The following is a 72,089-nucleotide window of genomic DNA, read 5'->3' as shown; positions in this document are numbered from 1 at the left end:
CTGTGTTATTTGAAGGGAAAAAGAGCATCAGCTGCTTTCAGGAAGGGAAAACTAGTGCCAATTTATGGTTTGCTTTCAAAGGGCCCGACAAGCACCTTATTGAAACTGATGGAACAGTTGGCATTGATTATATTGAGTTCAGTTCCAACATGAAATTCTGAGAGCATTTTGCAGCATCTAATGATGGCTTCCTACATAACTGCTGTGGAAACCCAATCTGCTTTCCTTCCAGCCTCATTCCAATCCAGGTTGGCTTGTGTTTCTTTGTTCACTAAAGCTCTTGTTGGCTAAATTTTTTGGGACAAACATGTAACTGATGCTTAAATCCCCAGACAAAAGAAAGCACAGATGCCTTTTCTGCTTTGAAATACCGAAGGTCTTTCTCTGCATAGCAAGAATCCATGTCTTGAATGGACTCAGGGGGGGCAGAAAGGGACTTGCTGCCTGTGAGGCTTGGTTAATATGCCTCTGACTGGCTGGCTTTGTGCCTTCTCTTTACCTCCTTGTGATTGAGAATAGCCTGCTGGCAGGTAGCCTAGGGGCTATGGCTAGTTGTGAAAGGGTGAGCTGGGCAACAGGAGCAGGAAAAAAAGTAAGGAGTAGCAGATGTGAAGAGAGGGGAAACCACTCTAACTGATGAGCACTTTACTACTGAGACTACGTCTTGTAATCTTGTAGCCTTCTCCCTTGCTGTCTGCAGCAGATCTCTACAGCATCCATCTAATTGATCCTTACCTTCTTGAGAATCACTCAGAGGTAGGTTTGGGAGCCAGCCTTGCCTTGCTGATTATTTTCTCAGCTCCTTCAGCACCCCAGGGCTGGGCCTCAGGTACTGTATCTGAAGGCAAAGGGTTTAAGATGCCATGTGACAGTGGCATTGGCAGGACACCCCAAGTTGCTGATGTATTTTTCTGGTTTTCAAAGTGCTCAATTGCTTCATTTGCATGACATACACTGTAGGAAGGCTTTGCTGCTCATTCTGCCCAGCTGTTTGCTGCTCGACTTGGGGTTCTCAGGAACTACACATTTTATGAGCTGAAATTTGTTGCAGTGTTAAAGACAATTGTTATAAATAACATAAAGAGCCCTCAAAGGGTGCATGCTCTACTTCAACACAGCAAGCCTGTGTCCAGCTTCTGGAATTTGCTTCATAAGTGCGATCACAACTGCTAATTTTTTTTTTTCTGCATATTTTTGAGTGTGAAGTAAGTCTGTGGACTTACAGAAACTCAAACTGGTTTGTAAAATAGCTACACATTTTTCCAGGTGGCTTCTAAATCTATATTTAGAAATTTCTCTTCTGTCTCACTTTGAAGCCATTAAGCATGTGGAGTATGTTCAGCAGCTGACAGATGTACTGAGATTTAGAAGGGTAGAAGAAGTCATCCACCAAAATGCAGTAGCTCATGTCAAAGCAACATGGAAAAACACTCAGTGGTTATTCAGTGTTAAGAACAGAAGCCTACCATGGGTTCAGGCTGATTTAAATAAAATTTTAAAAAAATAAAAGCCAGAAAAAGATAAGATCACTCACTGAAAAGAAGAAAACCAGAGGAAATAGGATCTAGATACCATCCAACACTCCATATGCACTGTGAGGGGAAACAAAATGAGCTGTGCCTGTGCTGGGCTGTCAGAACCAGGGGCAGAAGGGAGCAATGGACTAAGCTCTTGGTGGTGTTGATTTACCTGATTCATGGAAAATCAGTGCAGCCCCTGTAGCATGTGTGGGAGCTATCGAGGTAGTACATCTGCCTCAGCAAAATCAAAGCAGTCTTGGTCCCTTGGTAGCTCACAGGAGGCTTCTTCTCCTCTGCTTGGGGCACAGAGCACTGCAAAAGGTTTCCATGGCAGGGACTCAGTGCTCTTCTTCCCACTCCCTGTAGGAAAAGGGCTGTGTGGAGAGATTAGGAAAGAGTCACTGGAAAGCCTTTGGTCCTTCTTGTCTATTTCTGTCATGCTTTTTAGACTGAGGCAAGGTCCCAGGCATTTAATTTACAAGAAGTATTTCAGGGAGAGTTTTCTGCACTAATTGCCATGCTGTTTACTGCCAGAGATATACAGGGTTTTTAACTTCATGCGCTTTAAAACTGGCAGAGGGTGACAGGGTTTATGATTTAATCTCTGGCAAGTGTCTCTTTCTTTGGGGATAGGTGAAATGTTACTATCATCTATTCAAAGGTGGAGTGACAGTTTTTTACTAGAACCCAACTAACTGCATCTCAGAAAAATGCTGATACATTCACACACAAGAATTGGATGAGATGAGACACTTTCCTGCCTGTTTCTGTGGCACACAGTGGAAGCTGCTGATATTTGATGAGCAGTAACAAGATGCCCTACTGTGACACACCACCAATGCCAATTGTTTATGCCAAGTCTACTGAGCCACCCACATGCTGAAAAGGCAGAGTTGTGTTTAGCACAATAAGATCCAGGGATTTGAATGTGTTACAGTGTTAATTGTTGATATTGTTGTTGCCGATGGGAATTTACCTATAGTTTCAGAGAGCAGAAAAATTCACTCCTAAAAAAAGAAGAATCAGAAAGTAGTTGTTTCTGCATGAGCTGATCCCATCAGTCTCCACACACCCCTGGTGTGCAGAACCAGGATGCTAGCTTAGCCTTGCCTCAGTGTTGCAGATTACACTCAAATCCCATTTATCCTCAGTAGCTTTATTGATAACTGCTTTGGGACACTGCCTTCAAGATGTATTACCGTAATTCATGGTTTGCCTTGCCTCCCTTAGCCTCTCTCCTGTGTGTTCTGAAAGCCTCCCTGTTCTCTGGGGCCCTCCAGCCTTGCCCAGTTGCTGTGCTGCAGCTCTCTGCCTGGCCCAAGTCACAGTGGGCCCTGGAGGATCAGTTCTGGAGCCAGGGGCTTTGTTGTGGCACAGCTTCTGTACATGGGCACTTTCTTGCTTCCTGCACAGGTTGTTTGTACCTGCACAGGGTCACAGCAAAAGGATTGCAGATGTCTGCAGATGAGCCACAAGAATATGATGTTTCTCTGCTGTTGTATGGGAACTCATTACAAAGCTCGTAGTGTTTTGCCATTTGGTAATTTAAGAGCTCAGGTTTCTTGCACTATGCTGAAAAGCCCCTCTGGCATTTGTGAAGAGGTGAACCTAAGGGTCCCAAGCTAAAACCAGATTACTGAGACCACAGTGGTGTGTATTCTTCAGAGAAGAGAATCAGAGATCTTTCTAAATGGGTGCATCTTTCCTGGCTACATTTAAAGTGTCTGTATATCTCTGCAACAAAATTTAAGAGATGTATTTGGGAATGAAAGCAGCACGTGCCCTGATGCCTGTGATACCTCTCTGTCTTTATGGCAGCACATCATCCTTGTCATCTCTATCACACACCTGCCAGAAAGGGCTCATCTGCCCTTTCTGGGTCTACACATAAGTGTTTGTATCCTGGTGTTAACCTGGCTTGTCTTTGGGTCACTCTGGAGTAAAACAGGTTGATATATGCTTCAGAACTTCTTGCTGCAGTTTTTAGCACTTTCCAGCTCTTTGCACACTGTTTTCCCATCTCCATCTATTTCCCTCCATATCAGCTCAGGAAATATTCCCTCCTCATCCCCTTCCACTTCCTCTTATTAGTGTTCCATATTCTCCTTGCTTCACAAGAAAAGGCTCAGTATAGCGTCCATGCATTCCGCTCCCAGTGCTCTATCTTTGGGCAGTAGAGAGCAACAGACCTAGCTGAAGCTTACACCCTGTTGTCCCTGTAATGGTTGCAAAAACATCTGTACAGCTCTGTATTCCTCCAGCAGATCAGAGGCCCTTCACTGCTCACCTCGGGAGAGCAAATTGGCAAATACCTGAGCTGGAAAAGGACTGCCCCTGAAAGAAGGCTGGTTACAGTGTTAGAGAAGTGGGAAATTCGGAGTCATTAAGTAGGAAAGGATCAACTCATCACATGCCCTTGACTTTTTAAGCAAACACAGCAGGGAAATAGAGTAACTGTGGCTTCCCTTCCCCCACACAAATAACTGGAGTCGTTATTTCAGCAAGTGCCACACAGTGCACAGCTAAGCTACTAATTTTCATTTTACAAGGCTTCTTGGCCTTTACTGTGACAGAATTCAGTGCCTGTAAAACTCTTGAATTTTTATTATCACTTTCAGAAAACAGCATTCGTCTTTATTTTCCTGTCAGTGGCCTCAGACTTTTCTGCTAGAGCTATATTTCCTAGGACATGCAGGATTTAGGGGATGGTCAAAACAGATTGCCCACTGTGTACAGTCCATGAATTTTATCAGTGCAGATACAATGAATATATTTTACTGTATTTTTGTGTCCTGAACATTGCTAGGCAAAGAGAGCTTGTTCTAATGCTGTTCTGCATGCTTCTAGAAACCAACCCACTTCTCAACAGGCTGTCTTGCCTTCAGCTTTCTCAAGGGGAAGTGGAGCCCTCTTCCTCTGCTTGGGTTTGGTTCACATCTGACCAACAGTTCTCTGTCCTTTGGCTCTGATGTGGCTTCACCTTTCCCTGAACTGCAGGAGACCTTGTTTTAGTGTTTATATAGAGCCACCTCCCTCCCCCTTCATACTCTGGGGAATTGGGTTTTATTCATCTTACCTCAAAACCATGTTCTTTCTCACATGTGGCCTGAGACTGTTTAGGGAAGAGCAGCCCTGTCTGCCCATACAGCCCATGGCTCCCTTCTGAAGTGCCTGGGAGGGGGAAACTGGCCCTGGTCACAGCACAGGGGCTGTTAGTGAAATGTCCATCTATCTGAGAGCACATCTGATTACAGGAAATCACCTGGTAAAATTTCAGGACACCTGCCTGGCACTGGAGTCAGACAAGTAATTCTCTGGTTTTAAGTTTGTACCATGACAGCCATCACTACTGGGGTCCCAAGGAGCTGAAGCTTTACAATTTTTTTATCATTTTAAGGGAATATTGTTCAATATGTAGCAGGTTTGGGTGGAACCAGCTGTTGGAGTCAGCCACTGAGAATCTAGCTCTAGAGTCCTTACCCAAAGAAGGCTCTCACTGACTGTGTGGCTGGCATTTTCTGATGGCCTACCTGTCCCTCCTACTCTCTAGACATAAGAACAGTTTCAAATAAGTCTGTGGAATTTTTTATAGTTTGGTACTGTGGCAAGCTAAGAATTGTGTAGAGAAACTGTATTATCCCAAAGGAGACACTTTCATCTTCTAGTACACACTTCATTGTGAAAAAATAACTCAAGGGGATTTAAAAAAAGGTTACTTTTTGCCTAGATCATTCTGTGTTCGATTTGCATCATGGCCTATGAACTATTTTATTCTGTCACAACTATGCAGGGAGCTGCAACATAGCCTGGGACGAAACAGCAAGAGGTAGAGGACCAGGAACTTCTTATTCTACCTAATTTGTAGACCAGTATATCACATGGATTAAGAACCTAAATACTCTATTTTGATGACCTCTTCCAATGTGTCTGATCATTCTGTGGCAGAAGAAAGAAACAGAAAATGGTTTTAGATGCTTTTAAACAAGAAAGAGTTGCAGAGGACATTACTAAAATGTAGACTTCAATCGTTAGTTTTTAGAAACATGAAGTTCATTAGCTTTGGACGTTTCAGCATAATTTCACTGCAGAAGATTCATTCTGTTGAGCACCAGAAATACATGCAGATGAAGAAAACACAGGCCTTGCCCTCAGGAGCAATCAGTGAGCTAAAGTCAATCTAGACAGGTATGGGACAGAGGTGTCTAACAGCACTGTCTAACAGCAGTGTTGACACTGGCCTTGCTTTAACTTTAAAAGAGGGGATTTTTCCCTTCCTAATATTTTTTTGTGACAGGTAGTTAAAAAGTTAAAAACCTCAATGAAATTCAAAGAACTGAGGGTCATTTTGAGTGCTGTTATCTGCTTGAGTGCATCATAATAACTGGGCATTTTAAAGTAAAACTCTCTAGAAGTTTAAGAGCTAAGACTATATATACACACAAGTATATATACAAGGGAGCAGAGAAGCCCCTAGCAAGGAAAGAAGCCTTTTACCTCAGCAGAACTTCCTGCACCGTGGTGTGAGACAGGAGCCCACAGAGAAGCTGCCCAGTGGCAGCACTGTCAGTGCTGTTGCTCTCCACAGCAAGGTCCCCCACCTCAGGTGTAATCCCTGGGTCCCCTCCACGTGGCAGGTTCAGTGCAAGAGAGAGGGTGGAGGTGGTGAAGTGTGTATGCATTAGGGTGGGTGTCATTTTCATTTGTCTCCTCTGAAATAAAATTTGCACTATTAACTTCAGTATGAGCAGTTTTCCCAGCACCAGAAATATCTACTAGCCTTTTATCCACCCCCCCTTCTGTCTCTCTCCCCTCCATCTCCCCTCTATCTCCCTTATTCACTATTTTCCCTTCAGTGTCTGTATCCCCCATTAACAAAGAAATAAAAATTCATCACCACAGCAGTCTCACTGCTGCTCTGCTGCTCCATGTTTAATATTCAGGCTGGAAAGCTGGTGATCTTAACTTAGAAACCAGAGAAGAATGACTTACACTGCAGATTTGGTAAAGCTCCTCTCAGCCTCTGCTCTTCAGTTCGCACTGTACGTGTGAAAACTGTCTCAGATTTCACAGTGGTGATTTCTGCTCCTAATATCAACTCCTAAAGGGCTCAGCTTCAGCTCAGTTGTTGCCAAATCATCAAACACCTATGGGAGATTTGGCTGAGATTTGGACCAGTGGTGAAAGGGAAAGAGGGGAGAGAGATTATAGAAGTAAATAAGACCCTGAGTGTGAGAACTGGGGTAATTTTTATTTTTATTTTCTTCCCATCATATCATACTTATTTTGCCTGTATAGGTTGTCACTGGCACAGTCTTGTTTCACTGATATTTTTATTACCCAAATGACATTAAAACATGGAACATGGGGCAGAAAATTTGCATCAAATTCTCACCGTCACACCTTGGTTCAGCCACATAAATACCATTACACTTAACTGGTGTTTTCTCTGCAGGCCATACCAGTGGGCAGGAAGTTGGTATTGCAGCTGTGTCCACCATGTGATCTGGATGGGACATTGAACATAAGTTCCTGTCATAATTTTTTTGGCTGCTAATGTAATGATTTTTGGTTAGATGCTCTGAGAAGGAGAAGCATCTAAGATGTATCACTTGCTCTATGTGCAAGGAATCACTTAAATTGAGTAGAGGAGCCCTTGCCACAGTGTTGTGCTGGCATGGTGGTGTGGCGATTGCTGTGTTTGTTCTGCGGGGCAAAAGGAACATGTCATGCACAGCACAGGACACAGGTATCCGGCTCTGGTGTCACTTGGTCTGGAGCAAATGAAGCCAGAGCAGTGGGGGTTGTGTCTTTTAAAATAATGCAGAAATCTGGGGGGAGAGTGTTCAGTGAAGACCTTAGTCTTTCCCACTGGTGCCCTGCAGCTTTTAATTAATCAGGTCCAATTATTCAGCCTATATCCATTTGAATGGTGGATAACACTGGAAGGAATTCACTTTCAATGGGATTTATAACCCCCTTCCCTTAAATAATTTCAGATAAGAGATTGTAAATGCTATGAATCCTGCACCAATCAGTATGATGCAAGCAGTTAATGCTGTGATGTTTTTATTCAGAGAACAAATTGGAAATCAGGGGGAGAGGAAACAATCTTTTAATTTACAGGAAAACAATAATTTATAATTATTTTGCCTTTAAATCCAAGAACAAACACAGCTGTTGTTTGAGGCTCTTAATCTGATTACTGAAGTGCTGGCCTTTCAGTGCAGAGTGAGCCAAGGGGATAAGAGCTGCCCTCAGGCAACAGAGAGCAATTCTCTTCTGCTAAGGAGACTCAGGTGAGGAAAGGACTGGACTTGCTTTCACAACGTGATTGGACCCGTGTGTTTCAGTTTTTTTCAAATGTGTTCCTTTCTACTTTCTATTTAACTTTTAATGTATCCCCCACTTGGCTCACATTCCCAGGGTGAACTGGGAACCAATCAGCTGTGGATTTGTGCTGCTGGAGGACTATTCCCGACATGCTGGGAAAGTTCCCAAAGTCTTTTCTCACCTTGCTTCCACCTCCAACCTCCTCTGTCAACTGCCAAAACATCACACTTGCTAATGACAGCAAAGGAATTGAAGTAGTGTCCCATCTCTGCACAGCTGATAGCAGTGTCTGGAAGCTCCAGGCAGGTTCAGGATGCTGTCAGATGAAGGGCTGAAGCCTTGCACTGCTCAGAGACAAGGGACTCTTGAGGGAGGGAGCGAACATTGCTGTCCCACCTTGCCCCAAATCTTGTCTTCCATCCTGTCCTCCTTGCAAGGATGAGTGAAGGAACACCCACACAGGAATGGGGGCACTGGGGCATCACTTTCTGCCTCTTAGAAACACAAGAGTTACAAAAGAATAATTTAAAAACTAGATGCCTTTCTGAAATGGAGTGCTAATCTATTCCCTTTTATTCTCCTAATGGAAACATTAGTGACTGATCAGTTCAAATGAATTTCAGTGTATAATCAATCTATTAATGTAGTTATATCCCATGGCAGCCATCAGTATGGAGAGGATTAATTCTGGCTTTCATTCATCTGTCTAGGGAAGTTCACTGGGATTCAGGTATTTTTACTATCACTCATCCTCTGTAGTAGACAAAGTGGAACAAATGTCCTTGAGTGCTGGTGATACTTGCAAGGAACAGAGGTGATGAACAGAAAACAGCATGATGAAAAGAGACTATAGGGGACGAATAACAGTATATGTCCTATTTTGCTGCAGGGGCCTTCTGTTTATAGCAAACTCTAGGGTTTGGATGTAGCATTATTCTGCCTATGCAACTGGGTTGTTTTTTTTTTTTTTTTTTTCCTTCCTCTGTGCTTAAGTCTTCACCAGCAGAGATCTCTCAGGTTTCAGAGTCTCGCTGTAATTAGAAAGAACAGCTTAAATCCTGACTTCAAACGAGAAGCCACCAATCTGCTGTGTAAACAGAGAGCTTGAGTGAGCTCCCAGGAGGGTTTTTAAAATATGTTCTGCTAAGCCCCTGGGGGCAGGAGCCAGATCGTGAAGGGGATGAAGCCCTTCATTGCTACCAAGCAATCACACGTGTTGGGGACTTCAGGGAGCATGGGGAAGGAGCTGCCCAGTGCAGCTGCACAGCATGCAGGTGCTTAGTTTAAGAGCATGGCTGTACCTTTGGTAACGCCTCCCGAGGCTGCACGACTTTCGTCAGCATCAGGAGGGAGCCCAAATGATTTTCTGCCTAGGAAGTTAAATTGCATAGCACATGGTACTGGCCTCTGTTAGCTGCAGGGAAGGAGGAGGAGGTTTGGGAAATAGTGAAGTACCAGATCCAACATCAAGTCTACAGGGACAACATTTGGTTTTGGTTTTTTGGTTTTGTTTTTTTGTTTTTTTGTTGTTTTTTTGGGTTTTTTTTTTTTTTTGTTTTTGGTTTTTTTTTTTGTTTGTTTTTTTTTTGGTTTTTTTTTTTTTTTTTTTTTTTTTTTTTGGTTTTTTTTTTGTTAAATTCGAGCTGACAAGTGATATCTCAGGTGTTTCTGGTATATAGTGCTTCACACTAAACTGGCACTGGGCTCCCTCCAGCTGGGTCTGCTTTCCTGTAGAGCCATAGTCCAAGTGGGAGTCTGGATCCTGAAACAACTTCATGGCACAGACTACAGAGCCTTCCCCCAGCTGCTGTGAAGAGCAGTAACACTGTGCACTGTCTTTGTATGGATATTGAGAACAGACTAAAGAGGTAGATTGAGGTGTGAAAGTCTCGCAGACTTTTTGCAGAAGATAAAGGAAATCTGTGGAGGAAATCTATTGTCTCACACTATCTGTCTTATCTGTGCTAATTATTGTTAAGGTGATTTCAATGATAAACAGGAACATAAACAGGAATCTCTGGAATTCCTTGGTAAACCCATACAGCTGACTTGCTCTGGAAGTTACCAGCAAGTACAGCTAAGGTGCTGCTTAGTTTAGGAGAGCTCACAGAGACTTTGGCAGCCCAAGAATGAATGTGATCAATTCCTGCTGACCCTAACTCTCAGCAAAGACCAAGAAAGCTCCTGACAGCTTAAGAACTGATCGGGAAATGTATGACTGTGTAAAGTCACCTTTTTCCCCACTTGTGCTGACCTATTTTGGATTAAGTTGTTCACAGAGTCAGGCTTAGCATTTCAAACCCATGTGTATCAATTTCTTTACTTGTTTTTAAACCTAGCCACTCTGAAAATACAAAGAGTAGATCTGGAGAAATAAATTTTGCCTGCCTTAGGTCTTTCATTGCACAGCCATTGCACAGATGACATTTTCCCCAGGAGCCACGACAAGTCACAACCACAGCTACATTCATTTTCAGGAGGAAAACGCCTGGAAATGCCAGGAAAGTGCCTGCAGGCACCCTGTCAGGTCTCTCAGCCCTGCCCTGCCAGCATCATAGGTTGCTGATTCTTCTAACTCCTCTGCCTGTCCCAGAACCAATATGCTTTATTACATCTGCAGCAGCTGTTTTGCACTACAAATACAAAATTTTGGAGCTTGTGTGAACAGGATGGGATGTTTCTTTGCTATAGAGGGGATAACATATCTTTGGCTACTGTATGGGCTGGGAAGGATTCTCTTTGTTTCTCAGAGCAACCATGGTAAGAAGGTGATTAGATAACTTGTCCCCTCTGCCATCCCACATTATTCTTTCACACTGCAGCCAGCTCTCCATTTGATTATTGTATTGTGTGGCTAGGAAGCTCTACCAAACTTTTCACTTCATCTGTGAATGCCAGTCCTCCAAAGAGCAAGTAAAACATCCCATCCTTTCACAGAATCACATAATATTCTGGAAGGGACCCACAAGGATCATCAAGTCCAACTCTTAAGTGAACGGCCCATACGAGGATCAAACACTGACCATGATGTTATTAGCACTATGCTCTAATCGACTGGGCTAATCTCAGGGTTTCATGGCAATAAAGAGCCAGTCAACAACACAATGAGACAAGTCTCTCAGTTCCCTGAAGCCTCCCACTGCTGGTAAGGAAATGTAGGCTGAGATCATCTTGTTATCTGGGTCTAAATCCTGGCAACTCTTGAGCAATATTTTGGACATCTGGCAAAAAGGCATGTGCACTGCAGAGCTAGTTCTGGAAGGGCTTTGTAGGACTAGCCCTGTTTTATAGGACTGGATGAAAGGTGAAACCTGGAAAGGTTGTGACAAAGGTGGACATGGGCTTTGGAGCAGCTCTTACAGACCTTGCTGTGACACTCATGGGATCTGCCTCCACACTGGCATGGCCACCACTGAAACCAGAAGTGGAGGAGTGAAAAGTCAGGTACAGCTTTGTTTGAACTACACATTTCCAGTCATTCTGGAAAGCAATTCTCATACCTGGACTTCTGAGTGGCAGTACCCCATGTACAGACAGTGTATAAATAGATGGAAATGAAATGCAATATTCTAGGGGAAAAAGTTTCTAGAGGTGCTTGGTACTCAGTCATCTTGTGGGCTCTGTGGGTGGAAATGCACAAGTGATATCAGAGTAGGGAGTTACAACTGTTCCCTTGAGAAAAATGCACAAGAAACTGCAAAGATTAGCAATTGTAGCTAGAAGTGGAGTGAGATTTGACCTGGAATGAAGAAGGTTGGCTAGCCTCAAAAAGACTTATGGCAAACAAAAGGCCAAATCTTTAACTGATGGAATTCAACACTTCGGTCAGCTGGCCCACAGTGATTTAGCGGAAGAGGGGCTTGAAAAGCTGTTCTGCTAAAAGAGACGTGAGCGTGATAGTATACAGCAAATTGAATCATGTGAGTCTACAGTGTGTTATGGTAGGAAAAAAAAAGTAGCTAACATGATTTTTATCTATGTATGGAAAGGCATCAAACCACAGCTGAGGGAGGCACTGGTTCCTCTCTCGATGCCTGATGACATCCCAAACAAAATATACTGCTTTCAGTCCTGGGCTGTATCACAGTAGAAAGGTGTAGATAAATCCATGAGTATACAGGGGGAGGCTCGGACATGTAGGACTGCAGAGGCTTATTGGTGAGGAAAATGACAAAAAAAGGCAACATAGATAACAAGGAGCCTGAAAAAATTAGATTATATATGTCCATGTGCTTGCCAGGTCTGAGTTCCACAAGGTAGAGGAATAGTTTAGGTGGTTATAACAGGCTATAACCAGAAATAGTGGCATAAAATTATAAAATATAACTGACAGTAATATGAGGTCACTTCTCCCCAGGTTACCCCACAGATGAGTCTCTGGGAAAAAGGTGAGGAAGTGCTTTTGAATGGCATATGCAGCTGGAGAAAACATCCTTGGCCCTGATCTCTTCCACTTTATTGAGTCCACGTAGCTGCTGCAGTAAGGGTTTGGGTTTTCCTGCTGTTCTTTACCTCTCTGTTATGATAAATATCGATAGCCTTGGCCAGAGCACCTCCCTTCTCCTTGCTGCATGTGGATCCTTAATGTGCAGGTTTGAGCTGTGCTAGGAAGGGTCTTGCTTCCGCTGATCTCTCTCCCTCTATTGAGAAGCTGTGGTGCTGGGAAAGGGTAGCATTGGAGGGGGATGTGTGTAGGTGACTGCCATTAGCAGTCTGTAGGGAGAAAGTTGCCAGCAGTAGGGAAATAATGGTGTGTTGTGCATGTGATCCTTTGCCCTTTTGGCTGATGAAGGAGCCTCAATCAGTCCTACCCCTCTGGGTAGGGGATGGGAGTGCACACTGGGCCCTCTGTTATTAGCTGGGAAGAAATTCAAGCAGTCAGCACCACCTCCAACACAGGCAGCCCCTCAGTCAGTGGAATAAGGCGTGAGTTTCTCAACTGTAATGAGCTTGTTTTTCCATGAGATTGCTGTAATAAGCTGTAATGAACAAAGAGCTGCAGGATACAGAGTGAGTGGGTGATAGGATGGCAGATGAAATTCCATGTTGATGTATGTAGAAGTAATGTGGGGAAAAACAATGATAAGTGGATGAGTACGTATTAGCTGTTACCACCCAGAAGGGAGATTTGGAGCCATCCTGGGGAGGAAAACTGTGCAGCATCAGTCAAACTGGAGGTGGGAGGAGGGAAGAGCCAGGAAAGGAGCTGGCAGCAAAACAGAAAACATCATTATACTGCTGTATAAATCCACGGTACATATGTGTCTTGAATGCTGCCTGCAGTTGCTCCCTGAGAGAGGACTTAGCAAAATGAGAGAAAATGTTGCAGTGCTGGCAAGAATCCTGCAGTGTGACAGGGGGCATTGGTTGGGAGTGAGAGGCAGAGACAGAGCTGGGAGCAGCCACAGGGTGAAATTTTGAAGAGCTGTTGGTCTGGAGGGACAAACATTGAGGCAACAGGTATAAATTACTCCCTTATGAAGGGATAGTAACCAAGCTCTTCAGCTTGAAACAGTGACAGCTGAGGGGGCTACGCTGGAGATCAGTCAAGTCGTGATGTGCACAGAGATGTGAATAAGGAATGATCATTTACTGTTTATCACAGCATGGGACCTAGTGGACAAGGAACAAAGTTATCATGAAATGTTTAAAGGAAAGAGAAAAGAACAGATTTTTTTATCAATGCATGGAGAAACCTGGAACTGGTTACCACAGGACACAAGTCAGTGACATGTTTATAAATGAGTTCAAAGGACTTGGAAAAGTTGTGAAAGTAGTTTAAACAGGGATGCTAAACTGGGATGCAGATGCAACCTCCAGCTCAAGGAGTTTCTTTGCTCTGGAGTTTATTGCAAGAAATTGGGGGAATTTCCATCCTGTTCCTCTCCTGTGTTTTGCCGTAAGATGCCACATTGGCTACTGCCAGACAGGATGCAGAAGAAGATGGATTAAAAGTCCAAGGCAGATATGGCAGAGGCTGTATTAGGGGTCTAGCTGTAGCTAGATCAGTGCAGACTCCACTTCCTCCAGGAAGCAAAGCCATACTTAGCAATTAATGTACTAGTTCTTGTGACTGGCACTCTTTCAATACAATCCTACTCCAGGGAAGAGTTAGCTGTTCAGGAGCATGTGAGAGTAATTCCTTACAAAGAATTGTCCAAGCATTTCCTTTAGGGAAGCAGCCACAAGATAGACCTTTGTTCTGCATCACTGACAGCTTTAGGTCATCCCTAGAGATGGATTTAAAGCAAAACCTCTTGAACCCTCTTGAACTTTTAAGGAAACTCATTCCTGGATCTTCCATCTGGCTGAAAAGCTCTGCAAGGGGCTGAGATTCAAACACCTCTGAACTAAGGGGAAGTCTGGAGCCGGATCCACAGCTGTAGCTCGAGGCCATCCTGAGCTTTTTATGTCAGCTTTCTTTGAGAGCACCGGCTCTGTTCTGCTCTGCACGGTGCAGATGGGCCACAGGCCATGTGGAAGATAGAGTGAGAGGAATTCCTCTCACACACCACTCACACAGAAAATTTACCTTCAGGTAAACTACTTTAAGAAGGCTTCATTATATTGGACAGCTGTTTACTCTGCTGAAAAGTGTGAGGATTCCTTCTCTTCTGCTTTTCCAAGACTTTCATCTCCCTTCTCTTTCAGGAAGAGTAGATGTAATAAGATATAAAGCTCTGCCATGTAATTGTCATGAAGTTGATATCCCATGATTCCTGTTTGTGACCAGAAATAAATTAAGCACCTGGATAAGCCCTGTTTCTCTCCCCTCTCCTGAGCACCCAATGTGACGAGAAAACTGCTGAGAAACAACCACAATTAACGATGGGGTCACATTTAGTTCAGCACCATCGGCTGGTTAATTGGCAGATTCCATTACAGTTCCCCTTATCTGTGTGCCAACACAGCTTCTAACAAGCTGTTTGCTGGGTAATTAATCCTGTCCAGGGTTTAGATCCTGAAGCTGGGTCTGCTTTAAGGGACTGTGCCATTACTAACCCTCTGCTAGCAGGGCTTCTTCACTCAGAGCTCCTCCCTGCAGAGCTCAACTGTAGGTCCAAGTGGCAGAAGGGACATGCGGAGACATTGCATTCCCTGGAGAAAAGCCAGCCCTTGGTTTTGTGAAAAGAATCCAGAATCCCTGTATTCAGTTTCCTGCTTCTGCTTGATGTTGCTTGGCAGATCTGTAGTGAGACAATACCTTGAGAAGTTAACTGGCCCTCCTGCAAATGCAGGTAATTTTATTAAACAAATCCATAACAGGACATGAACTCTGCTAAAAAAATTGAAATAATGAGTTTATAAAGTAAACAAACAGTGTCCTGATTGACAGAAAGAAAGTAAGAGCAAGAGGAAAATGAAAATAGAGACTGCAAAATGAGGATGGAGCTGGATATTGAATTGGTTGGAAGGGCTAGGTTTGAGGGTCCATGCACAGGGAGAGCAGACACTAGCAGAGTTAGCAAACAAGCAGATACCAGGGAGGTCTGTCACCTCTGTCACTATTGTGCCTTCTGCCACAGACACCCAGGTGGGCTTTCGCGTGTGAGGCATACCCTTGTTTGTTCTCGTGAATGGACTAGACAGAAGTGCTGATCTTATGTGCTCTGATACAGAAAAGTCCTTTCAGCCTCTCGGGTAAGCTGTAAGTGAAGGAGATTGACCTCAGCCTTCCCCAGTCTCTGTTGTGCCAGACAGCCAAAAGGAATGATTAAGGCAAGAAAATTAAAGTATAGTGGGGGGTGAATGATTGGAAATATTAATTTGTGTAGCCTCTATTCTCTGATTTCTCATGAAAATACTTCTAAAAATGAATGCATGAACAGTAGGTCAGTTTGTACAACATTCTTAGAAGAAGGGACACTGGAGATGCACATGGAGAAGGCATGATGCTAGGATTAGCAGGAATGCAGGCAATTGGATGCTTTGAGCTGTGGGTAAAGGAGAGAGGTGCTTGTATATTTATCACCTATTCTCAGTCAGCTTTCACTTAGGAGGAGATTGATTACCTCCAGCTTTTTTCATGGGAAACTTTCCTGTATCATGTGGTCTCAGCCCTTGCTTTAACTTGCATCAGACCAATGTTAAAGTAGTCCAGCAGTTGTTAACAGTCAGCCAAGTGGTTGTTGTTTTTTTTTTTTTTTTTTTACTTCTGGAAGTTGGAAAAGAAAGGATATGGTTTTAGAGAGAGGATTTAATGAGATGAATCTTGAGGTGTTCTTCAGAGCCCATGTGCAGCTTGCTCAGTGCAAGAGCACCATGAGCTCAGGGATCTCTGTGTGAGTTCTCCCAGCTAAACTGGGTTTTGCTTCAGCCAACAGCCAAGTGAGCTTGGAGTGTGCAGGGTAAGTACCCAGGCTGAAGCCAGCTTCAGAGCAGAAAAAAAGATATGTACCTCCTAGCCAAACAGGACAGGAAAGGCTCTGTTAGCTGGGCTACCTGGAACACCAGGAGACAGTGGAGGCCTGAGACAACTTCATAATTGTGAAGGTCTGTTGTAATGTACAGCCATGCACATTATAAAAATAAAATTCCTCATTATTAATCTTTTCAGAAATCAAATTTGGGCATTGGTCTGCACCTATCAATTCAGGCAGGTGAAACACTCAAGATGCATGTGATAAAGAGAGATCCTGATGATGAGAAGGGATTGCTTTAAAGAGTGCTGCCCCTGGAGGAGCTGGGGAAGGCTTTGTAGCACTGTGCTGAGGAGGGGAGATCAGCATGATAAAGACAGAATTGCTGAAAGGACACAAAGGAGTCCAGGGAGAAGGAAGGGGAAGGCACTGAACAGGTCATGGGGTCAGCAGGTGAAGTCTTGAAGACAGACAGATGGAATGGAGAGAGTGAAGATGAGACTTGTAAAGAAAAAAAAAAAGGCAACTGGTCCACCCAGGGTTTGGATGAACTAGAAAGTGGGGAGAGAGGAGATTACATGGCTGTAGTGAAAGAAAGATGTGGATATGCATGTTCAGGCACTCTGATATGTCAAAGAACAGACTGGAACTATTGATGTATTTGGTGCCATGTTTCCAAACTACTGCCTGTTGGGAGCCACATCCATCTGTCTTTAGTTTTTTCTTCCACCGGGAGTATGTACAAAGTACCATCTGATTTACTCATAAAGTATAAAAAAACCACTGTTGAAGGGAAAATCTAATGCTATTCAATGGATAAGGCACCTGAAGCTTTGATATTATTACTGAGGATATCAGAACTGGTGAAGCTTGAAGTACAGCTGTAGCAGCCAGAGGCCCTGCAAGGCCTCTCTGGCAGTCACTTGCCTAAGATAAGAAATGCCTAGTCATGATGACTGGACCAAAGAAGCCACTCTTCTGCCTTTGGACCCCCGTTATCTCTGTAAGACCGTAGGTCATATTTGCCTCGACCCTGGCTATTGGACAATTTTCAACACCCCTGTATGCTATATAAACCCCCATCTCTGCCCAGTTCAGCAGAAGAGCTGTCACTGAGACCCTTCGCAGGAGCTGCCAATAAAAACACCGCTGTGGAACCTCATACAGCCTTCTTCTCTGTCCATCTCTACGCGTCTGCCTGAGGCAACTTAGCAAGCAAAGAGCTGAAATCACTAAAGAGCTGAATTCACCAAAGAGCTGATCTCTCTTAAGAGCCGAGCTGCTTGCTAAGATTGCCCACGGCTGGGAGCTTGCTTGAGGGACCCGGGCAGGTTGTGTTTATCAGCCCAGTGCTAGCCGGGACACCTACAGCAGCCTGGGTCGGATGGACCCCTGGAACCCCAGGCCAAAATATACAGCATTTAGAAATTTGGGAAGTTGTTCAGCTGGAGTGGGAGTAGGGTTGATGCAGGAAAATCCTGAGAACATCAAGACAGAAGTTAGAAGTTTGATGATGATGAAGATGATGCTTCTTATTGTTATTACCAGTCTGCCTTTACAAAGGTACCAATGAGAAATCGTATTGGTTTTCATGTACAACTGCATTGCTCAAAAGTATCTTGAATATCAAATGTAATCTGTTGAAATCCATAGTCCTGATTTTCTGCTAGAAGAGAATATATTATATCCTATATTTTTTTTTTCTTTTTCTTCAGGAGCCCACTGGTAGCCAATGCAATTTTCCTATAAGGAAAGAATTTCAAAGGGTCAGGTCCACATATTTTGGATACCATCCATGGAGATTAGTATTTCTGACAGACCACTGTGCAAATCTATTTTTTGTGCCTGTGAATGCATTGTGGCCTCTGTTTGGTTGTTAGGGGATTTCTTGTTTGTTTTCTAGAGAGCCTAGCTAATATGCAGTTTTTGTTGATCTGCTTATGCTGTGGAAGGTCTGAGTTCAGTGGTGTTGCCTGTACATTATAAATACTGTGCACACATTTTATCCAAACACTGTACAGCCTCGTGAGAGTCCCAGAAGTCCCTGACTATCTCAGATGGGATTGTTTGCACTTTGTGGAGTGCAGGACATAAGCCTTGTCATGAAGAAGATGGGTTAGACCAATTCTGCTTGCCTTTCTCTGTAGGCTTGCACTGTGCATCCCTTCTGAGACGGACTAAGCATGCTGTTTATGGATGTGATTTTATGCTATCAAAACAGTAATGCTATCTCTAGTTCTATTTAGATGTGCTGACACTAATAAGTCTTGTATTAGTAAAAAGATATTTCCCTCTAATAAGGAAGGTTTTGTCAAATAAGGATGCTTTTTAACAGTTTTCACGCATGGAAGAGAAAGGGATGGAAGAGAGGAGAGATGTGTTGCTTTAGCTACACTGATCTAGTTAAAGTAGCACCATTTTTGTGTGTAGACAAGAGCTTAGGAAATGTGCAAGTCTTAGTTTGGGGGCAGGACTTTAAAGCACCCATTGAAGTCTAGTGTCAGTTTTCAAGGCTGAAGAATATTATTTTATTTAGGCTTCCAGACCAGCCTTACTCCAGGAATGCACTTAGGTTGTTTTTAAAGCAAACATGAAATCAATAGCCTGGTGTTCTGCTCTGCTATTTCTTGCCAGAGCCTAAGGACCACACATGGGTTTTCCCTCCTCTTCGTCACACTGCCAGGCGTGCTCTCGGATAACGGCAGGCAGTTCTTGGGGATGAATGCAGAGAGGTTCCAAATGGCCAAACACGCACTGGACATCTGGGCAGGTTTTGCTGCAAAGTATTTTCCATCAGGCTTCTCTCCAGATACTGCCATGAAAGGACCAACTCACACCACCTTTTCACAGATTTTATCCAGCCTCTGACTTCAGTGGGAGTTTTATCTGAGTAAAGCTCAAATAGGAGCCTGTTGGCTTTCCTCACCAGTTACAATGTTCCTGGTGGAAGTTAGGGCTGTGGGTTTCATTTTGACCCTGGCAAACACCAGCCCTGAGAGCAATACAGCACTGTGCCCTCCTGCAAACCACTCCAGTGACTGGTCTCCGCTCAATTTCCCTGGACTCTGGTGCAGGAAAATAACTTTTGTCCATCCTGTGCAGGGAACAGGGGCTTCACCTGGAGTAACAGATTCTGAATGCCTATCCATGTAGGACTGACCTGCAGTTGGGTACCCATTCCCGACTCCAAGCAGCCACCATCCTCATGAGCTAAATAACAGCCTCTGGCCAGCTACTGACCTCTCTTGAGACGTGAATGCTCCTTTGGTTTCTAGCAGCTCCCTCGGGCCAGGCTAACTCCTCTCCTGCAGGGTTTGAAGCTGAACCACCGTATGGTACCAAGACAGGTCCCCAGACAGAAATGAAAACACACATTAGCAAAGAGGAAAGAAACAGGCTAAAATTGGAAGTGACCATTTTGTGTTTGATGTTATTCAGAGGAGCCTGTTCTTCATTTAGGGCATTAATAGTTGTAACAGAAGCTGTAATATTTCAACAACAGTGGTGATTAGGAGCAAAGAGGCAGCTAATCTCCATCTAAAAAGAGCTAACTAGCCCGTCCTTTAGCCCCCACCGCACTGTCACATTTAAATACCATGAATATTCACTGCTTGGCACCCAGCTGGTATCTGAGCTGTTTTGACACAAAAACCTTCAAACTCAAAGAGTTTTTAATCAGTCTGCAAGAGAGAGAAGAAGAAAGTGAGAGAAAGAAATAGGAACAGAGAAAATGAATCAATGAGTTCAACAGAGAGGAGGGTATCCGAATCCAGTTAACCCCTTCCTTTCCCTGCAGATATAAGTGCTGCCTCTGCAGCTCTGCAGCCCTCTCCCAAGCTGCAGGGGAATGGAGGAGGAGCACTCCATCCCCTCTGGGCAGTCCCAGACCTCCTGAGTGCTCAATCCTACCCTGGAACCCCATATTCCTGGGTACCCCATCCTAGCTGAGTGCCCATTCTGCCTGCCTGCCCCATTTCCTCCGGCTACCCCACCCCACGCCAACATCCCTTGCTTCGGGCACCTCCCACTCACCTTCCCATCCTTAAAACGCATCCCCTTCTGCTGGTTGTGCTTGTCTCCTGGCACAGGGCTCTCACCTTTGCCTGTGTTTGTGACTGGTTACTAATATTCTTGTTGCAGACAGCACAGTTTCACTCACGGTATGTGATATGCTTTAGAGCAGCCAGTCTGCTTGCAAAGGGTTTTCATCTCAGAAGGAGGTTTCTCGGTGTTAACAGCTGCCATCTCCAGTATCCTTATTGGAATCTCAAAGTTGCCTACAGCCCACACAAACCTCTCTGCATCAGCTTTTGCAGCAGGATTAACTATGCAGCTACAAACACTGAAAATCATGCCTTGTCCTGCAAGAAATAACCCCACAGTGCTCTGAAGGGTAAAGTTTTACCAGCACTGTGGATCTGGGCTCTGACAGATCACCCAGCAGTCCCCAGTTAACCCGGGTCAATCCCATACCCACAAGTGCATTTCTGTCAAACTAGTCTAAGCACACAACACAGAATTTATGCAACTTTATGCTGTTATGTCTACTTGTGGTAGACAGTTTTTAGATGATTTGGCAGGACAGTAGTGTGGTGTAGGAACTGGTCTACTCCAACAACTTGCCATGAAAAAACGGACTGGTCTAAATTTTCTAAATGTGTTTAACTTGGTGGAGTGCTAGATCCATGTTTCATGTCATATGGCTGTGGCATTTTTTATCAATACTGGCGACCCCAGAGTCATTTATTCTCTAATCATACCGCAGCCTAAGGCTTGAAACTTTGTGGCCCAGGCTGCAGACCTCAACCATGTGTGGGGAATCTGTACTTGCACCTCAGCTGGCAGCATGTTCAGAGAACAGTGGGGACTCTTCCAGCCTACTGTGTCTTCAAGGACTCTGTTGTGGGCTTAAACTACACATAGGTTGTGGTCTCATTTGCCTTCAGGGTCTTTAAAAATGAGATGCACCTCAAAAGCCAATGTTCCAGTCCTTTTAAGGAAAACCTCTATCAAAGTGAAGTATAGAAGCCTGGGACTAATTTAGGCAGATTATTATGGTCACTGCAAAGGATACTGGTATCCAGGAAGGTGCTGTTGTGCAGACCTTCCAAGGCAGGCCTGTGCAGTTGGAAACAAGAACACAGTGGCTGGAAGTCCAAGGCCAATGAGGAAAATAAGCAACTAGCACTGGAGGAGCAAAGCTGCATCTCACTGGCAGTGGAACAGAAGATCTCTTGGGAGAACAGAAGAGAGCAGGGTTAGTGAGGAGCCTGAAGGCCCTGCTATGTGGTGTGATGAAAAGTGGTGCCACAGAGGAGGGACTGGGAGCAGCACGGTGGCGATGCTGTGTGTCAGATCTGCACTACATTGATGGAAGTGGAGGTGGAACCTTATGGACATCAGGGAAAGACAGCAAGGAGAAATTAGTGGAACCAAGATGGGAAATGAGAGTTTGGGAGCAGGTTTTTCCTGTGTGGGTTCTCCAAATCTAAAGCTAGAGTAAGATTTATTAGGAGTTGCTGAAGCTGTGGTGACTTCTACTGAATACAGTCTGGGACTCCTTTGGGAGGAAGAAGTAGAAAGATATGGGTTCCACATTTCCTTAGTGCTCTCAAGATCCTCTGATGCTCTCCAGATACAGAGATCTCACCCAGGGCTTTAAAATTTACAAGCATGAACACAATAGCCAAATGTGCTTTGTAATCTCTTCCCAGGCAGCAGACAAAGTGGGTTTTGCATAGATTGGTACTTATTCTATTCAAGTTGATAATTATTTTGAATGGAATACTCCCCATGAAGCATATCTGGAACAGTATCAAACCCTATGGGCTGTGGGAGGCACATCCATCAGCTGCACTCTGGGGTGTATTCTGGAAAAGCTCACAGCTGGATAGGAGGATCCATTTTCCTATATACTTAAATGAGAAAATAGCAAAGCTTTTCTTCAGTCTCTTCTTGCCAACATCTGGCCACGACTTAAAATGAATTTGCACAGTTGCTATGAACTGTATCTGGGCATGCTTTTTTTGCCTATGGAAAAATGTGGGAATCTAATAATCCAGTACAAAAAGAAGGTGTTCCAGCTAATATGTGCCTCAAAGACCCTATGGACATGGATTTGGAATGTTTTTGAGGAGATGGATCAAAACTATTTGATTTGATATTCACCTACAGTTTTCTGTGTTGCCTGACTCCATCTTATTTGCATGCAGCCAACAAGTTCTGTATTAGGAAAGGAAAATCCAGGCTGAGCTGCAGGCAGCAGAGGTGTTGAACTGGCAGCTCTCACCCACCTGAGTCCACTCTCTCCCCATCCTGTCCCAAGAGGAGCATGGTGCTGCTGTGGTGCTGCTTGGAGGGTGGGGGACTCAGATAAGACATAAAACAGAAGCTGTGGCCATCTGTGGCCATTAAAATTCCATGACACCTTTTGGTACTGAAGCAGCTGGCGCTAAAAGTAGCCCACTTGCAATACAAGGCAGACAAGTCTCGTGCAGCCTGGTGAGAAGGTGCCTCATGAGATTTCACCGGTGTTTTTCCGCCTGCAGCGAAGAATGGGGCAGACCTTTACACTCACTGCCCAATAGTCAGTACTCCCAGAGCTGGAAGCAGAGCTGCTGCATCCCTGTGACCAGAAACAAAGCTGAAAAGGAAAGAGCTATGTATGGATTGTACAGCATGCTAATAAGAGAGCTCTATTGTTCCTGCAACTGGATTTACACACACAGTGCTGCTGGATGGTGGAACATAAATGGACAAGTCTATTTGCAGGAGGTAGAACCACAGAACAGTTTGGGTTGGAAGGGACCTTTAAAGGCCATATAGTCCCAATCCCCCCCAGAATTTTTGAAGTTTTTGGGATCCTTGCAGCAAGCCACAGTGAGATGTAGCCTGACACTCCAAGGTTGTTACGTGAGATAAGACTCAAGCTCTTGTTGTAGATTGAATCACATCTCTGCAACTGTTAGAAAACTAAACTTGGGGTGAAAGAAAAGGCCCTACATAAAATGAACTCTAATCTACTACACAGAGGAGTAGAAAGCTGTGGTGATGGTGGGGACCTTTACTGACTGACAGTTTACAGATCCCATCCTCGGCACTTGCTCTCATCCTGGAGTCTCCCTGCTGTGCAGTGACCCAGGGCAGGAACCAATCCAACTGAAAAATAAACATTTTTTTCCTAGAGTTGTTTTTTATTTGGATGAGTTCTCTGGGCTCATTCACCATGTGCTACACAGATAGCATGCTAGCATAGCTGATCGTGCAGGGTATGCCACAGCCTGACCAGAGTGCTCTTCTGTGTGCCAGGCCTGACCTACAGTTTGCACAGAAGGAGCAAGGGGAATAAATGCTTCTCTCAAAGACTCTTCAGTAATTCTCGAGGAATCAGTGCAAATCATCCCAAAATGCTGCTACTGGGGCTTTGCAGTTGATGCATAAGGACGCTGGAGCTTTAGGAAACTTACTGTGCAGCATCCTAAAACTGAAAAACAACAGCAGCACTTTATGCCTTGTATGTCTGTAATAGCTCTCTTGCAGAATCCTATCTTCTCTGTCCTTCTCTGTGAGGAAAAAAATCTGGTATTTCCCTTTGCTCCTTCCCTGGCACATCCTGTGTGCCTGGGAGCTTGCTCAACATTCCTGGTATGTCCTCTGTTAGGAAGGTGTTGTGTCTACACCCCAGGGGAAAAGCTGCTTGGTTTGGCATTGGCATCGTGGCTGGAATCCCTGCGGCACCAGCCCACCTCAGCCGCTGCCCAGGGCTGTGAACCCTTTCTGGCTGCTGTGTTCCATCTCTCTGCTGCTGCTTCCCAGGCAGCATGTGAACCTCTGCGGTCTGCTCTGCCTTCTACAGGGAATGGGTTAACGCTATAAAATAGTCTTTTTATGGAACCTCTTGGCAATGCAGAAAACTTTCCCATTGCCAGAGTGTTCTTTTTATTCAACAATTTGTTCCCAGAAAGCAGCCCATTTAAACAGGTTTTGTCTATTAAGGGGCTTCAGCTGCATTTGGGGTTTTTTTGGCTTATTCAGTGTGCTGTGAACTACAAAATAGTGTCCTACAATAGGTTTGTCTGAGGGAACTGAAGTGTGTACTCCTGTGATTCTGCCTACTGTGGGAGCTCCTTGAAAGCCAGATGTCACATCCAAAGAGTAATCTGTGTTTACAAACACATGGCCACACATACTCAACATTTTCAGCAGCCACCAAACTGAAATTCAAATCCTGCAAATTTGCTTCTCTACCCACCTGCCCTGCACACAGCCAAAGCAGGAAAAAAAACTTTCCAGAACTTGGATGGGATCATCTCTTTTATTTAGGAAAACACACATTGCTGTCTGCAGAGGGCTGAGTTTAACTTCCCAGCTGGGGCCTCTCATCTGTAAATTCTTGAAGACAGAAAAACACCAACTGCTCTCAAGATAATCCAATTTCGCTTCTTTCCCACTCAGAGGAAGACTGCCTACTCCCCCACTCCATGTGGGTTTCAGTCTGGCAGAACTTCTCCCAACCACTATACCCCGGGCAAGATCCATATCAAAGCTTCAGCCCCCCAGGGATCATTAGAAGGCATTTATTTCTGCATATTCCGGTTGGGGATGCAGGGGCAGGGGTGGAGGAGGCAGATAACTTTATTCACAATGCAAATAGGCTGCCCTTACTTTCAACCTTTTCTTCAAACCTGGAGATATTAAAAAAACATGAGCTCTTCTAAAATAATAAATACACCAATTCTGCTGGATGTTATATTGCTGGTGCCTCCAGAAGAGTGTCCTGGCACCATTTCATGGAAAAAGCCAGTGAAATCTGTTAACTCTGCTCTTGCCCTCACTCCCCAAATTGCTGGTAGAAGTTCACTCAAGTGGGCTGAACCCATATTAGAGCACTTGGCTAATTTAAGAAAGATTGTTAGTAGGTAGTTTTGCACAACAGGACTAAGATGCTTCGAGGACTGAGGGGAAAGTCAACCCAATTCTCTCTGCAAATTTGAAGCACTAGTCTGTGATTTACTAATAGGGAGCAGTGAGTTATTAAGCTCATCACAGCACAGCATCGTGCTCCTCTAGTCCAGAGGGAGCCAGCTATTTAATAAATCAGAAACCAGTGTTAAGCTACAGGGATAAAAGGATCTACATTAATATGAAAATATTAATATCTGGAAGAGCAGATTATAATCTAAATGGGTTAGAATGAGATAGCACCATTGTTTAGAAGAAACAGCTTGCTCCTAATCTCATTAGAGCTGTAATCATACTAGCAATGGAAGATATCTTCAGACCCTTGAAAGCAGTTTGGAGGCCTGGTAAATGTGGTGATCATGCTGGGTGGGTTCAAAAAGCCACCTAAGTCTGCCTTTCAGTATCAGCTGGATGACCTGTCTGAAGGAAGCAGAATGTTCAACTGAAGGGGATGATGTGGCTTTTCCTTCTGCATGACATGCAGCTTTGCAGAAGTTGTGCACCCCTTGCAAAAGTGAGCATTGCCCAGAGATGCTCACGGCTGAGAAGGTTTCTCTGCTCCACTTCGCTCCAAAACTTTACCTGGAGCCACAGGGCAGGCAGGTGGAAATCTGTAAGATGAGGCTATGTTCTCTCTCCCTCACTTGTACAAACCAAAGGGGACTTGGCATAGCAGTGCTTGCTATGAAAGTGTAGAAAAGGATAGAGTCAAATTCAGGGGCTGTTTCCCCCCAGGCCATGCCCCCAGAGCAGCCCCTTCAGGGTCCTCTTCCTTGTCTTTGCACTTGCCTCAGGCACAGCTGGATGTGAAGGAAGCAATCCTTCCTGCTCAAAGATTGCTTCCTTCCAGGCCTCCCATTTTTTCCTCATGTGTATTGAGTGGAGCAAGCCTGCCCTGGCAGAGACTGTGATGCAGCCTGGGCACATGCAGGCAGCTCCCTGAAGACATGGTGATGGCTAGCAACCTGTCTGTCTGCATTGGTCATGTCCAAATGATAAAGGTTCCTCCTCTGCCAGCAGGGCAGCTACTTACCTGGGTTTCTCTCTGCCACCTTCTAAGACATTCACAGATTGCCTCCTCACTCAGCCCCCAAGACAGCCTCATTCTGCTTCCAGGAGCCTCAAACATGGTCCCAAGTTTGGGGCTCACAGCTATCTCCAATTGTCTTTCATGTCTTTTTGCACAGGATCTACAATGGATGGTCAGCATCCCTGCTCCCAGGTCTCTTGCAAACCATCTTCTTTCAATGTCATTAAATCTTCCAGGTCTGTGTCCAACTGAATGGCTCTGAGAGGGTTTTGTATAAAACAGACATCTAATCAAGTGAGAAGCCTTCAGCATTTACTCATTGAAGCATGGTGTGGTTTATCTTGGGGCTTTTCACCAACTGCAGCATGCATGTCCTGCAGCTCAGCCCTCAGCTCACCAGCATCAGCACGGTGATCTGAGCAACAGCATCGTGTTTAGCTCATAAGAATTGTTCTCAGACTTCATCATGGGGGTAGTTGACCTTGGCAGTACTGTCACATGGTGATAAACCCAAAAGCTCAGTTCAGAGACGTAATTTTTTTCAGCCTTTTTGTCTTAAATCCAGTCAAAGTGTGAAATGGCCCAGATTTAATTAGCAGAGAAAATTCTGCAAAAAAAAAAATGCAACAACCATTACTGATGAGAAGGGTGAAGCCAAAGTGAGACTCATTGCTAAGAGCTGTTATTTTCCTCTGGCACCTGTGACACTTCCAGCCTTAGTCACTGAAGTAAATTTTCTAGCACAACCTTCAGCGAAGTGCCCAGTCAGGCCAGCAGTCTGGCTCATGCTTGCTTCATTACAGACCCCTGTCATGAGACATTGCAAACAGACAAACTATGGCCCAGCTGCCAGGCCAAGGCTGGCACATAGAGCTTAATCCACTCAGGATATGAAGGACCTTCCATAACACATGGTTTTGATTTTCACAAATATTGAGTCTATTCTTTGCATTAATGATAAAGTGGATTAAACATGCACCATTTTCCTAGATAATGCCCCTCTGGAGTTTCAGTGGGACCAAAGTGGATCTGGCATTTAAACTAAAGAAATCCCTGTTTAACGTGTGGGAGTCTCTGGAGAGGTCTCAGATCTGCATTGCAGCTGTGAAATACAGCATCTTCTCTGTTGCTTATCAGAGATCTATGTTTCTCCTGGGAAAATTTTGCCCAAAGGATTCAGCCCTTGCCAAATTTTCTACTGGAATTTGTTTGTTTATTTTATATTTCTTTTTAAACATCTGAAACCAACAAACTTAAAATATGCTCTAAATCTATCAACTTGAGTTAATCTCTTAAAATTAAATTATAAAAAAATTAATTCCTTCAGGCTGCCAACTTCTATTTCTAAGACTTAGTCTAAAATAGATTTAAATGACTGAAATTCTAAACCCAGGAAATGTGAGGTTTAATTGGAAAGAAACACAGTTTTTCTTTTCTCCTGTGCTACTACACCTGCTCTTAACATCTGATTTTTCTGAATTTTAAAATGGTCCATCTCAAACAGGCATGTGAGTGTATAATGGTGTTCTTTTGACCCCTGTGCCCACTTTGCAGCCACAAGGAAATACAGGTACCCAAGGAACAAGTCACTCAGGGATAGCTCTGCCTCATCTCCTCCCCACTCAGTCCTCCCAGAGAGCTTTCCCCTTTTCTGTGCTCTCTTCCTTTGTCATGTCTATACTCATTTGTCATGCAAAAAATATCAGGGCAGGAATGGAGCCAGATATTTTAGGTCCAGTACATTATCTAATATTTTCCATGGTTTCTACCATGCTGAAAGGCAGAATTTTGCCATGATGCTGGGTGGACCCTGGAGATGATATTTGGCTGTGAATGCAGCTACATTTCCCACAGCTTCAGCGGTGTTCCAAGCAAGTGGGTGGGCTGGGATCTATAAATACTAATCCATACTTCAGTTTATAGGGAGGGATGGTCGAAAACACACAACTACAATCTGTTCAGAGAATTTATAAATATTAAATCCTCAGGAGGTATCTCTGCTTACTTCACAAACATCTGTTTGTTGGAAATACCATTCTGATAAACAATTTCCTCAGCCTCAGCATTGTAGCAGTACAGACATTACAGGTGAGGATGATCATATGGTCCTTTTTGGTCTTTGTGCAGGGTTGTTCTCCTCAGTACAAAGGTGTAGGACCAGAGTTCTTTTCTCACAGCTACACCATACATAGACATCTGCAACACATGAAGCACTTGGGCATCAGCAATCATAATCAAGCCCTGAAAGTGAAATTTCAAGGAAAGGTACTCCCCAAGGATCTACAGTCCTCTGGGTAAGATGCATTTTGAACTCTAGTGATGCTAGATGGAGATCTTCCAGTGTATCTCAGCATTAAATATGTTTGTCCTGGAAATAGCTTCAAGTGCATATTTTGAATGAAGTCTGTTTGCTCTGGAGAGAGCTACTGGTCAACTACTTGTAGCTATTTTTCCCATGTCATCATCTGGAATCCTGCTAACTGGTAACATACAGATCTGTCTGATGTAATGTATGGCCAAGAATGGAGAATCCCAATTTCTGCCTGTTTCTGGTGGCTATCCAGGGCATATGGTATTCACTGAGGAGGACAGTGTGGGAGAACAACCTTCTAATAAAAAGTGAATTCTGATGTTTGTATCTGTATCCAAGCTGTTGCAGTGTATATGACTTGTACTTTAAGAGCCTTGCTGCCCTGTCTCACTAACCTGGAAAAGACTTTGGAATATTAAATAGAGAACAATCCCACTATCAGCAAATAATCCTCTAAGAGATAAATACGGTAAAAGAGTCATACTTGTCGTAGTCAATATTGATATAATCTCAATTCCATAGGTTATTGCATTTGAAGAACTATTCTGGAACTATTCAGAGAACATACATGTGATGGGGTAAATGAGTAGAATATGATTTATCTTTAAAAGGTCAGGCTGTGTACCAGTACATATTGCTAAAAAGTATATTTCATCATATGACCAGCTGGCTGAATGTCTTACTATGATACAGCACCATCGTGGTACTGTACATTTTCAAGACAGGGCTAAATTCAGATCCTGGCTCCAGCTGAAGGGCTCACGATGCCATGACTTGTTTGGGGCACTTGCTGAAGAGGAATGCAAAGTTCAGGGTTGGATCCAGACCGAGAGCCCCAGAGTTCCTATTTTCCTGCTGCCAGGAGCACTAGTTTTGGTTTACTTGCTTGACTAGGAATGAATGGGACTGGCTTGGTTTTCTTCCAGACAGGTTTTACTTTGCCTCATTATAAACTTCACCATGTACTGTCCTTTCCCCTGCCTTATCTCTCTGTCTCCTTCAAGGGCAATGCTGGAATGTAAGAGGGGTGCTTTTGCTGGGAGCTGTTCTGAGCTGAGAGGACAGGCAAAAGTGACCCTTTATCCTGCTTGGTGTTTCAAACAGCTTCCGCCTGCGGGGAGGGGATGTATTGAGAATGTGTGAGAGAAAACACTGAAAAGGGAAAAAGGCACAAAAAGGGAGGAGAAAAAAAGTACAGCAAGGAAGCTAGAGACAAACTTCAAGTTGTGGATTATTTCTCACCCAGGCTCTAATTAGGAAGCCTCTTATGGGACTGTGAAGCTCTCAGGCTGCCAAATGTCAGCGTGTTTATCGGAGATCAGGCGAGTCTGCAGCAGTGAGTTTGGTGCCATGATCCTCCCGGGTCCTTCCAGCGTGTGTGATTCACTCGGCACTGGCACCTCCGGGGGCTTCAAGGCGCAGTGGAGGGCTCCTTCTTCTCCTTTAAAAACCCAAAATTAAGCCCTTTCCTGGGATTTGGCCTCTTCATGCTGGTTCTGCATGGAGAGGGTTAACCATACAGTGCAGAGCAGCTTCAGCGTATGTGACTCAGATTCCCGGGGAAATCCCCAGCTTATCTGATGGAGCCTGTTAGTCTGCTAATTGAATAAGCTCCTATTAAAAGTGCAATGTTTTTTAATGACTGCTAACAACGGGCCAGATTCTGATCTGATCTTTTCGCTTGGGTTGGTTTTTGCTGCTGGTCGGGCCCAAGCCCTGATTGCAGCCGGGCAGCCACCCCCAGCCCCACCGGTCCCAGCAGAGCTGCAGCCGGGCACTGAAGCCAACGCACCGGCTCCAGGACGTTTGGGGTGCCGGTGAGCTACCGGCCGCTGTAACAGGCAGGAAGCTTTTATTTGAGATCTCTAGGAAAAGACAGAATCCTGGCAGTGCAGCCAGCAGATGAAAGCATTTGTTGGGAGGCTACCAAGGATTTCATGTAACGTAATTGCTGCGAATATTTTTTAGTGATTCGAACTGTGCTCTGAATAATTAACTTTCCCGGTGTTGAAATCAGGTTGATTTGTTGATTCTGCACATAAGATGTTGTCTGTGTCTGCCTAGGAAAAATGTTGTGTATGGCTCTGCATAGGTACATTCAAACCCTAATTTTAATTAGAATTATGTGTATAATATCTATAGCTCCTTTTTCTCAACAGGAATTGACTTTGGGAAGGTATTTGCCTAACAGGAAAATTTTAAAAAATGTGATTAGCATTTAAAGTTAACTTAGCTGGGTTCCAGGGTACTTCCGGAGGAGACCATAACACTTCTGATTTCAGCTAGGCTCAAGTTGGAGTTGAGCTCTTTTGCATGACCCTGTGACCACATTTGCCTTCCTTTTCTTACCTGGAATTCCCAGTGGGTAACCCAAGCCTACTTGACATCAGAACCATGTAAAGTTTTCTAATAAGACTTTTTTTTGTTGTTGTTGTTTTTTCTTGTAAGCCAGGAATGAGATCTGACCACCTTCACCCCCACACATCTCCACACCTACTCATCTCCTTTGTGTCCTTTTTGCTTTTCTCCTAGGAAAGTTTCTATTAAAATGCAGAAGCTTCTTTTAGGATGTCCCATACGTTCACACTGGCACTGAGCTGCTGCTTTAAAAGTTTCATAGCAACCCCGTAAGTTGTGTTTTTTTCCACACAATAACAATAACGAAGTGTCAAAAATCTCAAGTTGCTGTTATCAGAGGCAGAGTCTAAACCCCATTTCTCAGCCTGTTTTCTATTCCCCACTCCCGAGTTGTCAGATGCTGTGACATGGCTCCATCACACCACGACTAACAGTCCCAACAAACAGAAAATGATATCCAACTGGCAAACACGCTGTTTACTTTCCAGAAAAATTGCACTTTCCCATCTGACAGCTGATCAAGGGATCTCCTGCTGCTGTCAGCATGAAGAAGTGTTTAAACACAGGGATGGAAGTTTAAACATTTTCTCATTATCACAGAATAAAAAAAAAAAAAAATAAATAAAAAATAAAGGCATTGAGTCTCTCCGACCACCTGCTGTGCCAGTAATGAAGCGATGTCACATGACCAGCCGGCGAGGACTTTTATCTCTGCCCCAATATCATTACTGAAGTGACACCTGTCACATGACCCACATCAGAGCTTTCATCTGGGCTCCCCAAATGCAGTTCTGGCTTGTGAAGGGGATTTTCCTGGCATTTCCCTCCCCCCACACACACTTTAAAGAGCATTGCCCACTTGCACCGTTACAGACAGGGGTTTGCTAGTTTTAAAGCCCTTGGATATTTTCTTGGGCATATATAATTTGGCCAACAAACTTGCTCCAGGCTGAAACAAAACAGAATCCTGGTCTGGGAAAGAAGTTATTTCATTTACTTCCAGATGTTTTTAAAGCAAATATTTAAGTCTGATGTTAAATTCTCTTCATGTAAAGGAGGATGTTAAAGGATTTCTCAAAAACCTCAGATTTGTTTTTGGTTTTTTATTAGGTGGTGAGAAGAAACAGTTTGATGACCCTTAAGCACAGTGATCTCCATTTACATGCACTTTATAAACTCTCACCTGCTTTACCAAAGCATCCCGCCCCTGCCAAAAGAAAGTATTTTCTGGGAAAAAAAAAAAAAAAAAAAAAAAAAAAAGGAAAGGTCAGTCCTGCACCTCTTTGCTAATGTCTGGGACTTTTTGTGAGATGTTCAACAGCAAACATTTGGATTTGAGATGGGCCCACATAAATGACAGCAGTACCGAGCTGTCATTACTTGCCAGAACCCATTCAGTTATTATCTCAAAACAACATCAGACATTCAAATGTGACAGGGGATGATCACACCACAGGAACTAGATGTGAGCAGGCTGGAGTTAAGAGAATATGAACTTCATGGATTTTCCTTTCCTCCTTTCCTACTCCCCACTCATCCATGAATGAAGTCTGGTACTTTTCTCCCTGCATAATCTGATTCAGCTCACTAAAACAACGAAAAACTAACTCAGCAAAACAGTTCATAGTCTTCCATCTGTTTAGTGAGTAAAATCAGTTCTTCAAGGGCTTACAAAAGTGCCAGAAAGAAAAAGAGAAAGACTGTAAAGCTTGAAGCAGGGAGGGAAGTGGGGGAAGCAGAACTGCCTTTTTAGGTGGCACTAACTTGGTACATGAATTCAGACATGTTTCTTGTTACCTATTCTTTCTGACTCATTACAACACTACATCTATTTTGCCCGAAGGCTGTTGCCCCTGAGATGGTGCAGGCCAGGGGATGGAAAATCTACAGAGATAGTACTCCTGATGTAAATAGTATTCCCATTAGTTGAGGAGAGGAGTGGTTAGGAGTCAGTTTCTCTCTGATGTGGCATTTTAGGCATTGGGTCTACAATGTTGAGTTAATGAACAGAAGACTGCTGGGTTGCAGCATATCCAGGGTCATCCTGGCTTTCTGTCCCTTTAGATACAGAATTATAAGGTATCATTTGACTCTTTGGCAATTTAGCATATGGCTAAATTTAGCAATGACATGGCCATTACGGGGTGGAAGCTATGTAAAACAGCAAAGCCATTCTGTCCTACTGCTCTAGGGCAGAAGAAATTTACAATTGATGCTCTGGATAGACCATGAGGAAAAATGACTCAGTTCTCATCATTAGATCCCTCACTGCCCATGTATAACAAATCCTTCCATTTAGCATATCTTGAACATTCAGTTGCTCTCAATTAGGAGCAGACATTCAGCCACAACCATCCTACTGCAGGCCCTGGAGATCCTGCTTCTTCACTGCTCTTTGTCCTGACATCTCCAAGAATGCAAAAGGAATGCAAAACAACCCCTATCCCAACTTGGGCATCATGTACAGCTGCTCTGTTCAGTATTGCAAAGGGAGATCAGGTAATTGAGAGTGGCTGATGTTTGGGAGATCCAAGTCCATGCAATCTAGAGGTAGAAAGACTTTTGGGACACAGCTTGCCTTTTCATCAAGGCAGAGAATTTTAAGGAACATAACCTAATGAAAATCTTGTCCTCTTAACTGAGCAGTGCCTGCAGATAGTCTATGTCCCCCTTAATGTAGCTAATCTATACATTCCTAAAATTATGTCTGTAGCAAGGGCAAAGGGGAACATAAACTGTTGTGCTGCTTCCTGCCCATATCTGCAGTGTGTATTTGGTAAACGATGGACTGGAGTGGGGCTGGAGATGCAGCTCTCTTGACTAAAAGCTCACCTTTCAGCTGTTTCTATGGCTGCCACCCATAGCTCCTTGACTGGTTTGGTTCCAGTGCCTCAACACTCTGCATAATTCTTGGTCAAAGAAGTTCTCCCAGCAATGCCAGTGACACTACTCAGATGAATAAAAATATTCAAGGAGGTTTGTATGTCTGCACCTCAGTGATTTATCTTTGTCTTCCTTTTCTTCCCAGATGTGCTGTGAGGTTGCACCAAGGCTACTGGTTTCTATGTCCCAGAGCTAAGAAAAAGTATCCAAGATAACTGCAACCAAGCAGACTAGTACTTAAACACAGTGAATTACTTGCTTTCCCAATTCTTCCAGGAAGAATTCTATGAGAAATTTCATAGTAACTGCAGTTGGGAAAGAGGTTTCTGATTTCCCGATGTATCCCCATCAGCACTCACCTCAGATTAGCTTTCCTTCTTATGGTCTGTCAGAGCCTTGAGATCAAGGAGATTAAAACACCGTGAAAACTCATTAATGAGCCAGGACTCTCTGCAACAGCTGGACCAAAAATGAACTGCATTTGGCTGCATCTTAATTCTCTGCCATCTCCCCTCTGCTCATCAACACCTGCACACATTTGGGATGGTGTATAAGACCCCTGAATTCAGCTCTAAGCAACCAGTCTGCAATGCACATGTCTAATGCTCTGCTGGTGTGGAACCAGTATGCTGGTAATCCTGTTAGTAATGGCAGAAGCTCCCTCTAGGAAATTATCACAAATAGTCTTAAACAATTCCTTTTGTTGACAACTCTATCCAAGAAACCGTCTTCCCTGGAGACTTCACTCAACTTTTGACTAATCCCCTCCTTCCCTCAGGAGCTCTTTTGTTGAAGGAGATTGTAGGCATACCCCAGGAATGACAGGTCTCTGTAAGCCTTGGATGAGCCTCTACATTCTTTCAATTGTCAGTCCCCATCTGTCCTGTTTGTACATCAATCTTCTGGTCCAGGGAGCTCTCTATTAAGTGACACATGGCTGAGTATATTCTGCAAGTCCAATGTCCAGACTGTGCTGTTACCTCTTCGTTGCCAAGTCAATCCTTCTCACATTGCTTTCTGAAAAACAAAAGACAGGACATCTGCACAATTTCATTCCCTTCTACTGAAAGGTGACTTTTGAAAAACACACACCCCACCCCTCAAACTGTGTCCTTGTTTTATAATCTCAAAGACTTTTCTTCATTTTGTCAATATAAGGAGTTATTTCAAAGGTCCTTGGTGTAAGGGAGGGTACAATTTGCCCCTATTGCAGAGGAATTCTATTAGGGGAAAAATCCATGGCCTAAGACCTGAATCAAAAAGAAAAATAATTCCCAATTACAAATATTCAGCAGGGCTAGTGCCTTCAGTTATTCTGCTTGTTAAAAGCTGGTTTAAAACAGGCTCTTCTCTTCCTGTATATTCAATTACACTTAGCTGGTACAGTATCACATACATGTAGGAGGTACAGCATTAGATAGCTGAATATTTATTTTGAGAGGCAGAATGAGAACAGTAGCAGATTCCAATGACCCATATGTTCCTCCTCAGCAGGTAGAGGGAAAGTGGTGGGTGGAATAGGGCAGAAAATGGGTGGAGTGTTGGCATGGAGTATATATCACCCTGGGATAGACAACTGACAGTATCTCATCTTTTCCTGAAACCAGAAGGAGAACAAGGAGGAATCTGTGATGATGTTTTGTCCCTTGCTGTGTTGCTCAGGGCCCATGGATTCAAGATGGAGCCTGGTATGTTTAGGTTTTTTGGTTTTGTCTATTTTTGTAACTTAACTCAGGTTGGCAAAGGAAGGAAGGCTGGCCAGTTTCATTATGTTCCCAGGAAATTCCATTCTCTCATGTGCCAGTGTCAGGCTGTTGTGCTTTAGATGCCTATCTGCCTCTCATTAGATTTGAAAAAGCATGCAGAAGCCCCTGCTTTCCATTAGTAGCCTATTAAAATGACAAAAAAATATTACTGTTTCATTTATAACCTTGCTTGCATTTCTGAATCCAGATGCCTTTTTTAAAAAGAGAATTAATAATATGAACACTATCACATATAGAATGTTTTCCTGCAATGAACTGCAGAAGAAAACTTGAGTTGACATTTAAGCTTGTTTAGCATGTTTTGTAAGCAGCTAAAAAAAGGGACACAAGCATTTTGAGGACAGGTTAATATATAGCAAAAAAAGTTAAGAGTTTCTCCTACTAGTTGCAATTTTAAATGTTGTATTTGTGAAATGCTCTCTAAATAATTTTAAATGGGCCCAATCCAAGTTCACTGAACATTGATACATGAGTGCCCTACTCAAGTGAGTTGTCCCAGAAGCCTTAGTGGAACTGACAGCCAGCTTTTCTGGCAGGATTAGTTCCTCTCTGATCGCAGAGAGGGAAAAGCCATCCTGTCTGCACTCAGCTGAGCAGGTGAGCAGGGAAGGCATTCAGGCTGCTTCCAAAACCCAATCTGGTCACAGCACTGGCAATGTCAGGTCTTTCTTAAAAGGATTCCAGGCTGGCCTCTCTGTCTGCTGTTGTCTACATGACGAGGGCAGAAGGGGTAGAGAAGCTGTCAGACCAGGCACTGAGTGCTGGGACCTGATCCTATTGCAGATACAGGTCATCTACATGCATTTGGAAGCACAGATGGGTAGCTGAGGTGTGTCCTAAGGTTGCCTCTTAGCTTGGCAGACAATAAGACAGTCAAACTAATTTGGCTTCAAAATCAGTTTCCAGGTCTGCCCTGCAAGCACAGACCCAGCAGTGACACTGACAGGACACATGCTGCTAACAAATGCACAAAGTAAACAAAGAGACAGGATATAATAAAAGGACAATCTCTGGTCATTTCTTTTAATAACAGTGATTTTAAGCAAGCTTTTGGTCTTCTGTAACAAAAAGATGAAAAATACTGATGCTGAAGCATAGTTTTGAAACCTGACATTAAAATAGTGATTAATTAAAACCAAAGATATTACAAGATAAGGAGATTTTGCCTAGCTCTGCTCAGGTTCCAATTCATGTGAAATCAAAACAAGTAAGCTATGAAATGTGAACTCAGTAAGCAAGGACAAATGAGAACAAAGCAATTTGGTCAGTTTAAGCAATGGGGAAATGAAGCAATACTTTGACTGGGGAGGCATTGGAGGAAAGGGCATTGGTCTGGGATTTGGCAATATAACAAAACAAATCCAAACCTCCCATGATACCACTGAACATTGTTCACTGGGGGCCATTGGCTTGCTGATCTCTTCTCTCTGAATGTGAGATTTCCCACTTTGTTCTCACCCTGGAATCTGATCATCCAGCCCCAAGTATCAAGTCTATTTTCCCACCTTCAATACATGAAGGACTACATGTCCTAAGGGTGATGGCAGCAGCTTTGACAATGGCAACTACATGCTTACCCAAGAATTATTAGTCAATCATCCATGATTTCTACCAAAACTTGCTTGAACCTCCTGAGACACGGCCTTTTCGGTAAGATGCAAACAGGTCACAGATTTCAGGTTGCAGTCTCACCCCTGGAACTGTGAGCACTGATTGTCCTGTGGAAAAATCAGGTTAAAGAGAAAGCTGCAAAATTCCTTCATTATGCTACTTTCTTCATGCTCTCCTGTGACATTAGCTGCAATATAAACTAATTCAAGATCCTATTTCTCACAGCTGCATTCCTTCCGATTGTTTTTGGAAAATTATTTCTTTAATCTAGACACTCTTCTCTAGAAATCTCATCTGCAGTTTCTTTTCTTTTTTCTTTTTCTTTCTCTTGGAGCAACCAGCAAAATACTATTTGGTAGAACAGTGGTAGGAAGGTAACCCGCTAATCAAAAGGATTCAAATGGATCTGCACACTGCCAAGCTCTCTCCTTCCCACCCAGCAGAGGGGAAAAAAAGAAAAAGAAAAAAGAGCTAGAGCGAAGGCACAGAGCTTCTCTCCTTCAGCAATCTCACAAATGCAAAACCTTCCACTCCAGTGACTCCTCATTAACTTACCAAATCTGACAGTCTAATTATCGTAGCTGCTTCACGCTTAGAATAAATAAATACTAAAGTGGGTGTTTAAAGAAATTGAGCAGTGAAATTCAGTCATCTAGACAGTCAATAGAGAGTTTATTTTAAATTTTTATATTCTTATGTATTTATATCATTTTAGGAAAGATAATGAGATAGTTGTCTTTCAGGCTAATTGAGTTCCTATGCTCATGGTTGCTTGCTGTCACAATCTCAAACTTAGCTTTAACTTTTGTGCCTTAGAAATCTGATCACTGCCTCCACATTTACTCTTTTCTGCTGATAACTGGGTGAAGTCAGAAGTGCACCTGAGGATGGGAAATGACTGTGTGAGACTTCCAGTCTGGATGTCTTTTCACAGCAAACAAGACAACTAAATCTTTTCAGATTTGCATTTAAGAGTGTTAAAGGGAAAAAGGAAGTTAAAGAAACCTCAGCTATAATTTACAATTAGACAAAACATTGAAAAACATCTGCTAACCTCTGATGCAATAGAGTCTGCCTCCACGAATAGTATTAACAGCACTCCCCCCAAGAGTGGTTTGTCTCCCTGAACAATAAGACCTTTATAGAGATTCTCTGGCCTGAGATCAATGGGAGTCAGAGCATTTGATCCATGTCTGTAGGACTTTGTTTCCACAAGTCATGTGGGCCAAACTTTGCGCCAGTTGCTTTTGCAAGAGCAGGAGCTAGGGAGTGAGCAAAGGAAATTTTCCTTTTCCCATCTTCCCCTTTGCCCTGTGCTCCTAAACAGTGCCCAGTACAATGCCTGCCCCAGGACAGCATGCAGGGAAGAGTTTCAACAGGGCAACATGTCCAGAGCCCTGTGCACTTGGCAAGCATCTGCTGTGATGTTGCAACAGCTCTTTCCTAGGGTGGTGGCTTAATGACACAATACAAATCTTTCATGTCCTGTCAGTATGAAGGCAAGCAGATCTTCCACCACTGTGGGGATCATACCAGGTGAAGTGGGGGGTGCTTTTCCTGAGTTAAGTGAAGATTTGTTTTATCACCTCACAGATAAGAATACTTCTGGCTTAGGAGGGGCAGCTGATTTCCTGCTCATCACCAGCTTTGGTTTATTCTTGTATTAAGACACATTATAAACCGGATTCATACATCTGGTAGGAACATTCTAGGTGTCTGTATGTGACTTACAGTGAAGGATATCTATTTGCTGTGTATAGAGGTCACAAAGCAGAGTGGTAAAAAACATCAAGTGACTATATGAATCTTTTAGCTATGTAGGAGAACCTAGGGAAACCAGCCAACCCAAACAAGGGATGATGAAAGCCAGCTCTTCTTTATATGTCCCCTGTGATAATATACCAGTGCTGGCTAATCCCAACAGTATTGGGGTTTTTGGTAGGCAATGGCTTGCAACCGTAACCTCCTCATTGCCCACACTTGCTTACTTGCTTTGTCTTAGTTTAGACGCAGCAGACATTAAAATGACTGTGAACATCAAGCCTCCCTCCTCCTCCTTGTCTCTGAAAGGCTGAATAGTGGGCTGTTTCAGGAGAAATGGTACAGTGTCTTCATCATCTAGTGCACTGGTTTTGTGTTGCTGGAGGAGATAACAATTAGAGACCAATTGTGCCCAAAAAGAGCAAGTACCTTCTAGTCAAAGCCAGGATCCCATCCATGCAACACACAATCCTCCTCATGGAGCACATACTGGAATTTATTGACTGCTGTGCCAAGGGTATGGCCAGGGTTGAATGTCTCCTACACTGAGATGAAGATGTCTCCTGAGACTGGACATTGGGCTGGTGGGGAAAGGATCTGGCCTCCCTGGCCCCTGTGCCTGTGTGGTTTGGCCCAAGCTCTCCTTGCAGTGTGTTTTCTTGGGAGTGCACTCTTGATAACCCCAAATCCCACTGCTTACCTTCCCTGCTTGCAAGCCTGCTTGCTCTAAAGCATCAGAGGGCAAAAGAGAGGGAAAACAAACCAAATCTATAAGTAAGAATAATAAGCTGCAATTGTTACTGTGTCTGACCTGTCTGACAACAGAGTGAGATACCTCCTCAGAAGGCCCTTTTGCACTTCAGGACTGACACTGAGTTGAGAGCACAGCTCATGCTTTCTTGATTCAAGGATCTCATCTTTCTTCCAGGAGGGATTAATTGGACAGAAAACATTTTGCTTTAGCAGGTGGCAAAGGGTTAGAATGAAGTTTTATCAGAGCTGCTGCAGTGCCGGGCACAAAGATAATTGTCTCAGGATTGGCTCTGGCCAGAAAAAGGACAGCAAATGCTCCAGTTTTACAAAAGGTCACCACTGCCACCCCCTAGGCTAAGCCATACTGAAGGAAAGCTGAAGAAACCCCTGCACCTCTTTCTGTTTTTATATCCAGAAGTGCTGGTGGCATATGTAGAATGAAGGCCACCCAGATGATGAGCGAGGTTTGAACCCAGGCCTCAGGAATCCCCCCCAAAGCTACAGGCACAGGAATGAGCAGCTGTAGGAGAGGCCTATCTGTGGGCCAGCCCCATTCAGAGGACAGAGAACCTTCTTCCTCCCTTCGAACACAGCCTACTCTTTTTTCCAGCACTTTGCACTCAGATGAGCATAGCAACAGCAACCTATTCCATTCTGTAGGAGCTGCTCTCAAGGAAGCAAAGAGCCCTGTGCTCCCTCTCCCCCTTCCCAGGGGCAGCAGCCAGCCTCTAACCATTAACATTCCCCCTAGGAATCTGAAACATGCTATTTGGAGGGGTACTTAACTTCGAAACAGTGATTTCTCCAATTATTTTTCCCCAGGAACTGACCTTTGAAAAATATCCTCTAGCTTCCACCTTGTCATAACAACTTATAAAAAGGACAGTTGTGGATACAGTTATTTCATAAAAACAGAGAATAATTTCTTATGAGAACATTTTATTTTTTCAAATTTTGTTTCCCCTCTTACTCTCCCACACACCTTGGGATTAACCCCCTCTTCTTTCACCTTCAGATCACATTCAGCCCTTCTGCTTTAACTTTCCCTTTCAGAGGATGGCAACTAATAGCCAGCATCCTCCAGAACAAAGTGGGAACAGAATATATTTAAAATCTGCACTGTTATCATAGCAACAAGAATTTTAGAATGATACAGTTAAATTCTAAAAGAGTGTTATGCCAAAGTGACACAAGAGAGCAAATGTCTTAAACAATTATGGCAATAGGAATGGCTACATGGGGAATTATTCAGAATAGCCTAAATTTTACAGGCTTAATGAGTCACTCATGAATATGGTCTTGCCTGATTGTACTGTACTTGTTTCAGCCCCGTGCACTTTGATTCTGTTCTCAAGACATTGGTTGCTATGATAACGCCATGCAGTTTCCTGTCCACATGATACTTCTTGCTGCAATATGGGGGATAATAAATACGGGATGGTGCCTAAATCCAGGTGAAAGGAATCTGTCCCCTCACTGCCAGCATATTGGAGAGATTGACACATTATGCCAGTCTGTTTTCTCATTCCTTCTATTTCTCCTCACTCTCTCCCTTTCTCTCACACTGTCTGTCTCTGTACCTGTTTTTTTCCTCTCCCTCTCTCTCTCTCTCTCTCTCTCTCTCTCAGCACTGACACTTTCATCTTCTCCCTTGGGGATTGGAGATGTCACTGCGGGAAGTGCTTGTCCGCCTCTCTGGCAGCAGCAGAGCCCTGTGGCTTTGACAAACCTCATTTAATTGGGAGGAAGCCAGGAGGGTTTGAAAGAACTGAAACATCCACGAAACTCCTTTTATCAGGCATAATTTAAACTCTGCATGGAAAAAACCCTATATGTATAAAGAAAAGTCAACTTCCCTCCTGCTGTGCGTGCTCCCCTCCTCCCCCCCCGGCACAGGCAGGCTCCTGCGAGATTCCATCTTTTCATTTTTCTAAAAGTGTCAAAGTAGATTTGTGCTCTGTGGCTGGGTGAACAGAAAAGGAATGCAGATGTCTCTCACTCAAGCACATACACACACAGAGCACCTTCTGAAGGGCAGCAGTTTGGGGGATTGGGAGAGATGCTAGCTCGCTGCTCCTCCACTTGGGATGTGTCACAGGAGGCAGAAATTTGGTTTTCCAATAGCTTGACAACACAGTCCATGAAGACTTTTCCTTAAATGCCCCTATCTTAAAAAACATCACCAAACTAACTAGTGTACAGGGTGCCCAGGAGGCAACAGGGAATGCAAGGTCCCTTTGGCCTGCAGCCAAATAGGAGGGAGCTTTCCCTAGTGAGGAGCAGAACTGCAGCTTGAGAGACCCTGTATTTTTTTGTCAGCTCAGGCCAGGAGAGGCACAACTGTGTGTGCAGCTGTGTGCTTAAGAGAAGGGAGCAAGGGAAGAAGAAAATAAAGCAGGTAAAACTGAGGGAGAACTGGTGTGACAGGGTACAAGGAACAGCTGTCTCAACATCAAAAGGGAGTGGGAGGAGCAGTCCAAGGGAATTGGGGCTAGCACACCATGCGGAGCAGATGGGAATTCAGGACATCGGGAGGGACGGTGGGTGAGTTACACTGAACACACAGTGTGAGCTGGGGAAATGTCCAGGCCCTTGGGGTTATAGAATGGGGGAGATGGCCTGTCAAAGCATATACAGCTCTGCTTTGCAGAGAGCCATGGTAGCAGCCCATCAAGGTCCCCTTCTATTAACACAGTGGTCAAGTAGAAGAAAACAGAAAAACAAGTTGTCAAATTTGCCGTGGGATGTAAACTTTGCAGGTTATAGGAGTGGGAAGGGAGTGCAGGCAGAAAAGAGAGACATCCAGGTGAATGGCAGAGACTTTGAAAATAGAAAAGAAACTCACAGTAAATAGCGCGTGCAGCAGCCCTTTCTTGGTGAGATGAAATTGAGAGGTAACTTACCAGCAGGAACCTGATAGAGCTGAGGAGGCAGAGGGCTGAAGAAGCTATGAAGAAGCGCATCTTGTGCAGAGATTCGTCCTCGAGGGAAGGCTGTGAGCATCCTGGAGGCCAAATTCTCTGCTGCTGGCACCCTGCTCATCCTAGGAAAACAGAAGAAAGAATAGCACAGGAGATGAGGACGAGCCAGAAAGCTGGAACCAGAACATGACCCAGCCCTTCTCAGTTTGAGGCAAAGATAGTGGAGGGACACAGGGGAGCTGGATAAACCCACCCCAGCTTTATAGCTTTGCAGGAAATTTGCTTTTCCATCTGAGTTTGACTATGTTGGGGTATGTGCATCCAGGATTTCAGCTCAAACTCATGTTTACAGACCAATTTTGAAAACCAATTTCTGGTTTTTAAAAAGAAGGTTGTAAGTGAAAAAGAAATGATGCTGAGGAGACTATGTTTTACATGTTGTAACTGTAGTATCAGAGTTTGGTGGTACCAGTTTACAGTGACAATCCAAATGTAGAAAATAACGTGACTGGCCCACTGAGAAGACTAGAGGTCAAACCTAATAAACCTAAAGAAAATACCATTTCCTCTTCTCCTACCCCAGTACCAGTAGTGCAGCTGGTTAAAATGTGTTGGGGATTCAAAGAGAAGAATCTGTTTCTCAGGATGAGTGCTTAAAAGAAATGTAATACACATATGCTCCATGCCCAGCAAATACCAATGCCAAGTGGCTGCTCCCTAGAGGAGCACACAGCTGGGGACAAGGAAGTGGAAGAGCGAAAACAAACCAACAAGGAAACAAATAAAATAGTAATTTAGTTTTACAGCTTTTACTTTGTTTGTTTGTTCTGATCACATTTCAGCTTCAGAGCATGGCCTGTTGTGCTTCCTCCCTTGGCCCCCAATGGTGTATCCCCTCCAAGTGACATCAGGGGCTGGGATCCCCCTGCTCCTGCACTCCCCCTCTCTACACAGAACATTCAACATGCTGACATTTTTGTTTGGAGGAGATAAAATGTAAAATATAAAAGAAGAGGAAAAAACACCAAGACAGAAGGAGAGAAAGAGATCTTGAGAAACAAATTTGTAGAAGGTATCTGGCCTCACTGTGGTAGATAATTACTGATTTTTCACCTCCAGAAAAACAGTTCAAGCCCCTGCTTCCTTGGGGACCAGGGACGGGACAAGAAGCCAAAGCATCCTGTCTGAGGCCTCTTGCTAGAGCTGCATGACAGGCTGCCCTTGCCATAGAACAGTCTTACTGGAGACCTTCAGCCCCCGGTCCCTGCTGCTGCAGGCTCCCACTCTGGGCAGCAACACAGTTCCATGCTTCCCAACATGGCTCAGGCTTCCTGGTGGTGGCCAAGCTCTGTGGAGAGCTCCCTTTTGATTTCTTAATTGTTCATGGAGAGTCATGGCTGAGCGGTCTGTATGAAGCAGCTCTTTCCTTCTCCCAGGCTGAGCATTCCAAGGCAGTTATTTGGCCATGGCAGCCAAATGACCAGGACTCTAAGGTAGAGCTGGAGCTGGCCCACATGCAGCCCAGAGCTCTGCCACAGAGGTGCTAGGCCAGCCCCTTGGCTTGGCCTGTAATGGGGTCTGTCAAAGGATTATGGCCAAAAAAGCAGAAGTGCAATATAGCACAGTCACAAGGAATATACTTATTTCTTTGTTCAGGCTGAGAGAGGATTTGTTCTCTTCCAGGACCTGCATTATAAGGGTTTGGGACATATTGAGCTTTCTGTGTTTCTCAAGCTGTGCGTGACAATGGCTGGCATTCCAGTAACCTGTGCTTTGCTGAAAACTTTAGCGTGTTTGTTCAGCCATTTAGAACAGCATCTGAAGAGCAGCACAGTTCCCTCCTAGCAGGGCTGGATCCCAAGCAATCAGCTGAACAGATAATAAACAGCAATGAAAAATGTGGTTATGTCCTTAAAGGATATTTGATTATTGACATCTTCATGTACACAATCTTGAGGACAAATCCTGTCTTGTCTTTTCTTACATATCTATGAAACCTGCTGTGTGTCTCAAAATCAGTTTAAGGGGATTTGATTTGAATGACTCCCTCAGCTAGGTTAGAGCATTTTGTCTGATTATAAATTTCTTTCACTGATACATATATACATTCTGTGTGTGTCTGTGCATATGCACAGTGTGCGTGTGCCTGAAAAAATACTCCCTTCCCTTAGCACATTAGGGAGTGACTCAGCAGTGCTGGTGTGTCTGGTCAAGCTGCATGTGTAACCATGGCCTTCATCTCATAGCTTTGGCCACTAAGAATGTGATTTTTCCCCTCCTAGCTAATCACAAGATTATTTCATTGTCTCATGAAAATGCTGTCATAGCATGTCTTCCTTACTGCTGTTGAGCAACATTCCTACAGTCTGTTTTCAAAAATGAAAACTGGGACAGTGTGAAGTCTGTCCTCAGTCTGGGCAAGAGGGCCTGGGAAAGTATGACCTTCTCAATCGAACTGTGCCCCACAAAAAGCTGCACACAAAGTCATTGAATCACTGCTTATCTCAGAATAATCACTACTCCTCTGAGAATAATAAACCCACTGTGTGTCTACCTTTGCTGCAATCTCTCAAAATCAGTTGCTTAACTGATGTTAGATCTGCTTGTTACTACAGAGCCATCCTGCTCTTCCTGAGCTTGCCAAAAGAGCTCACTTCAAATTAAATGACTGCATAAAGAAACAAATAAACCCAGAGGCGATTTTGACATTGCTGTTATAGGTACCTTACCTGTCACAGATGACTCGGAGTCTCTGAGGTCTCCTGGAAACAACCAGTTCTAGAAAGTGTAATATGCAATCACAAGATTAAATGAAAATCAAGCCAAAACCCATTCTCTGAGCCCCTACAAAAAATGTGCTCAGAATTTCAAAGGGCCCTATAGAATCTATCTTATTTATAAACATACATTATTCCTATAGGACTTGAGTACCTGCATTGATCTTAATAGGCTGTTCCAGTTCTGTAACCCTTTCCTTTCATATATCTGTGAGTACAGGCCTTGGACCTCCTCCTGTTACAGTGTGAGTCTTAGCTTTGACATCAATAAAAGCAGTATCAGTCCCTAAAGCCTTCACACAAAGGAAGCAAAAAGAAGTTTGCAGGCCTGAATCCACAGTCAATTGTCTTGTCTTTCCAAGGGGCTGCTGAGATTCACATATTGCCCCCATGGGTACATGGGGCTTTTCTACATGGATGCAGCAGTAAGACTGGGGATGGAGACAAAGCACTTTGATCCCACTTTCTTCTTACCCACAGCTCTCACTAAGTTTGTTGTTTGTCCAGTTAACCATGCTTACAGAGACTTTGTAACTCACTGATTATTGTGATCTCTATCAGACTGGAACTTAGCAGAGTTTGCAGTGTTGTGAAGTCTGTGTTCTTGATATTTTTCAAGGACATATTTCTAAACATTGTGGTAAATATAGAGGAATACAATCCTCAAATGCTTTATTGTAAAGCATGAATTTTCTCAGGCTTAGATACGAATGAATGGCTTAAGCCTGGAAAATTTCCCTGTGGAGCTGATGAACAGAGATATTTTTTTGCAATCGGAAAGGCTGCAATTTCTACCCACCTACATTTTCCTGAGCACTGTTTCTGACAGCAGAGAATGAACAGTGGCACTCTAGTCATGGGAAGGAGAGCAGGAAGGGTGGTGTCCACCTCTCTTCCAGCTCAGCCTGGACAAGCATTCCCCACAGCAGTGAGACCACCAGGAGGCAAGCACCACTGGTCTGTTGCCAGCAGACTCAGAGCTCAGCTGGGGTTAATGCTGCACCCTTCAAGAGCATCTGCCCTCCCTGCCTGCCTGGAAGCACCAGGCACTTCTTTAAGGCACAGGAGCTGCCTGCTGCAGGCCAGGTGGGAGTCCCCTCTGCTTTTGCCTGCACGGCCATTTCCACAGTGCCAGACTCAGCGTCTGACTTGATGAACAGGCAACTTAAAAAGTGTAAATGACTGAACTTCCAGCCCTTGACCTTTCCAGCAGCAATCTTGCACCATTAAAGCAGGCAAGCAGGTTTTTAAACCTGTCACAGGGTAAGTAACAGTTCAGAATTGAATTATTCTCCTACACCCAAATATTAAGGTAGTTTCTAGAGCAGTAAATGGGAATATGACTTGGGATGGGATTCACGGCTGTTTATGTGCCAGACACTGCATATCACCAATATATAGAATACTCCCTTCCCAAATAAGTCACCAAGACTGGCAGAAGACTCCTCTTGGATCACTGGTGACATTTTCACTGATCATCTTTCCTTTTTTTGCCCCCTTTACTGTAATAAAAGTGTAGAAATAAATTACCAATGTGAAGTTTCCTGATAGAAGAAAAACAATTTTAAAAATTGTTTGGAAAGGCAAAAAAAATTTTCTGTATGAGGCATAAATTTTTGCCTCTTCACAGAGCTGGCCAAAAACTTTCAGATGTGGTAACTTTCTGTCAGAAAAATTTTATTTGTGAGATGAAAATATTTTATGACAATATATCAATTTCATTAAATATTAGTAAAAATGCCAAGATTACTTAAGTACTGTACTGAAATCTTTTAACATTAATATTCTTTAATGAGTTTAACACAGAATTTTAAAAATGCATGTTCAGTTGGTAACAATAGGGCAAAATGTTTCAGTGATATCTTAGGGAAATGTCACTTTGTTTTTGCAGAGTGTATTTTCAGTGTATTTGTATTTGGAATAACATTCCAAAAAAGGAAATAGGATTTTCTTTACATTTGAAATAGAAATATCAGCTTGCTTACTGGGAACTGGGAGGAATACCTGAATTATAGAGTTTGCTGTCTTGAGCGAGCCTCTTAACTTAAATTTATCTTTTATGTAATCTGGAGATTAATAATTATCTGAAGGGGTAGTGTAAGAGCCAGTGAGCCACCTATTCCTGTCCCTGTCCAAACACATCTCTCAGTGAAGAATTCAGCTTGAGTGAGGACTGCCAAATTTGCAGTTTTGAGTATACAGAGCTTTGATTATAAATGGAAGATATGGGTAAGAAAACTGTGTCTCTGCTCAAGGAATTAATGCAGTTAAGTAATGCACTTTAAATCAGTTCAGATTAATCTCCTGACTGACCCCATATAGACAAATCCTCAGAGAATGCCGAGGCCCCATTGTGTTGAGCAAGGTAAAAACAGAGTAGTGAATGTTTTCCCTACTGTAAGATTAAGACCAATTTAAAATTGTAAAACACTGTAAATAGCTACTCCATAAAGGTAAGAGATAAAGAATATTTAGATCATTCAAAAAAGTAGATGAACTAGTGATTTAATCATCTCACAATGATGATCTAGACATAAAATGATGGGATTGTGTAGGGCTGATTGGCTTTTTTAACACTATGAGTAGATCTGAAAGGTAGCACGTAGGTTTGTTATTTTCTATCCTTATGCAAGGTAGAGTGTGCTAATGAGGAAATACCTTCCTATTTGAAAACCCAGGTGGAAGTGGCTAATGAACTGATAATGAGGCAAGCAAGCCAAAGGACAAAAGTTAAACTTTCCTAATTGATGAAGAGAGACAAAGAGGATGCCAAGTGCTGCTGGATGAAGGCAGTGGGGTTGCAGGCTCACAGAGAAAATTTCTCTCATTAGTGAAATCTCTGTGGCTTCAGGACAGGAGCAGAGCTCTGTCTGTGTGGCAGGCCGGAAACTGCAGGCTGTGCCCACTGCCACACAGACGGGAAGTTTCCCTACACCCTGGCTAGCATGCATTGCACGTTAGTTACAGTGCTGCTCTTCCCTTTGCGATCAAAGCCACATGCAGTTTATTATGACAATAAAAATTTTATCGTTTTAGAATTCAGTTTTCAACCACCCATGTGTTAAATGAAACATCAACATAAAAAGTGAGATTGCAAAAAAAGCCCAAAGCCCTCGGAATGCAGACTTCATCTGCATTTTCACAAATGTCATGGGAAGTTTGCATTTCGGGGTCTGCTGCTTGTTGCCTCCATCTGCTGGTGACATTTTGGAAACGCAACAGACACTGAAAACACGTACCTGGGTGCACAGCTTGACTCTGGAAAGCTTCTAAATCTCATTCAGCATACCAAAGCCTGCAGATACTAGGAAAAACTAGGATTTCTTTGAAAGTCATTGCTACATCTGAAAAGGCCTCATGTGAAACCTGCATCTGCTCTGTGAGATGATATTACCTGGCACAGGCAAGTTCATCATTCAGCCTGTACAATAAATCAAGGAGTAAAGCTTACTCTCAGTTCACCATGTTATAGATAGATATGTACTGCTTCCCACTCTTTGGAATCCAAATGTCAGAAAAAGGAAGCAAAAACTAACTTGGTACATTGGGCGCTCCAGTATTCCCAGTTTCGCAAAAGCACTAGCTTAATGTCATGGGCTGTGATTCCTAATCCTTTCCTGCCCTTGACCCCTGCTGTCTAGATTCAAACTTGTAACCATTAATGGGGCTGGATCAAAACACTGGCCTTCTGGTGTCACCGATGGTGTTTAGAGGGGATTTAAACTCACTGCTTTTCAGCGCAGTGAAATGAACACAGCAGTAGATTAATGCAAGGATTTGAGCTCACTCAGCATGAGAGCTTTCAAAAATAGTGTTAACAGAGCTGCAACTGCCTCTTTCAGGGGAAGCAAAATGAGGGAACAGAACAAATGAACAAACACAGGGCAAAGCCTTGTCACTATGGGTAGGGCTGGTAAGCCTGGGGAGCCAGGGAGACGGCCAGCGAGTCTACTGAGATGTGGGGCAGGAGCTTTCCCAATGTTCTCCAGGGAATAGCTCTCCAACCTGCTTGCAGGCCCTGTGACTGCACATAATTCCCTACCCCAAGTGTCTCTCCTGCAGAGAGAAGGTGACATCACAAGCTGTAGGGCTGGCCACGAATGGGTTACTCACCCATCCTTCCCATTCACCTGGAGTCAGGTTGAGACTTTGGCAAACTGTAGGGAATGGGCATGAGGCTGTTCTTGAACTTCTTTGTGCAAGACACCGGGGCATAGGTTAGTCAAAAATGCTTTTGCACATTTCATCCCTTGCCAGCTGCCAGCTACAGAGGAGGCAGAGGAGCTGCTTTTCCTCCAGCTGCCCTGTGTGTGCCCCACAGGCCCCACAACCCATGCTGTATCCTTTTCAGAGTGCAGCAGGATGTGTTCAAGCCCAGCAGTGACAGGAAAACATCTAAAGGTTTCCAGCTTTCATTTCAAAGATTCCTACTAACCCACCTCGCCCAGGAACCCTTCCAGTAACAATCTCAGTCTGGGGCTGAGCCTACGCTGCTGAATCCAGTGGGAGTTTTGCCATCAACTTCAATGAGAATAGGATCACACCTCAGTGCTTTGTTTTGCCCGTGTTCATTCCTTGCCGCGGGCAGGAACCTGTTTGTTTGTTTGCTGCCTGTGCTCAGTGTGAACATCAATAGGACTAGCTAAAAGAATTCAAACCATCAGATTTGGGGAAGAGCTCCAAAGTTTGTTTGCTTATCTGAACCAACCCAGGCACCCAGATTCGCACAAATGGTCTGGGAATAAGCTCAGGAGAGAAGGTTTTCTCAGGCTGACTCCACAGATTGTATTTGGGCTGAGCACGTCCTGGGTGGGGGAACAGCATTTGTGCTTCAGGGAAGAGAGGGGAAGTGCCAGAAGCATATAAATGGCATTTAGCTTTAAACAAAGAGATTAATTTGTCTTTTTACCAGCAGTCTCATCAAAAAGTGAATTGATTTAGTTCATGAGTAGGGTAAATAGTCCAACTTTAGACTAGCCTTCTTCTGTCCAGACTGGTTTGTGTAATCCAGGTGTGAGCCAAGTGCTTGGTTCCTGTATGTGGCTGGAACAGCTCGCAGTCCCTTAGGCTCTCAAGAGGGGAAAGAGATATTGCCTCTCCAGCTAACACAGGTATTGCCGAAACACTGACGTAGTATCTTTCATGTGTTTGCCAGCTCCGTGGGATGCTCCAACAGAAGTGTCCTCTGAGTCCTGCATTTCTGCCTGGTCCAGCCACAAAAGGCACCAGCACCCCAGTATCACAGCACAGCACGGGTCAATTCTGCCCCTCTGGAGTCTAATAGGGAAACTTTCTATCAAGTCTGAAAGCAAGTCAGACATGAAAACTGCTTATGATGACTCAACTTCACTGGGGCTCTTGCCCTGCTGTCCAGGTGCCTGTCCTCTCCTTCCCAGCCCTGCCACTGGAACCCTCCAGAGCAGCAGAGGACAGCACTGCTACTCAGACAAAACAGAGCTGAGGGAATCACTACTCAGAGCAGTTCGAGGCACTCACATTCTTTGTTGTCTGTGCAAGTTTCTTTGCTAACATAGCCTTAATGCTTGCATTTCTAGGTTGTGCCTTTACATAGCACCAGGATATCTAACCATCGTCACTCAGAGTTTGTATGTTTGTGGCTTTGTATTAGCAGATGACTTGCATAAAAAAATTCTTTGTGATTAGTTCCTCCCATACATGAGCATTTCTGTATCTCCCAGACTATTCTTCTCAACTTGTAGACTATCCAGCCAGGCCTTCTACAACTTAGAGAAGAAAATGCTTCCTCCAGATGTCTGCTCTGTGCTTGCTTGCTATCCAAATTAAACTTGCTGTGGAGAGCGACACATTCCCATTTCACGCTGGTTTGATTAATGTGTCTCAGCTAATTGTGTGAAAGATTCCAGTCCTTTCGACTGTGAGACCACGTTATTGTTCAGCCAATCTCGGCTTCCATGTGAAAATGGGGGCTGTTTAGTGTTCATGCACCAGAATCAAAGGAGGGGCATCTTGGACTGGGTCACAGAGCAACACCCACTTCTTTGAAAAGATGTTACTATGCTCTACTAAACCTGTAAACCTCTTGCTCAAAGCACGTCTTCTCCCTCCTCTTCTCCCCCCTTGTTCTTTTTTTCCCTGTCCAGATAGACAGGCTCCCCCCACCACTCTCCTATGGTATAAGTGAGAGAGAATGGCTAGATTGTGGGTAGCTGAATTTCACATTCTAGGGTTTTTAATATTTCACTTTAATATTTCTCTTACAGAATGATCCTGCTGAGAGGCTGAGAATCAGTGCTCATCATTTCCCCCTCACTGACACTTGAATATATTTTCCCAGGAGAAAACATTAAACAAAAAGAGAAAGAGAGAAAGGGAGAGAGAGAGAGGGAGAGGGAGAGTGACTGAGCTAGCTTTTCAAAGCATACTTCTCAACCTGCCCACATCAAAATAAGAGACAACTGGCCCTTTGAAGTTCAGGACACAGACTTCTCTACCAGCTCATGTGGAAATAAAAGAATCCAGCTTTGTAAATCACAGATTTCTCACCTTGCCGACATCAAAATCAGGGACAGTGACCTTTAAAGCTTAGATTTAAAGGTCCCCAAACCAATCTCCATAAAAATAAGGAAAGTTCAGATAAACTGCATCTCCAGGTGTCTGTCAGCTTTTCCAGTCTAAACCAGAAGACATTGGTCCTTTGCTCCACTCCACTGAGGAGTGGAGACTAAATACACTGTGAGACTTTGAGCAATGAAATCTTCTGTTAGACTTACACACCAGCACTCAGTGAGGCAACTTTGCCACACACATACCTCTGTTTGTAAACTAAGCCAATTCCAGTGTTGTTGTAGGTCCTACAACAGCACTGTCATTAAGTAGCTCAGGGATTTAGTAACACTGAAGCACAGGATTTTTCATAATAAGAATTACTGACCCAACAGTGGAGTGGCTAGTGGCTCAGAGAAAAAGCTGACCTTCTCATGAGTTAAATCCTACCTGGGTTATAGCTGGGAAGCTTGGAAAGTCCTGGCCAGGTGTCTTCAGTTGGGACCCCCAATACCTGCAAAAGAAGAGAGTGGGAAGAACAATGACCTCTTTCTGCCCATTCTTTGCCTTGGTGTGGAGTTGGAGGAACCTCTCTCAGTGGAGAGTGACTGACCTTCCCTGTAAACCAATGCAGAATTACACTGCCCTGGCTGGTGCTGGATCTACCATTGTGCATAAAGGACACTGACATTTTAGCACCTGATTATGGAGTAGAAAGGCTCCTGCTGAGATTGAATGCTGTTGCTGCTGGGAACATCAGTGAAGGCATATACAGCTTCACTGCCAGGTGCCACTGCTGCCTGTGTTTGCCAGCCCAGGGGTCATGCAGTTGAGCCCTTTTCAGTGCTGAAGGTGTCCTCGAACACCAGAGCTGCACTGGGTGGGGCTCTGTGCCCACCTGCACTGGCAGCAGCTGGTATGTACAGCAGCAGCACAGGCTGTGAGCTCTAAGAAACCCTTGCCTTCTGAGGTAAAAAAGTAAAGCTGGCAGACAAGTCTGGTAGCTGGAGCTAGAAAGCAGTGCAGAGCCTCACTCTGAAGGATACAGAGCTTCAGCAGTGTCTTTGGCCTTTATTGGGGATTGTGGACTTCAGTAGTAGCTGCTCACTGAGCAAAGTCTGGGCCAGTAAAGCCTCCTCCAACTTCATTTTAGTTTCTGAAATGTGTGAGATTCAGCATATCTATTTTTCTGCAGTTGTGGATGTTTAGTGTTGTTATTATTATTACTTAACTCATGCAAAGTACCCCGTGCCTATTGATATGGATGATATGTGCTAAAGCAGTAAAGCCACATATTTAAGAGTAGTTAAGAGCATGTGAAATGGTAGTATAAATCAGTAGTGCTAGCTCCAAGCATTCAAAGCTTTCATCCAGACAACCCCCAGAATTATCAGGTTTTCTTAAAAAGCAGTGAAAATTTAACATGAAAAGTTTCAGGGTTTTTATTCACTTTCTCTTCTCCAACACTAGACTTGTCTCACATTAGTTACCCTTTGCATATGATAGACAATTCCCGTTCCTTAAAATGTGAGCTGAGATATATGACATGGGGAACTTGGCCTCCCAAAAATTTGTATTAAGATTGCAAGAAAACACGCATCAATGAAAAAAACACATTAAAGAAGGAAGAAATATAAAGCCAGCTTGTGGTAGTTGTAAAGCACCAGGTAGTTGATTGTTTTTCTCACTCACAGCTAGGAAACAGCTGTGACAATTGCAGCTGTCTGGAGAAGACAGCCACAAGCAGGATGTGCATCTCACTGCTGGCACACATTAGCAGTGAAGAGAAGCAGGTTGCTGTGGCCCACGGTTCCAAACTGTTTATGGACTCAGCCTGCCACAGCAAAGACTAAGGGGGAGGATCCTTGTCTCTGCTCACCTGTAAAATCAGCCTTGGAAGCTTGAAAGCTCCCCAAAGAGAAGGTGTCTCACAGTGTTCAGCCAGCTGAGGACGTTGGAAGTTGTCTGGCACCACGGGTAATTTGACAGCCCTGGGTGAGGATGCTTTCTTGACTGGTGTGTGTATTGTGTGACTAGAACAAGTCTGCCCAAAGCAAACTCTCTATGCACAGAGTTGGAATTTGAACTTGAATCCAGAATTTGCTCTCTTTTTGCTATCCTGAAAGCAAAAAGAGCTTCCTGGTTAGCTTTCTAGGAAGCCCTGCTCAGTGGGTCCTCATTCTTCAAGGTTTCTTGTGAGCTGTCAAACATCAGTTCTACAGGCATCAGAGGAAACTGGGTAAGTTCAGTGCATAGTAAAATCATACTTACCAGGGTCAGCTCAGCATTCTGCTTCTTTTGGTGAAGAATTTAAACAAATAATTATTTGAGTGTGCTAATAGTTTTCTACACAAGGATTATAGCAAATACTACATTTTACTGCATTGAGGAGTGAAAGTGTTCAGAGCACCAATTACTGAATGCCGTATGAATTTATATTTGCATTTTCTGAGCCTTTTCATTACAACAGATGATTTTCCAACCTGTAAACTTGCATCTCTTTTTATTTTCCAATGTAATGGGGCAAGTGATCTCTTCCTCTTCCATTCTCTTCTCTTTTTTCCCCCTCCCGGGATCTTTAGTAGATTCCTTGCCAAATCAGACAATGTGTTACAGTTATTTATTTGAAATTAATTATACTCTGACAATTATTTTACCTGTGGCATATCCACCCTAAATCTAGATGTTAACTTTCTGGTCCATGTCACCAGAAAAAACAAAGCAACTTCTCTACAGTCTGTAGTGAAAGGTTTTGGTGCAGGTCAGTTCAGCCTGCTGGGGAAGACACAGTTTCAGCCAGAAACATTTTTACAGTGCTTGTATTTCAGCAAGTGCTTTAAGATGGTGTAAATCATTGCTCTTTCTCTCTGCCCTCTAACTGTCTGCTTCTCCTGTGATGACTTAGTTGAAGGAATCAACGTAGCTGATTTTGTTTAATTTTGTTGGGAAGTCTTATTGTATATTTTGTGTTGAGGAGCCTTGTAGTCATTCATTTGGCACAATGTGTGGCTCAGCAGCAGAAGCACCCTGGTGGCATTCTGTAGCCTAATCCAGCCCACATGAAGTCCTCAGCACGATGTTAATCAATAAGATGGAGCTTTTGCATGCAAATCCTAGGCCCGGCCTCTTAAAATTGGAATCATGGATCTTGAGTTGGTCAGGTTTGCTTGCTCTCCATGCCATGAGCAAACTGGAGACGCTGGAGTTCTCATTCACTCATGCCACACTTCCATTACCAACACTGCCAGCCTTCCCTTCATGTTTGGCCCTGCTCCTGTGCCATGCCTTCATGCGTACCAGTGCTCATTAGGGCTACTGTTTGTGCAGCCAGAGGATGAGAATGGCAAAGAAGCTGTTCTCATTTAGAGTAAGCCAGGAAGAAAACAAGGTTGCAGGGTCCTCAGTTCATGTAGCCCCACATGTGAGAGGTGACACAGCAATGAGCAGCCAGGTATAGAGATGGGAGATGGAGACTGCTTTAAGTGGCACTTGCCTCTAGAACAATTTTTGGTAAAATGACAGCCAGTCAGTCCTGATGATTCAACTGGACAAACACATTTCACAGAAGGGAGATTTTCCAACCAAGTATCTATATGGCGTGTGAACCAACAGTCCCACACGGAGATGAGCATACTGGGTGATATAGACTCATGCACACAAATGCAGATGGTCTCTCTATCAGTGCAGGGTGCCTCTGCTAGTAGTACATGAAAGGAACTGACTATTAGAAAACAGTAGGAATCCCCATTCTGAACCTCACACTCAGCAAAATATCTCATGCTAGACATCGAAAGCCTCTAAGGAGCTTTGAAATCTTGGTCTAACACAGAGCCTCATTCCAGGCTGTATAATATCATAAAACCTCCTGTGAAAAGCACTAATTATTTCATAGCTCTTTAAACTTCCTCATGATTTTTAAATAAGGGGTTTTTTTGCCTTCTGTGGCACAAATCCTGTTAATCATGGTATTAGTTATAATACCAGAGAAATTATGATAGCGCTATAACCCTCTAATGCAAAACCACAGGAAATGTATCCTGAGATTGCAGAGACATAAGTGTAAGGATAGCCTTCATTCCCACTCTGATAAACTTGACCTTGCCCTGGCTTTGAACCTTGTTAATTGGCCAAGTACGAATTTTTTTCCCCCAATAATTCTTTTTTCCCCCCACTCTCTATGAAAGAGAAATTCAGCATTTATTTAAATGGACTGAACTCAAGTCTAAGAACTGGATGCACTTACCTGACTTTTTATCACATTCCTACTTACGACCAGAGAGGAAAACCCTACCAAACAAGAGTGTTTCTGCATGAAGTGGTTAAACTGGAAAAATCTGACTTACAGTCAGATGTTTAATGCAGCAGTCTAATGGCTATGAAGTAATTTCTCATTATTTTAATGAATTTTATTTTTTCTGTACTTTCTACTTTGAAAATCCAAGTTTCAGAAGCACTCTATGCATAAGAGTAAATCCTTGGGAGGAAATGTGAAAGGGCAGACACAGAATCACAGAATCTGCTGAGTTGGAAAGGACCTAAAAGGATCATTGAGTCCAACTCCTGGCCCTGCACAGGATACCTCAAGAATTCCATTGTATGCCTGACAGTGTTGTCCAAAAGCTTCTTGAGCTCTGGCTGTCTTGGCTGTGACCACTTCCCTGGGGAGCCTCTTCCACTGCCCAGCCACCCTCTGGGTGAAGAACCTTTTTGTAATATCCAACCTAAACCTCCCCTGACCCAACTTCAGGCCATTCCCTCGGGTCCTGTCACTGGTCACTACAGAGCAGAGATCAGTGCCTGCCCCTCCTCTTCCCCTCACAGGGAAGCTGTGACTGCAGTGAGGTCTCCTCTCAGACTTCTCTTCTCCAGGCTGAACAGACCAAGTGATACCTACAGCAAGACCTAAGATGAATGCATAGGTTGACCTTGCTGTTGAGTCAGTACCAGGGTCAGGAACGCTGTCAGTGCTGCTGACTGCCTCAGTTCTGCTAAACCACTCTAGGAATGTGGCTCTGGGTTACTGTTTCTCCATCAGAAAAAACAACTTAGGAAGCTCCCAAATATGTTGCTCTTTCTCACTTTATACAGTAATTTCACACTTTCTATTATGCCAAATCAGTCTCTAGAGCTGCACTGGATGATACAAAATGTGCCAAGTTAAAGTGAAGAAGGATCTCTGACAAATCTCAGGGTCTTGCCATTTTCAAGGTAGTTCCGGAGCAGTATTAGCCATCCTTTGTGAGAATGTGGTGTGCTGTATCCTACAGTTAGTAATGGATTTAAAAAGAAGCTAAAGAATTTGCAGTACCTGCACACCTTTTATGCTTTCTTCAATTTGATGTCATTTTAATTGGCTTTAAATTTTTGATGAGATGACAAACATCAAAAGGAAGTAATTTGATTTACTCCTGTGTCTATAAGAAAGTTGCCAAATATAAAATGGGTTACAAAGTCTGCTATGAACTTGGCAGATTAGACCAAATTATTTCTGCTATTCACAGGACCTATGCTTAGGATTTCAAAATTAAGTAGGCTGAAGCAATGGATTCTTTTTCTCTTCCATTTCACAGTGTATTTTACTCACCGCCCAGATCTTCTCCAGCTGTTCATGAGTACCAGAAGTTCCTGCAAATATTGGCTGACCCTGGATCATTTCCACAAAGATACAGCCTGCACTCCTGCAAGAAACCCAAGGTATTAACTCATTCCCATATATGTTATATATAATAGGATTGTTAGGATGGGAGGGGAGAGAGGCAGAGATAATTGTTGGAATAGAAATTTAGAAATTCTGATTTGTAAATGCAGAAATCTTGATACAAGAGCATAAGTGAAACAGGACGGGAGCAGACCAAAGATAAGTTACATTCACATGCCTCCAGGATTTCAGAAAAAAACCCAAAGGGGTCAGGGTTCCATACAAGTCTTTTCCCATCTCTTTTTTCTCATCAGCACCACCCACTAAAAAAAAAAAAAAAAAAAAAAAAAAAAAAAAATCACTTTTCTCCAGCAAGACAAGACAGGTGCTATCCTTGGAAAAGAAGCCCACTAAAGCAATATCTTTTTTTTTTTTTTTCCAGTACCAAAAGAAATAGTTTCTCTGTCCATTAATTCTGTTACCAAAAAGGTGAAAAAAGGATCATGGCAGAAGCCTGTGGATGGACTTTCCATGAGAAAAGGATATAAAATTGGAGTACTTACAGTAGGAAAGATAAACAGGGAGGTTTATCTTTACTACATGCTTCATGGGCTTGAAGGATATGTTAGATGCAGGCACTAACTACCATAGCCATTTTCCTTCAGAAGCAATTAGCTCTTCATTGGAAAGCTGAAGGCAAGTTTTCATAGCATAAAAAAACTGGTCATAACAGCAGTTAAAATATTCTTATTTTTATGTCATCCCCTGCTCTGCACTTGGGCCAAAACAAACCAGACAGCTTAAAAAAAAAAACCCAACACATGCCAAATTGCTTGATTTTACTAAGGTGGACTAGTCCTCATGGCATAAATTATTAAATAGTTGTGATCAAGGTAGACTTGCCTATTTGCAACTATTCCCAACTCTTACTATATGGTGTAAAACTCCATTCATTTACTTTTTAATAATTTCCTTCAATTTTTTTCTAGGTTTTCTGTCTTTTCACTAAGTCCCATTGCAACTCTTCAGGTTTCAGTCTCATTCTTCTTTGGTTATATCATATTTGAGTCCTTTAGGCTCAACTCTTGAAAACTCAGCTTTGTCTTAAAAGCTATGAAAGTATTACTTTCACTTGCTTAGCAATAACTGGTAATCTCTTCTGGTCATCTGTACTCCTGTGTTACCCTTTGCACCTTGTTTTTGCAATACTGTAGTTGCTTTCCCACCTGGTTGTGGTCAGTTGAAACCCTGGCATGGAGCTCATCTGTGGTATTTATTTTGGTCATCCTTGCACACCAGGTGCTGCCAGCCTGTTTGCAGGTCCATATCTAACACTGTTTTCATAAACATTTCTGCTGCACTTTCCCTTAGCTTCCTGTGCCCTAACCTTGGCAAGTCTTGTGAGATGAGCTTCTCTGCTTGTCTAATATCCTCTTACAGAGTCCAGGTATCACGGATCTTAAATCCACAGCTTTTGCAACATAGAGGTTTTCTGGTGTTTCATAGCACTACCACATGATGAGACATTACTTTGGAGCCCACAGATAGATTCTACTGAGCCCAGTGTCATACCAAGACTGTTTTCACAGCTGATGTATGTGCCCAAATGGCTCACTCTATTTTGCAACCACAGGGGCTGCTGTAATCGGCTGATTGCATTGCACAAGTTCAACTGTGTATGGTCAAAGCAATTTAGGTACTCTTGATTTGTAGGGGGAAGAGAAACAACTCTCCGTGTTTTTGGAACAAGTGATGCTGGTGTTCCACCACAGTTTGCATTCTGATATCCTGGCTAGAAAGGGCCATTAGACTGGCAAGAGCAGGAACTTTGAAAACTAATGGTAGTCATATTAGCCTTGCAGAAGAGGCCTCAGCTTTCCTTCTGAGAGTTACAGTGACAGCTCTGACAGCATTATGAGGATCCTTCTGATAATGAGGATGATTCAAAATAATTTACTTTTAAATGTTTCTAAATACTTAGACCTGGGGTTGTTTTGCTTTCCCCCTTTTCCTTCTTTGCCCTCTAATATTAATTTCTCAAGTCTTCTTACCCCTTCCAGTCTATAAGTTTCTAATAGGGTCTCAGTCCTATAAAACTGCCTTGGGAATAGATAGGGCAGAGGGAGGGGTCTTTTGGGAAGAGGCTTAAACATGATATCTTAGCAAGTGCCAGAAACAGTGACAGTTAAAGTAGTAGGAGAAGTTACAGGGATATTCAGGGAGCATAAGCAGAGCTGATTCAGACAGTACAGTTGTATCCATCTGCAATCCCTGGGGAAGATCTGAACACTGCACTTTGCCTTCAGTCTGCAGTGCTGCATCACACAATGGAAAGATTCTCATCAGGATTAAGATTTAAGATATCTCTACAGCATCCCACAGTTCCCTCTCCATGTTTGCGAGTTTGTGTTGGCGCTAGGAGATGGCAATTTTATATTTAAGCAGAAATATATCTTTCCTCTTGTTCATGACCTAGCCTGGTCTGTACAGTGGAGCCCTTAGCCAATATCTCCCAGTTTGGCATAGTGGGGCACTGTGAACCAGGCTCAGGAGAAGGCTGTCGTGAGCCTGGCAGGTCCATGTTAAATGACTGCATGTGAATTCCTATTCTACATTAATCTACCACAGAAGATCACTGTGATATTTTTTCTCTCTTTTTTTTTTAAATGGAAGATTATACAAGGAAAGTCTGACTGAAAAGAAGACATCTTAAGGCACTCATGATGTTTGCAGGCATTAAAGCACTTGGTGTTTTTCAAAAAAAGAAAAAAAAGGCCTTCTGATATGCAGTGTAATCTCCTTGAAATCCCTTAATTGAATCTTCTAAAGTCCTGAAGAGATAGTGAGGGAGAAAGAAAGAGAAAAGAGATACAGAGAGATTAAAGCAGCTTTTCTAGTTAGTCCAAGAGTGACCAAGTCTCCTTCTATATCTCTTTCTTCATCTATTCAAGGCCTCATTCACTTCCCATGTGCCTCCCACTGACAGTATTGCTGCTCAAGCACACTATGCATGAATTGCAATAATGCTTTATTTTGCTATAATTGGTTTCTTTAAACCAAGGCTTTGACACCCACTGTCTCATGCCATTACCAAGGGCATTCTGACCTGCCTTCATGTAAATTGCAGCATCCAAAAGATGTAGGGTTTTTTTTTCCTTTCTTCCCAATAGACAAGTAACATCTGTGTGAATTCACATTATTTCCTAATAGACAAAAATTGAACTTAAACGCAGTGTACATCAAGATAATAAATGACTCTTGTTAGAGGAAGTTACTGAATAGAGCTCACTGAAGTACTCCCTATTCTCTCAGCATGACATCTTTCTTTAGGGCAAACACTTTGAATGTTGTTATTATAAGGAGGCGTTATAACAAAGGTGCCTATAGTGTGGATGTAGTTCAGTGGGATGGAGAGCACTGTGCTGCTAGAGTTGGGATCTTTGTACACCACTCCTACATTGCTGTTCATTACACCAGAGCAGAGTTATGCAGTGGGGATGTTGGTTTTGCATAGACAGAAATGACACGCTTTCTGTGCATAGCTGGCTTTGGACAGGGGTCAGCTTTGAGGGAAAAAAATCAACAGGCTTATTCCTGATACAAACCCTCTAACCTGCTAGGCAGGCATGTTCTTCAAACTCAGCAGACATTTCTGAGAGACTGTCTGGAGGGAAAAATGACAGGTAGTGGGGGTAGTAGACAGGACTATTTAGACTGGCTTAGCAGCTGGAAGCCATTAGAATTTAGCAAGGTTTTCCTCCTTAGAGAAGTCTTTAAATAATTAAATCAGCAGCAGTCCTAGGGAAGTAAACAATCTAAAAACTTCCGTTTCCCTGACCTACCCTCCAGACTTAGGTCACTGGAGTGTCTGATAAGCTGCAGACCTCTGGAGGGAGATACAGCCTATGAAGACCTGGAGCTTTGCTGTTTGTAAACTTAGCCAGCCATCTCACACATTCTTCAGCCTGCTGCACTCCTACTCTTTCCCAGCCTTTGACTCTGCAGTAGTTAGGAATAAGTCCTGGCGGGACAGGTACAAGCAGAAGATTAACTGGCCTGAAGAAAGGGTGAAGCAGCAATACCATCTACAGGTGTAAAATTGCCAGAATAAGGAAGGTCTCCTGCAACTTCATGAGCTGCACACTGTCTATGAGCATGTCAGGACTGTGTTGCTGGAAGTGGGCTCAGGCTGGTGCAGAAGTGAGCCAGAATATTGATGAACCTTACAGTTAGCCCAGCTACACATCCAAGCCAGCCCAAAAGGCCGCTGGGATCCTGCAAAGCCTTCATCCTCTGCTGTTTTCTGCCCACTCTCAGAGACTCCTCTCCTGTCTATGAATGTGCAGCTTGTTTCCTTTTGATTCCCAAATACATCAAGATTTTTGGGTAGAGCTCATATGGAAACAAGGCTTTAACAGACACAGCCCTTCTCCTGAGTGAAACACAGACTGCATCTGAGACATGGTCTTTGAGAAGAAGGACAAAATATCACAGAAATAATTAAAATCTCAGACACCTTTCTAACTCCAGAGTCATTGAGAAACCCTTTAATGCCACATTCTGTTACCAAGGCCTAACATTCACACCTAATTGACGGTGCAGTTGTGGATCCATTGTTTTTCCACAAAGCCAATTCTGCAGAGAGTTACTACTGACTCAACTGACTACACAGATACACTTGCATTGAGCAAAAGTGTTCTGTTGCAAAACACAAAAATGCTCCATACATGTTACCAGACAAGATGCATATCTCTCATAAATATTATCAGATGATGTTTGTATCAATCCATGGCTGACATGTAGTGACATCATTTCCAACAACTTCTATGAACCCTCTATGAAACTTCTACAAAACTCCACACTGGTCACACATTTACTGCTCACAGTAAATTCCTCTACTTACAACAGTATCTACTGTAACTTTGGCTGATTTAATTTAATTCAGATGAAAATAATTTTTCCCAGGGAACCCCAGACGCTTTGACATTGGTCAGTACCAGATATCTATATCAGAAGAATATGCTGTAGCTCCAAGCAACACATCAGGAGGACGGTACCAGAGTGTCACAACTTCAGAGGAGTATGTCTGTCTGGGGATGGACTGGGCACGAGCAAGGCCTGCAAAAAAACCCCCACCAAACCAACAAAAAAATGTTGTGTGTTAGGACAGTCCTTCTACCTGTACAGTGCATAAATCATAATAATTGGAAACAGGACATTATTTTCTCTTTAAACACAAGTAATCTCAATGCAGCTTACAAGCAATTGACAAAGAAAGTATTTCTGGAATATACTTCTGGGGCAGACCAAATAAAGTTATAGGCTGTGTTTTGCAGGGCTTTATCATTTGAGATTAAAGCAGTTATCCCAAACCAATGCCAAGAAAGCTTTTTGGGTCACACATTGCTGTGGACTCTACACATTTTATTATTTTCTGAACAGAGAGGGGTTGATTCTTTGTTCTCTTGAACAAGTTTTACATGGCAGTAATTGCTCTGAATTAAATGAGGTTAATCCCTGCACCTATCAGTATAAATACAAGAAAAGCTGGACTGACCACAGAAATAGTTTCCTGAAGTTCAAGAAAAGGTTATGTTTCTCTGCCTTAATTGGCTGTGAATAAAGATCTATATGCATGCTACAGCTTTGGTCTGAGCAGATATACAGCTGTATCCAAACTGTGACTCACCAAAGTCGGCTAATTTGAGCTCACCGAGGCAACTGATGAGCAAGTTCTGGGGTTTCAGATCTCGGTGAAGAATGTGTTGTTGGTGGATGTAAGCCAGGCCACGCAAAAGCTGGAACATGAAGAGCTGGGAAAAGCCAACAAAAAACTGAAATGATTTTGTGTGACTTTGCATTGATACATTAACTCTGAACTTTAGGAGAACCCTGGAACAAAGCAGAGACAAAGCAAGTAAGAAACCAGTAAAAATCCCAAAAATTAGTAGAGCTGGCTGAGGAGGAGAAAACTATGGTGGGTTATGACTGCCCTACAGCTTTCTGAGGTTTTCAGAGTAGAATATTTGGCCAGGAGAGCAGTTTAACTGCGGTCCATAAACACACATTTTGGAAATTTAACTTTTCTTTAGAAATGGACTGTTGATTGCAGGAGCAGGGTCAGCTTGCCAAAATACAGACTCCAGCTTTCAGAACAGCAGCTGTGCTGGTCGCAGTGCTCAAGACAAAGAGACAAAGACACACAGCCAAACAAAATGAAAGCCTAAGGAAATGAAGGTTTGCCCCCTTGAACCAGATGGCACCAGCTGACTGGGTTCCATGGCCGCTGCACATGCCACCAGTGGAGCAGGGAACTGACCGACCTGGCAATAGGAACTGTTGGTTTCAAGCTGGGAGAAAGCATGAAGACCTGATTTTAAAAATACAGCAAATCAGATATGATGAACAAAGCAAGCAAGGAAGAAGAAAACCAAGCAAAAAAGGAAGCAAATAAATAAATATCTAACTCCCACCATCATCGTAGTCTAAATAAGCCTGGGGTAAAATAAGTTGGGCTGAAACAAGGTATGAAGTTAGACAGTGGATAGAAACAAAACACAGCAAAAGTAATAAGACTTCACCAGAGAAAAGATATTTTTCACCAGAGGTTTAACCTGAAGAGGAGGAAAAACAGTGACACCCATAGGTCATTTTTGTACCAGAAATTTGTCCCTGTAACATTCTACATACTTATATTCCATAGGAATCACTCAGAAAAAACAAACTGCATTTGCTAGCAAAAATGAAGCAAGCTAGATGACCCTCCTGAAGGAGCAGTAAATAATTTTGCAGTTCAGTTCCTGCTGACAGTGAGTATTCTGGAGAGGAAAACAGAGCAGCTGGCTAGTGTTTATTCACAGAACTGCCAGTGAGTACATATTACAGCCATGTGCTCCATGTGCTTTACGAGCATGTCTGGTAGCAGAACCCTTGAGATCTGTGCCAAAACTACTACACTGCATCTCAGATGTATCTGAGCTTTAAGGATGTTGAAAATATGAGGCCCCAAAAAACTTCATTAGAATTGGTGTTGCTTAACAACTATCTGGAAAAAGATGTGAACAATGTGGCAACATTTGAAGATGACAGAAGTATTTAGATAAGTTGTGATAACAAGTGACAGTGAGGAACTTCAGAGAGATCTGACAAAGCCAGATGAATAGGCAGTTTGATAAGATACAAAGTTATTGTTGACAGCTGTAAGATAAATTAACTGAAGCTGCTCAGGAAAAGGGCCCAGGCATTCACTGAGGACATCTGCACTGAAACCTTAAGCCAGCGTGCAACGGCAGTCCTGAAAGTTAATTAAATGTGAAGATGCATACAAAGGAGAGCAGGATACTATTATAACATCAATCTATAAAGTAAGGGTACATGTTCGGTTGTACTCAGATCCAGTCAAGCAATCCCAAAAGCTATGGGAGAAACAAAAGGGACTTAAATGACTGCAAATATGAAGATAGTTCCAAATGAGAAGACAGTGAGATGTGAGAGTTTTTAATTAGAGAGATGAATAATGTGTTGTAACAGTAAAAGGACGCAAATTTGAGTAGAGATAGGTGTCCTTGCCACAAGATGTCATTGTTCACAAAAGCTAAATGTCCACTTGGAGGCTCAGAAAATAGGAAGAGGGGCTAACTGAAAAAAGGCTTAGAGACTGAGAGGGAGCTTGTTATATCATCAAATGTAGATTTTCTCCGAAGTTTTTGTCATATATGTAACAAATATATATTAGTAAGTAATTTACAGTGACCATACATAGTGGAAAATAACTCTTCCTCATGCCTTAAGGGATATGAGTCTTCTAAGGAACTCACCATAACATTGTATGAATGGAGTCCTCCAGGATGCTGGCCCATGTACTGTGCTAGATCTGTGTGCTAAATAAAAGAGAAGAACTTGAGGCAAAGCTTCTCCTGTAAAATGCCTCTACCAACAATGCCCCTTCTGTAAATGGAAAAATATGCAACTGCTACAAAGTTGCCTATTTCACCTAGGTGAACATCTGGTCTGATGCAGCACACAAGCATGTGCTTAAGTTCTGGGCCATATCAGAGACCTGGCTGGCCTGTTATCTCACCCAGCATTTGTGACCTGAAGCTGCTGGTTAACAGAATTCATACCTGTGCTGGAACTAACCATAAAGCTGCAATAAGAAGACATAGCTTCTGTACTTTCTTTATAATTTGGTTGACTATCTGCAAAAGCAGGAGAAGTAGCAAGATTCAAGTGGAGAATTTTATTGGTATCCTGGTTGCCCCATGAGAGCAGCTCACAGCTTGGTCATGGTAAGCCACTAGGGTCAGTGCCAAATCTGACCCCAGCTGGGATGTGAGCTCATATCATTATTTCCTATCCTTGCTGTGGCTCAAAAACAGTACTTTTATTGTGTTGGCAAGGCAAATATGGAGGTAAATAATGTCTGTCACCCCAGTGGACACAAGACATGGAATTATTTTTGCATACAGCTGTCGCATATGCAGAAAGAAAAGAGTAAGTCTGTGTGGCTGGAAAGCAGGAGATCAAGAAGGAAAATCAATCATTGCACTACAGCATTACGACTTGTTTCTTTGTAGATGTCTTACAGTGCAGTAAATTCATTCTGCAGCCTTTCCAATACTTCCCAGTACTATCTCCACAGGAAGCTAGAAAAACATCAACTCACCATGTACTCAAAGACAAATGTTAGTGTCTCCTTGGTCTGGATAATGTCATGAAGCAGTACAATGTTGGCATGTTTCAAACACTTGAGAAGAGAAGCTGGGAAAACACAAAAGGAAGATCAACTTTACTGCTACTGGAAGTGGAAGGAGATCGTGCACAAAACAAGGCAGCAAAAATAAAAAACTGGGGAGTAATAGTCCAGACTTGGCAGTTCTGTAAGAAGTAGCAGCTACTGAGCCTGAAGGAGGATGGAACAGCTCTGCAGAGAAGCAAGCATCAGTGCTTCAGGCTTGGCAGGAGCCCATCCATCTCTCAGAGGTGGGATCTTGCCTCTGTCAGAAATAGCAGTTCACAGTTCCCATGTGTCAGCTTATAAATTGAGGAGAAGTAATTTCTTCAAGGTAAATGCTGAGAGGGAGGACCTGGAAGCTCCCAGAACAAGAACGCAGTAGCCTCCAGCCTGTCACTGAGCTTCTTATTCTTCTCCCATCTGCCTCCTGGTGTGTGCCCTCAGCAGGGCCCTTACAAGAGACTTCCGGGAAAAGCTGTCTCTACCAGTTTCCAGCTTCACAACAACAGAGCAAAAATCTGCAAAAAGAAATTGCTGTAGGTATAAGCTAAATTCTGAGTTTAGTTCTGTGCATATTGGTTACTGTCTCTGGTTAAAAACTCTAAGAACAGAGATGATGAAGTTACTGCTTGAATAGTAACTTGTTTGTATTTATAAAACTTAGGCACACTTTTCTTTCAGCTTAACTATCTAAAAGCATCATTGCAACTGTGTGTCCCTGGTCCTTAGGTCCTGACATGCCTTTGCCAAGCCTTGTCACATCCAGGGTGTGGTGATGCAGAGGGCAGCACGTGGAAGAGTCTCTGGCCCCATATAGACCACAGGGCACTGACTTATGCTAAGACAAGACCTGCAGCCTTCTGAGCCTTTTGGCTGTGCACTGGGTTTGCTATGTTAGAGCAGGCTCCAGCCAGAACACGTATGAAAGGAGCTTCTCAGCAGAAACTCAGCTTCTCAGTGTGCACAGCTTAGTGAGACAATATAGCAGTAACTCTGTACAGAGGAGGAATGTGGGGAAGAGGTGAAGCTGGCATTACTTTGCCTGTAGGTTGCTGGCACAAGTGAAGAATCTGACCCAGCTGTTCACAGACAGGGAACACAAACTACACAGAGAGAAGCCCCAAAGCCCCAAAAAACAGATGTCCCTGACTCGAGATTTTAGTTCTGCTTCTGACATAGCAGAATAACCTCAGAGCTATTCCAGACCCACTTCTTGTTGCTGATTAAAACCAAATTAGTTTGCTGTCAGATTATGCAGTGCTACAAATTCCATTCAAATAAGGCATGGGCATACAATCTTGTTGTTTCAGCTGAATTAGCTGAAGCACACAATACAGAGCAAGGGCCAGCTGTGGGAGGCAGAGTTTTGGTCACAATTAAAAGCTGCTTTTTTTGTTTTCAACACAATCTGAAAAAGATATTTGAAGAGTTTCATGCGGACAAAGCAAATTGATACTGGATTAGCACTTTGACTTTTGCAACCATAACAATTTCACCTGGTTCTAAAAGCCCTACTGCCAGAGTTACACTGTATAACAGAGCTGTGGCCCAAGCCTGTGTCACTTCTGAGACTTTTGAGCAGTAAGGGATGCCTGATTCAGCACAACTACTGAACTGTAAAGTAGTTCTTGCACAGAGCTTGGGGTTGCTGCAGCCAAACTGCCTCGGCTACTGATACTAGTCCACTTAGCTACCACCAGTATGTTCCCAGTGCATAGCAGTATGGTTATTATTATATTAAACATGCTCCATACTTGCCTATGAACCCAGTAAAGATACTCTGGCTAGAGCCCATCTGCTACAGAACATGATAACCTGACTCTGTGATACCTCAAAAATTCCATATGACCGGAGCTGCTCCAGAGGGGCAGCACAGAGAGTCCACAGTAAAATGGAGGATTCAGCGCCTGTGCCTCAATCAGGCTTCTGGGAACTGCTCCTCACTTTGTTGCTTCTACAACCCCCTGCTGGGGTGTCAGGTGCTACTGCCAGAACCGAGCTTTAAACGCATTTTGCCTCTGCGGGGCTTCCTGGGGTGAAGCGTCTCTTTGTCAGGGGAGCGAATTCCTCCAGGGTAGCAGAGAATGCACCGCGTTAATAAATCTTGTGCTTTGTTTTTGCTACTGACTTACATTGTAAATTTGAGATGTCAGATGCTGCAAAGCTCAGCAGTACACAAAAGACCTACTTAAAGCAGACCCTTCATAGGATCACCCTTGTTTTCTCCCACAATGAATGAAGTAAAGACTCTGGGCCTGTCCAGTAGAGCATGTCAAAGGGGTGCTGATCTTTGGCGCATCATTAGTTCAATGCAGATAAAGCTTTTAAGGTTTATTTTACTGGTGGGCTACGAGTGTAAATGCAGAGCAAAAGCACCACAGCAAATGAGTGTATAGAAAACATATCACAAGCCATTTTTTAAAGAGGCACATTTAGGTGTGTCTCTGCTTTCACACAGAATTGGACTAAGGACTTAGTAAACTTTCTTGTCTTAATTACTGTTATAAACCTGGAGTGGATTCAGTGACCTCTCTTTGTTATTCTGACTTGACTGCTATGAGAGTCCTTCTGTGCTCATGCTGTTCTGTGAAAGCTGGCACAGCTGGTCCCTGACTCTCCATCCCCATCACAAGATTAACCCTGGTTTCACAAGTGCAGTAAAAACTAAAAAGAACCTCACATGTGTTGTCCTACACGGATAGCTTTCACTAATACCATAAAACAGACTGGCACAACAGTTGCATATTTCTGTGTATGGAAGAAAACAGATTAGGGTCTTCTTGGGATTGTACAGCAGATGAAAACAGAAGCCTCAGTCAAGCAGGCTTGTGAACTTAGTCTGTAGGGAAATGTAAATACTTTCAGCCAAAATCAAGCACTTGCACAAAAGCATTTCTTTCTCCAAGAAATTGAGAAATCTGCCCAGTGCTCTACAAAGTTGACTGATAAGAAGAATTTCTCACTGGACTGAAATGACAGATGTTCTTAAACATCAGTTTTATTGAAAGTATCTCTCTTCAGGCTGGGATCTGTGATGCTCCAGTTATCAGCTAGGGAAGTGCCATGGTTGTAGTAACAAGTCTACAGCTGCCCAATGCAGCAGTGGCAAAGGCTGTGTAGTTTCTAGAGGGCTGTGTATTTTCTAGAGGGAGTGAGAAAGCAGCTGTGAAGGAGGCAGCAAACAGAAGGTGCAAGGGAACCCTGACACTGCTAGAAAGAACATGCTCTGGCTGCAGCTGGCACTTATCACAGGCATTGATGCATCTCTCACAAGTGCATACACTAGAGATTCCTGCTCTGTCCATTGCATGCCTGTCCAGCCCAGCATGAAGACAACCTCCATGAGAGGATAAGGAAACAGAATTTTGGAGAAGGACAGCCAGCACATTGAATAAGCAAGAAAGGACTGAGGGAGACATCATGGAGCTTTTCCAGGTTAAAACAAATGCTCTTCAAGAGTGATGTTTCTCTATTGCCTTACCTTCCCGAATGGCTGTAAAGGGCACTCCCTCCTCTGCCTCCAGCTTGATCACTTTCAGTGCCACCACCTGGCTGTTGATCCTGTCAGGTCACAGTAGAAAATCACATGAAGCTTCTCAGTGCTCAGCATGATAACACTAACAGTGTCCCAAGCAAACACCCAAGCAAAATTTCTAGGGCTTGCTGACCCACTCAGGCCAAGCTCAGAAGGGAATTACAAACCTCCTCCATCTTGTGTTCATTAGCAGAGAGCTGAGAGCCAGCCCACCTGGCTAAAGAAGCACTGTGCTGCTGTCCAGGTATTGCTAGAGCATGGTTTTGAGCAGTGGCCCCACTCCACCTTCTCACAGCTTTCCCGCCCCTGTGTGATGACAGCAGGACCTCACGCCCAATTTTTCAATTATGCAGAGATCCCTCACTTCAAGGAAAACCTTTGCTCCCTCCCTGGTTCAGCCAGACAATCTCCTGGCACACTGCTGTGGATCAAAGTGTCTTAGTGGTGCCTCCATGGCTGCAGTGGAGAAGTTCCCTGAAAAATTGGGATGGAGCTTTGCAAATATAATGTCAAAGGCAAGACTGGACTTTTGATTTGTCTTGTCTGCCATAGGAGGTGTTTTCAGCAAGCACTGGTAAGGCAACATTGCTCACCTGCTGATCCCCTTGTACACAGTTGCACAGGATCCTTCACACAGCTTCTCTAGATGTACATAGGATGTGGCGGCTCCAAACGGGATGCCTTGTCTCTGCTTCATGAAGAAAATGTGTTTTAGATTGCTGGGTAGAACAAGAAGCTACTAGCAGGTCATTCAGTAATTAAGTACTGATTCATGGCTGGAATAACCATAGGATAAAATATCTCCTTTCTGGCTCTATGGATGCTGCACCTCACCCATTTGAACCTTTCCACAACATCCTGCTACTGGAAAGAATTGGTGTAACTCCAAGATCCCTGTGTGCTGTACCTCCAGCTCTGCAGGGTGTGGAGCTGCAGGGGCTGCAGAGAGGGTAGAGAAAGGGATGCTCTGGTTACATCTAACAGCTGGCATAGGAAAAGGGGACAAACTGTGTCACTGGCAAACTACCATTCTACTGATGAGTTTCTTTTCTTTCTTCTTGACTGCAGTGCCTTTAAGCAATGCAGATCATTTTCATCTCTCTCTCTCTACCAGTCATAGATCTCCAGTACTGGCTGTAAGGGGGAAACTGTCTGTGTTCCTGTGTTGGTAAATGGTAGCACTCACTCAGAACACACAAAGATAAAGCTGCCTTAACTGCAGAGGGTACTTCTGCCAGCATCATACTAAATGCATTGAATTATTCATCTCTAAATAACCTGTTAGGGCAGGGACCAAAACTCAAATGCAGAAGTGAAATTTCAGGAATACATTTATGTATTCTTCTCCCCCTTAATCCCTCATCCCTCACCTCCTTCTTCACCACTGTATAATTTACATAGCCTGTTAATTTGGCCCGTACAGCATAACAGTGCTGTACACTACACAACTATAAAAAAGGTAGCAATGAATGGCAAGCAGGTTTCAAGTTGTTGGCTGCCTCCCTGTTTTACAATCTCTCATTGGCAAAGAACTTGCTGAAGTGCAATCTTCTCTCCCTGCTCATCACATCAAAGGCACTAATTGTCATCTAAGGTACAGATTCCTCTTTCAGTAGCTTCACAAGCCTGAAGCTGCAAAGTTTGATGCTGTCTGGTTAGAAGCAAATGTGACAGCTTTGCACTCCCACAAGTGGAAGCACCCTATCTCAATGCAGAAGTATCACAATATGATATTAAATACCTCTGCTGTAGTCACTGCTTCCATGTGCTGAAGGCCTTGGATTTGTTGGGAGCCCCTTCTCTCTGAACAGCAGCTGCTGCATCCTGGTCTGACAGCACTTACACACAGCATGTGCCCCATGTTGTCCTGTTTAAATTAAACTGTATCTCTTTTTTTTCTCCTTGCTCCTCCTCATCCCTCTGTGTCTGTAATAACAGCTCATATGATTTGCATGAGGTCTCTGCCTCAAAGAGTCTTGTGATTTCTGCAGTTTTCCTTTGAGAGTCCAAATGCACCTCTGGAGTAGTTCCATTGATTTCAGTTCCTTTGGTACATGCCCTCCAAAAACAGCCAACATTTTTCATACCTGAAGTGGGAGAATTAATAAATCCAAACTTTCTGCTTGTACACATTTCTTTCAGTTAGGCAACTCTCAGTGTAGTAAGTTGGATAATGAAGGGATATGTTTCACACAAGAACAGGCCTTGACTTCCCTCCCTGCCTGTAGCAGCTCTAGGCTTCAGACTTCAGCCTCTGGGCTCTCAGGTGAGTTTTCTGAGCACTGTGGCTGAGCTGTGCTTTCTGCAGGAGCTGT

At 43.5% G+C, this 72,089-nt stretch overlaps 1 protein-coding gene across 1 annotated transcript; it reads right to left on the bottom strand.

The window, feature by feature from the left end:
- Positions 1-37,127: 37,127 nt before the first annotated feature.
- Positions 37,128-71,635, bottom strand: CDK15 (cyclin dependent kinase 15). The gene is made up of 12 exons (XM_053947871.1): positions 71,516-71,635; positions 70,368-70,465; positions 69,721-69,800; positions 66,171-66,265; positions 65,323-65,385; positions 63,195-63,318; positions 62,503-62,623; positions 57,452-57,545; positions 52,318-52,381; positions 45,295-45,343; positions 42,548-42,687; positions 37,128-37,237 (listed from the first exon to the last, which is right to left on the bottom strand). Exons 1-12 carry the CDS (start codon positions 71,633-71,635, stop codon positions 37,128-37,130), a joined length of 1,158 nt encoding a protein of 385 aa, XP_053803846.1.
- Positions 71,636-72,089: the final 454 nt, after the last annotated feature.

The sequence above is a fragment of the Vidua chalybeata genome, chromosome 7, assembly GCF_026979565.1.
Source record: "Vidua chalybeata isolate OUT-0048 chromosome 7, bVidCha1 merged haplotype, whole genome shotgun sequence".
Taxonomy (NCBI): Eukaryota; Metazoa; Chordata; class Aves; order Passeriformes; family Viduidae; genus Vidua; species Vidua chalybeata.
Note: the sequence above shows the minus strand (reverse complement) of the source record. Positions and strands in the feature narration are given on the sequence as shown.

Bases quoted from the DNA above. Each gene is read 5' to 3' on its own strand.
- CDK15 (XM_053947871.1), bottom strand. From the start codon at position 71,635: ATGGGGCACATGCTGTGTGTAAGTGCTGTCAGACCAGGATGCAGCAGC. The intron at 65,386-66,170 runs GTGAGTTGATGT...TCTTTTATTTAG, and splicing joins CATTTGTCTTTGAGTACATG to CACACAGATCTAGCACAGTA. The intron at 57,546-62,502 runs GTACTGACCAAT...GGTTTCTTGCAG, and splicing joins TCTTCTGATATAGATATCTG to GAGTGCAGGCTGTATCTTTG.